The sequence below is a fragment of the Anabrus simplex genome, chromosome 3 (genome assembly GCF_040414725.1).
Source record: "Anabrus simplex isolate iqAnaSimp1 chromosome 3, ASM4041472v1, whole genome shotgun sequence".
Lineage (NCBI taxonomy): Eukaryota > Metazoa > Arthropoda > Insecta > Orthoptera > Tettigoniidae > Anabrus > Anabrus simplex.
In genome coordinates, this window is record NC_090267.1 from 393,485,287 (window position 1) to 393,557,375 (window position 72,089).

The 72,089-nt window shown below is 41.8% G+C and overlaps 12 non-coding genes across 12 annotated transcripts; 2 read left to right on the top strand and 10 right to left on the bottom strand.

The window, feature by feature from the left end:
• Positions 1–33,626: 33,626 nt before the first annotated feature.
• TRNAF-GAA (transfer RNA phenylalanine (anticodon GAA)) lies at positions 33,627–33,699 on the bottom strand. Its single transcript has one exon. It is a non-coding gene; the product is annotated as a tRNA-Phe (tRNA).
• A 100-nt stretch (positions 33,700–33,799) lies between these two features.
• Positions 33,800–33,872, bottom strand: TRNAF-GAA (transfer RNA phenylalanine (anticodon GAA)). Its single transcript has one exon. It is a non-coding gene; the product is annotated as a tRNA-Phe (tRNA).
• A 100-nt stretch (positions 33,873–33,972) lies between these two features.
• Positions 33,973–34,045, bottom strand: TRNAF-GAA (transfer RNA phenylalanine (anticodon GAA)). The gene has a single exon. It is a non-coding gene; the product is annotated as a tRNA-Phe (tRNA).
• A 100-nt stretch (positions 34,046–34,145) lies between these two features.
• TRNAF-GAA (transfer RNA phenylalanine (anticodon GAA)) lies at positions 34,146–34,218 on the bottom strand. Its single transcript has one exon. It is a non-coding gene; the product is annotated as a tRNA-Phe (tRNA).
• A 100-nt stretch (positions 34,219–34,318) lies between these two features.
• Positions 34,319–34,391, bottom strand: TRNAF-GAA (transfer RNA phenylalanine (anticodon GAA)). Its single transcript has one exon. It is a non-coding gene; the product is annotated as a tRNA-Phe (tRNA).
• A 100-nt stretch (positions 34,392–34,491) lies between these two features.
• TRNAF-GAA (transfer RNA phenylalanine (anticodon GAA)) lies at positions 34,492–34,564 on the bottom strand. Its single transcript has one exon. It is a non-coding gene; the product is annotated as a tRNA-Phe (tRNA).
• Positions 34,565–34,664: 100 nt separating this feature from the next.
• Positions 34,665–34,737, bottom strand: TRNAF-GAA (transfer RNA phenylalanine (anticodon GAA)). Its single transcript has one exon. It is a non-coding gene; the product is annotated as a tRNA-Phe (tRNA).
• Positions 34,738–34,837: 100 nt separating this feature from the next.
• TRNAF-GAA (transfer RNA phenylalanine (anticodon GAA)) lies at positions 34,838–34,910 on the bottom strand. The gene has a single exon. It is a non-coding gene; the product is annotated as a tRNA-Phe (tRNA).
• Positions 34,911–35,010: 100 nt separating this feature from the next.
• TRNAF-GAA (transfer RNA phenylalanine (anticodon GAA)) lies at positions 35,011–35,083 on the bottom strand. The gene has a single exon. It is a non-coding gene; the product is annotated as a tRNA-Phe (tRNA).
• A 100-nt stretch (positions 35,084–35,183) lies between these two features.
• On the bottom strand, positions 35,184–35,256 carry TRNAF-GAA (transfer RNA phenylalanine (anticodon GAA)). Its single transcript has one exon. It is a non-coding gene; the product is annotated as a tRNA-Phe (tRNA).
• Positions 35,257–40,866: 5,610 nt separating this feature from the next.
• TRNAR-ACG (transfer RNA arginine (anticodon ACG)) lies at positions 40,867–40,939 on the top strand. The gene has a single exon. It is a non-coding gene; the product is annotated as a tRNA-Arg (tRNA).
• A 3,136-nt stretch (positions 40,940–44,075) lies between these two features.
• On the top strand, positions 44,076–44,148 carry TRNAR-ACG (transfer RNA arginine (anticodon ACG)). Its single transcript has one exon. It is a non-coding gene; the product is annotated as a tRNA-Arg (tRNA).
• Positions 44,149–72,089: the final 27,941 nt, after the last annotated feature.

Consider the following 72,089-nt stretch of genomic DNA (forward strand, 5'->3'; position numbering starts at 1 on the left):
GTTTAGAATTAAGTTTGGAGAGGACACTTAGGCCTATGTCAGAGCTTTCAATTCATGATGCAGCAGGCTTTCAAAACTTTCTGAGAATGTCCCCACAAGACTTTCGGTTCTTGTTGACAGTAATTGGGTCTGAAATTGCAAGAAATGATACAAATTTATCGGAATGTCATCTGCATTAATGTTAGGCTAAGTATAACTCAAAGATTCCTAGCGACTGGTGACTCCTACCAAGGATCATGTAAGAGTGTAAGAGAACTACTCCTACACTTCACCTATGTATTTGTATGGTGTATACGAGTTGCTTGCAATTCGACAGTCGATTTCGAAAAAAAGTACTGTATTCCGCGCTATGAATTTGCGTGTTCTGATTGCGTCTTTGTGCATGTGCGAACCGAAATGTTAACGAAAACACGAAATGTTAATGAAAAGTTTAATTCACTAAAGTTAAAGAAATTTTGTTTATCACATGCTCGGAAAGTTAATGAACACGCTATTTTGTTTATTAACAGACATAAATGTTCATGAACATTTTTCATTAACAATGTTTATTAACAAAGTTAACGAAAACATCTTGGTGTGGACGCACCTTAAGGGGGGAGACCCAGCTTAACAAAGGAAAAAAGAAGGTTAATATTCATTCTATTGTTAAATACGCTACAATTGTTGTTGACAATTCCTGCACATATCCCAGTGTTGGCATGCTTCCTGGCAACCGGAAGCAACTTCAATAATGTCAGAATTTTAATAATTTTAATATTTTAAAATAAAATGTTCAAAATTTCTCGCCTTTTTAACAATATATCACTGTTTCCCTTATAAATTCCAAGTTTATAAGAATTTTCGTACTTTTTCTTTTTTAAAGTGTGTATCAAACCTCCAGCTACAAAATGAACGTCAATCATTAACATAGACTGTAATTCGAATTTTTTGTTGGGTTTTTATTCCGAGCACCAGAAAATATTAATATTTTTGTAAATAAATATGTTATATAAAATCTAATTTCAATCCCATGATCTGAATGAGGTACAGATTGTAGTACAACACTATGGGAGGAAGCTCTGAAAAATTCATAATTATCCGTGAAACAGTAAGGGATTTATGAAGGAAACCGTTAAAAAGGCAGGATATTTTGAAAATTTTATTTTGAAATGTTGTAATTAGAATTTTGACATTACTGAAGTTGCTTCTGATTGCTCTGAAGCATGCCAATAGGGACCGTGCGTATAGCGAGTGCTGCCATCTCGTGGCTTAATCTGAAGTAACTGGTAGGAGCATCTTTCACCATCGAGTTAGTAAATAGTGTTTTTTATGTTACTAGTCTTTGACTGTTCACATTGCTTACTGAGGTAGCCTACGTTTTGATTAGGTTTCTTCAGCATATTCTCTAAGCATGAACGAAACTCATAGAACCAGTAAACGCAGTAAATGTCACGTGAACTGTTCCGTGTACGGTTGTAATTACACCTACGAAAACAGCCAACCAGGAACGAAATTTTTTCGTTCTCCAGCCGCAGCTGCCCACAAGAACAGAAGGGAAGCATGGATAACATTTTTAAAACGTTCAACACCTGATGGAAAATCGTGGGTTCCTACCAGTAATTCCAGGATCTGCAGCCGACACTTCATTGATGGAACACCTACCAGAGACCCTGATAGCCCTGGACATAAACCTACTTTGCATATGTTACCAGGAAGATCTAATGAGGGCGAAATACAGAGGAAACTGACAGCCAGGTACAAGAGGAAGAAAGGGAGACAAAGTGAAATGCAAGAAAACATTAATTCTGTTCCTGAATCACAACCTCCCCAAACTGTTTGTAGTATAGGTATTCAGACTGATAATTTACCATTTTCATATGACCGGGGAAATGTAAATGTAGTATTTTGTAATTTATATTTGTCCAGTGACAATTCAAAATGTGATTCAGAAACTCTGACAATTTTAACAGTACTTAACATTAATAAGAATGTAATGACTGATACTTGTTTCAAGAGAGACTGTGGTGTTGGAGTTGACCTCATACAAGTGAAAAATTCATTTTGTGGATACAAGTCTGTAGAGGGCAATGAAAATAGTTTGCTTGACATAGCTGGTGTAAAAATAGCAGTCTTCCAGCTTTTGCTGTCCCTGTTACCTATAATATGTCACTAATGCACTCTTACAAAAACAAAACATGTTACTACTCTTTCTAATGAAAATGAAACTTGGTTTGACTTTCTCTACTATTGCAGTTATTTTTAGGTGTCACAGAACCACAGCTTAGGTTGGATTTTCTGACCACAAAGGTTCAGTATCAGAAAGACTACGCCTAATTCTTTCCAGGCACATTATGAAGATTGTACATGCATTATTGATTGCACTGAAATACATTGTGAGAGGCCAATGAGTGTTCGACAGAAAATTCTAATGTTTTCACACTACAAAAATGGTTTCACTGTGGAATTTCTTGTGGCAATTACACCTTCTGGTTTTATTTGTTTTCTTTCTAGATGCTATGGAGGTATAGCCACTGATAGCTATATTACAGTAAATTCTGGTCTGCTTGATCATATAGAGCCTGGTGATGTTATAATGTCTGGTAAAGTTTTCCCTCAGATAAAGACATGTATAGAAAGCAAAAATGCAATAATGGTGATGCCACCATTTGCATTTAACCCTCAGTTCTCTCCTGAAGAAATAGACACAACTTATAACATTGCATCAGTGCGTATTCATGTGGAGCGAGCTATTCAGGGACTGAAAATATACAAAATACTTTGTAATAAATTTACTATAGATTTACTGCCCCACGTGGACAAAATTGTTCATGTTGCTGGAATATTAGCAAATTTAAACTATCCCATAATAAAATTACAAACATAGACACAAAGAAAACTATACAAAACATTATGTTAAATTATTGGTAGCCTGTTCTGTACATGCAGCCCATACAGTAGTGTTATATAGTGTTCAAAATAAAACCTTTCCAATGTTGGAATGACTTGCGCAAGAAAATGTTCATTTCTCTGGACATTCACATTTACACTTCCCAAGGGACTATACACAAATAAGTCACATAATCTGAGGTTCAAAATGTATAATGACACTTGAATCTGTGTATAATAAATGTGTGACTCCTTCAAAGTGATATCTCCCAATGGAGATAACAAAAGGTAGGGCACATTGCACTCATTTCTAACAATAATTTTTTTTCTGCACATGAAAATGGGCACTTAATTTCCAATTTTAGTCCATCAGGTCCCTCCACAATGCCATCAGGACTACAACACAGCCATGGTTGTTTTTCATGAATAAACAGACCAACATGTTTTACACTGCACTTATACACATCACAATATTCTGCAATAGCAGTTTCTTCCTTACTTCTCCCATACTTAATTGCTGGCGTGTTTATGTCTTTAATCATCACAAATGATTTTGCAAGTTGTTCATACATTCCGGTTTTTAGTGTCTTAATTCTGTGTGACTTTATACTAGCAGATATTCTCAGGTTTCTCTGCTCGTGCCAAAGTTTACATTGCGGTTGAGATTTTGTAAACATTGCAATTTTAATTTTCTGTGCTTTGCTTCCTTTGGTAAATTATGCACATAATTAACTGGAAATAGTTTTGCTTTCAGTTCTGATAGTCTTTGAATAAAATAACAATTGTGTATATTTTGATAATTCTGGGTTTCTAATTCATTAATAAGAACATTTAATCACTCATTTTCACTGAAATAAACTGCATTATTTACAATAATATTTACCACTGACTCACATATTGAAAAATTTTCTCCTTCACACTCAGCCTTTAATATAGCTGAGTAGGCACAGTCAATATTTTTAATTTTATTATAAAGTTCACTTTTATTTATTTCACTATTAGGCCTACTTGTATTTTGATCAGAATGGGTAATATTTTGAGCTGTATGGAATATTTCTGCAATGCACTCTCCCTTTGAATACAATTCCTTTTGTATGCTGGTTTTGGGTGCATGCCACTGCTGAAGAACTGAAGTTTGAGACTGCTGTCTTTCACTGTTAATATAAGCACATAATGCAGCTATGTGTTTACATCTTCCAGATAGACCTGCCTTGCAAGTGCAGACAGCTTCCACTAGGTTTCTGTTGCAGTCAATCTAAAACAAGAAATAAATAAATAAATAAATAAATAAATAAATAAATAAATAAATAAATAAATAAATAAATAAATAAATAAATAAATAAATAAATAAATAAATAAATAAATAAATAAATAAATAAATAAATAAATAAATAAATAAATAAATAAATAAATAAATAAATAAATAAATAAAAGAAATAAATAAATAAATATATAAATAAATAAATAAATAAGGTACCTAGCTATCGAACAGGAAAAATTAAATTGAACATTAAGGTTATATGTTTAGGCTAATAATGTTAAAAGTAAGATTATAACAAATTTATAAATTACTAAAAGTGTCTAAATTAAGAAAATACTTTATTCTTACCTTGATGTTAATATTATACGGGGTTTGACTAACATTTGTCTCTCTCAAACATAAACCAGATACTTCTTTTGAAAGTTTTTCTTCCACCTATATGTGATGGCTATCATTAAGCTCTCTTCCTTTCCTCAAATGAGAATTCCTAAAATACTGTGAACTCCACGTAATTTTCTTAAAACTCACAAGAATAACAGCATTCGACATAGCTGATTAATTCAAATTATACATATTCACAACACATTTCAATAAGTAAACAACGACAGCTGATGTTATTCTGGTGTTTCTCCTACCGATGAATAACCGTCTCTTCCGCTAGGAGCGCTGCGGTCGAAAATTTGTTGTTACGCATGGTCCCTATACTGGGTTATGTGCAGTATTTGTCAACTACATTTGTACCATATATAACAATCGAATGAATATTGGCCTATTTTCCCTGTGTTAAGCTAGGTCTCCCCCCTAAGAATGAGCACATGGCATTGTATGTTCCTGCAATTTAATATTTCGTCAGCCTTAAGGGAAGACCAACACCTTTGATCGACAAATGATGCGATTTTTCAATTTATTTTTATAATTTCAAATTGAATTTTTCTCTTTATAACAGTGAAAAGTTTTTGTTAATATCTCCAATACTTTCGGAATTATGAACAAAAACGTGAAGCCCTGACACCCAAGCTAACCCTCTATCGGTATGTTTGTTGCTCGTTTCCCATAACTTGTATTTTTCAGAACCGTTTCCCTGATAACTCTGAAACTTTTTTGATATAAAAGTGAAATTTTATGCATATTGCATAGAGGAGAAGAAGATATAGGCCTACTAGAATTATTGAGGCAGCGTCATTGGTTAAGTTTTAATTTTTTATTACGCACCGTATCTTGTTTTTGAATGAATAAATATAGCAAATGCTTTTTTTTAATTGCCTTAAAAATTATCCCTAGTTTTATTGCAACGTAAAAGCAAAGCAAAGTTACCTCCGTACAGGCCATGAACGCCCTTGGAGGAGTGGAAGGTAAAGGCTTCCACCATTGTTAACCTCGGCACGTGATGGGGTAGAGCTCTACGCCCGGCCGCCTTTGCCCGAAGGAATTAACGTGGTACTCATTTTTGGTGTAGGCTGAGTGAACCTCAGGGCCATATGCACCTCCGGAAGTGGAAATCTCATTTCTTGAATTTTACGACTTCCTGACGGGGATTCGAACCTACGTCCTTCCGTGCAAACCGAGCACGCCTTTACCGCCTCGGCCAGGCAGCCCCTTTATTACAACGTGCAGCACATTAACGAAGTCTTTATGTAGGTATACTGAACTAGTTCATCCCTACATTATTATAATATTCATTAAATTAAATTTGACTAAATTCTGCTCTGCCCTATCTAATAGGTATGTTTGTACAATTTAACGTTATTATTTCACGAGGACTTGTGAGGTGAGGCCTCCCTTTCATGAAGCCCACATGAATTGAAAGTAATAGTCAGTAACTATTTGAGATAAAATATATTAGCAACCTGACGTGGTCGTAGCATACAGTGCAATCCTTAGAGTGTAGTGCAATACTTAAAATGTCTTAAAGTTAGAATAATCTTTAACTTACCTAAATTATGCATATGACCGAGCTCGATAGCTGCAGTCGCTTGAGTGCGGCCAGTATCCAGTATTCGGGAGATAGTAGATTCGAACCCCACTGTCGGCAGCCCTGAAAATGGTTTTCCGTGGTCTCCCATTTTCACACCAGGAAAATGCTGGGGCTGTACTTTAATTAAGGCCACGGCCGCTTCCTTCCCACTCCTAGCCCTTTCCTGTCCCATCGTTGCCTTAAGACCTATCTCTGTCGGTGCGACGTAAAGCAGGGCAAAATTATGCATATGGCCTTTTATTAATGTTTCTTGGTTCATAAATGCAAAACAAAAAGACTATCTCAAAAACGTAATTATTGATGGTTTACTGGTAAGCCTAGTGCTATATTTAAGAATAATTATACGTTATTACTCAACCATGGGCACCCATATGACAGTTTCTAGAGGAGGGCCAAGACCTGGGGGTACGTAGTAATTTTAATATTTTGGAAGATAAATGACGATTTGTATTCTGCGGTAGAACAGCCCACGGTATCCCCTACCTGTTGGTGGGGGACGGTACTACCGCTTTTACGTAATACTGACTTTTAAATCATTTTCTTGAAAGGAAAATACGTGACTACACTAGATGTTTGCCTTTCCCTGAGAGCTAGAGGGGGGCCGCGGCCCTATCTTGCCCCCCGGGTATGGGCGCCCTTGTAACTCAACTGAAGATAAGAACGATTTAACTTCCGGCTTACCTTTACTTATAAGAGGAGAGTAAAGGAGACGGGCGTTAAGTACATTACATATACACGATCGCCAACGGCCGTAGCCGTGTTGAAACACCGAATCCCGTGAAATCTCCGAAGTTAAGCAACATTGGGCGTGGTCAGGAGTTGGATGGAGTGCCACGAGCTGTTGGGGGGGGGGAGGGAAGGGAATGGAGGAGCGGAAAGGAACTGGCCACCCTACCGCACGCAAACTCCGGCTCAGGAACACCTCTGCGGAGGTGCGGACCTGCCTTCGGGCAGAATAACCCTTACCTTACCTTATAGACGATCTTCGTGCTTTCCTTGCTGCAAAGTTATCAGTGGCGGCATCCATGTTGATTTTGTTTGTAAGGTTAGCCATCCCAAGATATGACAGTCTCTCTTGTGTCATTGTAGAGCAAAGCACATTTTTTTACTCTCTTTAGTGTTGAGAACGCTCTTTCGGCACTGGTAACAGTTGCAGGAACAGTCAAATAAACGCGGAAGGCAACACACAAGACAAAGACGATTTTATACATCTGTTCAAGAACGTTTGCTCTTTTGAAGCCTCCATCTCGCGCATTTCTTTTGTTTTTTCTCTCTTGATACCCTGATTTGTGTTTATAGCAGTTGCTCGTGGCGACTAACCACTGACTGATCACTAATCAAATAAAAAACGAAAACCAAACAGTTAACAAAACGTTAACAAGGACACTTACTACGGCGTAATTAGTATACGAACAAGATAACTCAACTAGAAAATTAAGATCGAAAACCAAACAGATAAACGAATTTCGCTGCGAATGCAATATTAGCAACTAACATTGTTGAGGGCGACGAGACAAACGGCGGAGGGGAAGTTAGACAGGCAGTCTCAAGAACTACAGGCTCTTTCCTTGTAGAATACAGTGGGGTTCTTCAAAGCAATGTAAACCTACCCTTTTCTATTGTATTACATACAAACACAAGAATGTGAGGATAACCGCTAATAAATTACAGGCGCTCCACAAGTACGACCAGACATTTTTGGTATCTTATTTAATTTACTTTTCGCTTTTATATTCATTATATATTTTTTGCCAACTACGACCCGGGGAGGCTCGGGCCCCGGACAAAATAACAAAATGTCTGTCTACGGCCCTGTTTGTACCTCACCTGTTTCAATTTCTTTTTTTTTTTTTAGTTGCTTTACGTCGCACCGACACAGATAGGTCTTATGGCGACGATGGGAGAGGGAAGGGCTAGGAGTGGGAAGGAAGCGACCGTGGCCTTAATTAAGGTACAGCCCCAGCATTTGCCTGGTGTGAAAATGGGAAACCACGGAAAACCATCTTCAGGGCTGCCGACAGTGGGGTTCGAACCTACTGTCTCCCGAATACTGGATACTGGCCGCACTTAAGCGACGGCAGCTATCGAGCTCGGTTTTCAATTTCTTAATGAATGCAGTACATTCGAATCTGTCTCTTGGCACAGGCCAGAGAAGGAAGATGTTTGTGAAGACCTTTTTATGGAGCATGGCATTCTATGGGAGCGAAACATAACTAGCACAGAAAGGAAGAGAATAGAAGCTTTTGAAATGTAGTGTTACAGAAAAATGCTGAAGGTGAGATGGGATCAAATCACGAAAGATGAGATACTGAATCGAACTGGTGAGAAGAGAACGATTTTGCTAAATTTGACGAGAAGGAGGGATGTAATGATATGAAACATTCTAAAACACACAGGACTTGCAAAGTCCATTTTTGAGGGAAGCGTTGACGGTAAGAACGGTAGGGGTAGATGAAGACATGAGTTTAAGTAGATGCAGTAGTTACGTAGAAACGAAAAGTTTAATAATGTTATTGTTTCTATGTCACACTAACTACTTTTGACGGTTTTCGAAAACGCCGAAGTTACGGAATTTTGTTTCGCAGGAATTCTTTTACGTGCCAGTAAATTACCGACTCGAGGCTGACGTATTTGAGCACCTTCAAATACCACCGAACTGAACCAGGATCAAACTTGCCAAGCTGGGGTCAGAAGGCAAGCGCCTCAACCGTCTGAACCACTCAGCCCAGCAATGAAAAGTTTAGCACAGGATCGGGAGCCATGGAGTGTTTCATGAAACCAGTCTATGGGTTAATGACCTAAACAACAACAACAACAACAAGAGGACAATTCATGTATTTGGAGTGTGTGGAAATTTTGTCTATGTAGTTCTGTCGATTTCATATCTGTAATGATGTGTGTTGTAGCGAACTAAGGAGAAGAATACAAGGACATTTAGAAAGTTTCCCTTGATCTCACTCTGTGGGTGAGGACGGTAGAATAAATCCACGGTATCCCTTTCTTGTCACAAAGAGTATACTGATCACGAGCATCATACCTGTTTCCACTCATTTACACCAGCCTCGTTTCGTTTTTCTTTTCTTTTGGTTTTACGTCGTACCGGCACAGACTTTTTTTTTTTTTTTTTGCAATTTGCTTTACGTCGCATTGACACAGATAGGTCTTATGGCGACGACGAAATAGGAAAGGCTTAGGAGTGGAAGGAAGCGGCCGTGACCTTAATTAATTTGCCTGGTGAAAAAATGGGAAACCACGGAAAACCATCTTCAGGGCTGCTGACAGTGGGGTTCGAACCCACTATCTCCCGGATACAAGCTCACAGCTGCGCACGGCCAACTCGCTCGGTCCGACACAATCAGATGTTATGATGACGATGTTGAGAGGAAACAGGGTGAGGACTGGGAAAGAAACTGATATTACCCCTATTTAACGTCCTGGTCCAACATGGGAAAGCACGGAAATAGTTCTTAAGGGCTGTCGACAGTGGGGCTTCTAACTTTTCTTCTCCCGAATACAACCTCACAGCTAGGTGATACGAACTACGCAGCCAACTCGCTTGGTAACTCCTCCCTTTCAACCTCTCTTGATCAAATCTTGCTTTCTTGCGCCCCCGACGGAATTAAGTTTGCAAAGCTAAGAGTGTCTAGAATTTCCATGTTCAACGTGACCCTTCCTTTTCTTTCACCAATAGCCTCATCCTTCGGAGGGTCATATCTCTTCCTTTTCCATTTCTGATGAGAGTAAAAAGAAGATATTGCGCACTTGCACTTTCCCTTAAAATAATAGTCAGGATAATCATTTAAGTAGCAGCTGATATTGCGATCAGATACATTAGAACCTCCAGTTTTACGCTGAATCCACATCAGAGGGAAGCGACAATTTTTTGTTTCAAAAAATCCCACAAACATTCGCTGAGATACGAATAGCGCCTTCATAGGTGAGAATCGAGTGACAGTGTTCTTTGGCTATCACGGTCTCACATTGGAAAGGAAGTGGTCACGATCAATATATGCTACATTATTTCACTTCAAATAAAATAAAATAAACAGCAAAGCCATTTCCAGCCCGCCTCTGTGATGTACTGGTTAGTGTGATTACCTTCCACCCCCCCCCCCCCCCGGAGGCCGAGGTTTGATTCTGTCAAAGTGGTACGAGGACTGGAACAGGTTCCACTCAGCCTCAGGAGGTGAACTGAGTAGAGTGGGGTTCGATTTCCACCTCAGTCATCCTCGAAGTGGTTTTCCGGAGTTTCCCAATTCCGCTCCGTCAAATGCCGGGATGGTACCCAATTTAAGGTCACGGCCGATTCCTTCCCTCTTCCTTGTCTATCCCTTGCGAATTTTCCACCTCCCCCACAAAATCTCTGTTTAGCATATCAGTTGAGGCCGCCTGGGCGAGGTACTGGTCCTCCACCCCAATTTTGTACCCAACCCAAAGTCTCACGCTCCGTAAACTGATTAAAGAAGAAAGAAAGAAAGAAAGAAAGAAAGAAAGAAAGAAAGAAAGAAAGAAAGGCTATGACGGCCCTTGGAGGAGTAGAAGGTAAAACTTCCACCTGGGCGTTAAGAGGGGTAGAATGGTTTGCCAGTGCTTAACCGCCTTTGCCACCTGCTACTTATTTTTGGTGTAGGCTAAGTGACCCTCAGGGCCTTGTGCAACTCCAGACGTGGAAATCTCGTTCCTCCAAATTTTAACTTCCTGGCGGAGAATCGAACCCATGTCCTTTCGAGTGAACCGAGCACGTCTTTACCACCTCGGCTGGGCAGACTCTAAATAAATAAATAAATAAATAAATAAATAAATAAATAAATAAATAAATAAATAAATAAATAAATAAATAAATAACCATTTAACCAGTAATCTATAACCTACCCGAGTAGAAAATATTGAATATATATTGTTATGAATTAAACACAGGCTGTTTCGTTGGACTAATTTAATGTAGGATGACCGAAACAGTACACAGAAATAATCACCTGGCAATGAATAAAAACTCTTCACTAATCGTCTCATTATTTCCTTTGATAAGGCTGACGTCAGGAAAGACACGTGGTCGTAAAAACTCGCAACGAAGATTCATCTCACTTCATACCCCACCTCGTAGAGAAGCGGGTCATGGGCTGGACACCCACTAATTAGCGGCCATTTAAAAAAGCCACTTGTTTCACAGCAAGTCTCCGATTTGCTGGTATTTACCTGGAACGGGCGATCCCTCCGTAATTTTGATTGATGGGTCTCACATGTCACGTCGCTTCACACGCACTCTTCTCTCCACCTAGCAGTTCCATGCAGCTGGATTCGAATACACGTCTGTTGACTATCACAACACACAACTTCTGATCACTTGGCTCGACTCCAGACAAGACAGATATCATGCTCAATCAGCTCACGTGACTGCTCCACACACTGAATAACACAGCACAGCTCAGCACCAACCACCAAATAACGACAATAACTGCTCCAACACTCCGACACAGTTCCAATACTCACTATTAACACTGCTTCACGATGGCACAAACAAAAACTTTGTTCTACCACAACGATGCACTCTCACTGCTCACTACTGTTGTTTGCAACGAGCCCACTTTTATATCCCAGGTGATGGAGTACTATAATCTTCGTGGTGTAGCCGGAATAGGAACGTTCTAGTTTCCCATTCCAGAGAATCTACACAAGACGAAAAGCACAATACAAGCACAGGCCGTTACATGCCCTCGAGGCCGGCTAGGAGCTTTCCGGTCCGACTCATTAATCCCTTCCTGAAAACCTGAAGGGGGCTACAGTAGAGTTGACAGTAATAATATGTAATGTATAGTTGCTCTATTTTTTTTTTTTTTGTTATTTTGCTTTACGTCGCACCGACACAGATAAGTCTTATGGCGACGATGATATAGGAAAAGCCTAGGAATTGGAAGGAAGCGGCCGTGGCCTTAATTAAGGTACAGCCCCGGTATTTGCTTGGTGTGAAAATGGGAAACCACGGAAAACCATCTTCAGGGCTGCCGACAGTGGGGCTCGAACTCACTATCTCCCGATTACTGGATACTGGCCGCACTTAAGCGACTGCATCTATCGAGCTCGGTATAGTTGTTCTAAAAGGAGAATGAGTGCTTGGTATTGTGGAGTATGTTGCTCGCATTTCATATATTATTAATTATTCAATTGCAGATTACGAGGTGAAATCTGACCAGCGCGACGAATCTTCTCAGCCGTTATTCTTGGCTTTCTGGACCGGAAATTTTAATCACCAACAAGATATAATTCACTTACCGTGTAGAGATAAACCTTGTAGATTACCACAACAAACATTATATCTATAGGTTCAATTCAATCACCGTTGATCTGCATTTAAGACAGTTACCCAGGTGGCAGATTCCCTATCACTTGTTTACCTGGTCTTTTCTTAAAAGATTTCAAAGTATTTCAGTTTGTGTATAAAAAGTACTTCATTGTCATCAGTGTCAGTATCTATTTTGTCGTTTTGTAATGCCTCTTTCTCTACTCTCTTTTTATATTTTAAAAGTATTCAAGCCTTTGCATAAAGATCTCCTTTGCAGGAAAATACATTTGCAATCGAAGAAATTAAATTATGGCTCTCTTCTGGGAAAATTTTGACATATATCCGAAGGCAGACATTTATACAAGTGCAGATATTTACCTCCCCCACTGCACCATCATTGTCTCACAAAGGTGGCTTGGAATGGTGTTTCAACGGTGCACTAGCCACCAGCACCTTGAAAAGGCGTTGAAATGAAACCGACAGGTCCGGGGCGAAATGCTGGCAATTTCACGGTTGAAGAGTCTAAATTTCACGAATACTTAAATATTCACAACAGATGAAATCAAATGGGAACATGTTTTTCTTACTGTGTATCATCTTCTCACTTATACGCATCTTGTGTGTTAACTCAGTCTACCTCGACACATTTGTTACGGTGCTCTGACATAATTTGTCTTACAGGAAGAGCATTGCTTGTTTGAATGAGTAAATAAAGAGGAAACAACATCAGTAAAGTCTTCTTTCCTGTCTCCCCCTCTGTTAGGTTAATATAGAGCTCCAGGACTGGCAAGTGGCTTCTCTCTTGTGGCTAATGAAGTTTAATAAAGTACAACGGCGATCTCAATACCCTAGAAAACTCTTGAGGGCTTCTGCAGGTTGGACATGTTGAGGAGAGAAGGGTGTTACAGTAGGGAAATCCTCAAAGAAGACGTGTTTATTCCGATCTTTGTTATTAAATTAGTCATCTGCGTAGGGAAGGCTGAGAAGTCCGGCTCATTAATCCCTTCCTGGAAAACCTGAAGGGCGTGATAGCCAAAGAACACTGTCACTCGATTCTCACCTATGAAGCCGCTGTTCGTATCTCTGCGAATGAGTGTGTGATTTTTTGAAACAAAAAATTGTCGCTTCCCTGTGATGCGGATTCAAAATAAAAATGGGGGTCCTAAGGTCTCTGATCGCAATATCAGCTGTCACTTAAATGATTATCTTGACTATTATTTTAAGGGGAAGTGCAAGTGCGCACAGAAACAACTAGCTGCAGTGCCCGTCGTTGACGGCATAATCATATAGCTACGTTCCGCCAATGTTCAGGCAAGCTGTTTTACTCGGGACGCAACAGTAATCCCATCTATCGGAGATGAGTGACAGCTAAATCACATCAATCACATCACAATAACCGTCAATGTAACGTTACTCTTGATCAATTTTATGAGCTTTCGATATTGCAGGCCTTCATATTGACCTTAATGGGTTCAATATGTAGTTTTCTTCCAACTCTAGGTTATTAAGTAGAGCATCTAATGCAAAGGTTCCTTCTTTCATGACTCCCTCTTGTTTTATTCTTCAAGAGATCGTTATTTTACGAATTGTCCTCATTTTTTAAAATAATCATCTTATCAATTTTCCTTGTCGATACGGACAGATGACCTCCTTAAGACCGTCATGACTAAACTCATCGCCAATTAACGCGATTAAACAACATTTTCACGTTAGCAATGCTCGGCGTTGATATGGACTTAGCAACAAAAATCGAAATTCATGGAGAAGGCCTATCTCTGTTATCATAACCAGTACAGTAAAAATGCACAAGACATAAATGATCGGAAATTTAATTTGGTATAAATTTAGTTATGTAGTATTTATCGATATGACCAGTAATGACATAAATATTTGAGAATTAAATTTTAGGCCTTCCCCTAAACTACCATTTCATTCAGCGTGAATAAAATTCTTATTATTATTCTTGTCGGAAGCACTTACAATGATTGAAGTTATTATGGTAATAATAATGCATAATATGTACATGATACAATATAACATTGAATTGACAGTTCGTTTACACTTTTGCCGCCCAGAAGTTAGCAACATCGATTGCATTTGGTCCTCCAGAGTACACGATGCCGGACACCGACTACACTGGAGCGGGTGGGAGGATGTCTGCACCTCGCCACACTCCCATAGCGGCGACTCCGTCCGGAAACTCCACTTCACCAAGTCATTCCTGCATTTAATAACACCTGAACGTAATCTATTGAGCGATCTCCATGTGGTCCTATTCTCTGCGCATCCAGCGGGAAGTTTTCCACAGGGTGGGAGCCATCCTTCAGGGCTGCTAAACCTTGCATGCCAGAGATCAGTTCGGGAATGGTGTGGTGTCCGGATAAGAGCCTCCGTTGTTCTGAGAAAGCTGTTCCTTGATTTTAGTCGTGGGGTTACTGGTTGATAAACATGTAAAGGATGTGTTTGAGAAGTTTTCACCTGGTACATCTAATGTTTTGCCGCTACCTCTCTACGGACGTCAGGAGGTGGAATACCAGCAAGCCAATAAAAGCTTGTCAAGCGGAGTGGGCTTTAAGCATCCGGTGATGATCCGGCAAGTATCGTTAAGAGCAACATCTACTAATTTGGCATGGCTAGATCGAGATCACACTGGATTTGTATATTCCCCGGCAGAGTAACAGAGTGCCAGGGAAGATGTTCTTACAGTGGTAGGGTTAGCTCCTCATGTTAATTTCCTTATAATGTTGTTTCTGGCTGCCACTTTTTGTTTGGTATTCAGGCACTGCCTCCTGTAAGTTAGAGCACAATCGAGGGTGATTCCTAGATATTTTGGAGTTGTGCAGTGTTCTAGTGTAATTCCTTCCCATGTAATCTTAAGGGTTCTTGCTGTCTGTCTGTTTTTAAGGTGGAAAGCGCAAGTCTGAGTTTTACTGGGATTTGGTCTCAGGTGGTTCTCCCTACAACAGTCAGACAATTCTGTCAATGCCTTAGTAAGTGTCTGTTCAACATTTTCAAAATAATGAGCTTGGCACAGTCATCTGCGTTTCCTCAGGTAACGGTTGATCGTTAGTATAACCGTAGAACAGCGTTGGAGCAAGCGCGCTACCTTGTGGTAATCCGTTCCTCTGCCATTTCCATCTGTTTCTTTGTCCTTGAAATTCAACAATGAATCTTCTATTTCCAAGGATATCCCTTATGAAGCAAGTTAGTTGATAACCTTTGGTAGCGTTATAAAGTTTCATAACAAGTAGACTGTGATTTACTGTATTATAAGCCGCTGTTAGATCTATAAATACAGCTCCTGTAATCTCTTTCCTTTCGAAACCATCTTCTATCTGTTGTGTTAGTTTCAACACCTGAGACGTCCAACTCTTCCCTGATCTGAATCCAGCCTGTTGTGGTATGTAGACTGCCTCTAGCTTCTCCGTTATTCTGTTTAGAATGAGCCTTTCAAGAACTTCATACAAATGACAAAGGAGAGAGATAGGACGATAACTTCTAGATCATCCTTATCCTTTCCTGGTTTACGAATAGCTATAACTTTAGCTTTCCTCCAAAGTTTAGGAATCTTACAAGACTGAACACACGTGTTCATCAGATCTAGCAACCAACACTTAGTTATCGGCCCAAAGTACTTAATCTGCTCAATTCTTACATCATCAAGGCCTGCAGCCTTCCCATTTTGACATTTACTCAGGGCGAGATGTAACTCAGTCTGAGTAAAATGTCGTAGCCAGGTATTAGTTTCTTGGTCGGGTTGTCTCTCAAATTTCTTCCTACCGGACTTGGTTGTAGAAGGTGGTTTCCCATTTTCTAGCAGTCGACGGGCAATTTGATCAGCTCGAACATTCGCATACGTATTCTTTAAAGCCTAGATTTTAGTGTTTAATTCCCAGAATTAACATACCAAATATAATTAAATTCTCTTCAGCCATTTTCTCTCGTTGCCCGTACATACATACAGACAGAATTGACGGAGAATTTAAAAGTGCATTTGCTTGTTACTGTAGACTCAACCGATATAGGAAAACTTCTTCTTCTTCTTCTTCTTCTTCTTCTTCTTCTGTTTACCCTCCAAGATCGGTTATTCTTCGGACTCAGCGGGGGATCTCACCTCTACCGCCTCAAGGGCAATGCTATGAGTAAGACCTAATTTCATCACACATCATCTTAACTTTAAGCATCTCTTTACCTAACATATTAACTCAACATCGAAAACATCTTAAATGGAACTAGATTTAGAAACACTCGAGAGAGGTAATGACTTATTTATCTAAAATCAGAGAAACACATCGTTAGCTAATAGTTGACGAGAGTGCGCGGCTGGAGGCGGAGAGAAGAGGAAGTGTTGACACAGCAATTATCGAACAAACATCAGACCGCTTTAAATATCCTTTCCAATTCTTATGTAGGAAGTAATGCATGAACAGTAGCACTTGAGAGTATTTAAATGACTGCTGCGAGACAAAATTATGTCACTCCTACATTTCACGAAATCCGCAAGAAATTGAAGACCCGAAACAAATACCATTATTAAGATGTTGTTATTTTCATCTTGACCATTTCCCAACTACATAAGGACGGCATTAAAACAAGTTTTACGGCTGGATGTCTTTCCTGACGACAACCCTATCTGGAGGGATACATTCACTATTGGGTGTTTTGGTTGGTAATTTTTCAGTTTGTTTACGTCGCATCGACACAGACAAGTTTTTGGTGACGATGTGATAGGAAAGGGTTAGGAGAGGGAAGGAAGCGACCGCGGCGTTGATTAAGTTACAGCCCCATCATTTGCCTGGTGTGGAAATGGGAAAACATGGAAAACCATCTTCAGGGCTGCCGACAATGAGGTTCGAACCCACTACCCGGATCTAAGCTCACAGCTGCGCACCTCTAACCGCACGGCCAACTCGCCCGGTTCAAACACCGTACGTTCGGTCTGAGTTTATAAAAGAGACCCTGTATGGGCGATGTCCAGATCTTGCAGCTGTTATTATTAATTTTTGTTTTTTATGCCCGAATTCTTGGATGAGTGGTCAGTGTAGCGACGTTCGGTTCAGAAGGCCCTGTGTTTGATTCCCATTCTATTCTGAGATTTAAACCTTAAATAGTTAATTACGTACCTTTGGCTCGTGGACAGGTTGTTTGTGGTGTCCCCCACATCCCTGCAATTCATACACCACTAAATCGTAATTCACCTCAATTACACGTCATTTCCTACACACGGCTGATACCGCTCACCCTTGTCGGAGGATCTGCCTTACAGGGACTGCGCGAGGCTAACAATAGCCATACGTAAATTTATGATTATTATTATTATTATTATTATTATTATTATTATTATTATTATTATTATTATTATTATTATTATTATTATTTTCAGCTTACCCTCCAGGGTCGGTTTTTCCCTCGGACTGAGTGAGGGATCCCACCCCTACCGCCTCAAGGGCAGTGTCTTGGAGCTTCAGACATTGGGTCGTGGGATACAACTGGGGAGGATGATCAGTACCTCGCCCAGGCGGCCTCACCTGCTATGCTGAACAGGGGCCTTGCGGGGGTATGGGAAGATTTGAAGGGATAGACAAGGAAGAGGGAAGGAAGCGGCCGTGGCCTTCAGTTAGGTATCATCCCGGCATTTGCCTGGAGGAGAAGTGGGAAACCACGGAAAACCTTTTCCAGGATGCCTGAGGTGGGAATCGAACCCACCTCTACTCAGTTGACCTCCCGAGACTGAGTGGACCCCATTTCAGTCCTCGTACCACGTTTCAAATTTCGTGGCAGAGCCGGAAATCGAACTCAGGCCTCCGGGGGTGGCAGCTGATCACACTAACCTCCAGTAATAAATTAAATTACGAATACATGTAAGGGTCAGATCCACAGCCATAGAAGTTAACGTTAACACAGTCTATTAAGACAGGGCTAATTCTGGGAAGACAGCAATCATGCCCTTAATTCAAGTACTGCTTTGTCATTCTTGATAATGTGTTGAAGAGAAAAAAAGTAACTGAAAGTACCCTCAACTGAAAATCAAAATTTACACCGCTACATGCTCCGTATGGCGTCCGTACTCCATGCGGTCAATAATCCGTGCAACCCGTCTGATCTAAGAGTTATAGCAGTTAACACGGACTGAAAATTGGAAACCATGGAAAACTATATTCTGGGAATAGACTTTTGGCTTATTAGGTTATGTTGAGTATATATAGTAAATGCCGAAAGAGATGTTATGAACAGAAAAAGAAAAAACAAAACCAGCGCGTCAATCGAACACCAGTAGGATCCGAACCCACAACCTTATTCACATGAATTGGCCTACAGTGGGACAACCACGCAGTCTACAGTTCTGCTGGTTGTAGTATCAGACCTGTAGTTCATATCTCTTTCAACAATATGAAAACCTACAACCTGTTTTCCAGTCATTGACCGGGTCAGGGATGTAATGAATGAATCAGATATAGGCTGTTAGTACGATGGGGTCGCCACTCCCAAAGTGATTTATTAATGACTGAGAAATGCTATGAAATGAGAATGGAGAGTGTTGCTGGAATGAAAGATGACAGGGAAAACCGGAGTACCGGGAGAAAAACCTGTCCCTCCTCCGCTTTGTCCAGCACACATCTCACATGGAGTGACCGGGATTTGAACCACGGTATCCAGCGGTGAGAGGCCGACGCGCTGCCGTCTGAGCCACGGAGGCTCCTCTTCCAACAATACAAATATGAAATTGGTCACCGTAGCACAGTCGGTAACGCATCCATCATGAATGTGAGATTTTGGGTTCGGATCGCACTACCGTCCCGCTGGCCATTTGTGTTCTGTACTTAGCATCACTTCGGAATGTAGGCCTTCTATTTTGTATGCATTGAACACGGCCTAATAAGCTGCAATTATATTTCAAGCACGGAAAATCATCTTAAGGGAGAAGATGGTTTTCCGTGGTTTCCTATTTTCACACCAGGCAAATGCTGGGGCTGTACCTTAATTAAGGCCACGGCCGCTTCCTTCCCTCTCCTAGCCCTTTCCTATCCCATCGTCGCCATAAGACATATCTGTGTCGGTGCGACGTAAAGCAACTTTAAAAAAAAAATCTCAAGGGCTGCAGACAATGGGGTTCGAACCTACCATCTGCCGAATGCCTCCAAAGAGTTCAGCCAAATCCCTTGGTCACATGTATGTACAGGGTTGAAAAATAAAACTGGCCTAGAAAATATTTATAATTACGCGGAATCGACCCTTGTTAATTAACAGGAGAAGTGCCATCACGGAAAATGGTGGAAACAGTGATTTGGTTGCACCAATCGATTTCTGTCACATGTCTGCGCCTGAGCGTCTCTCGAGTACGTCGCTGTGTAAGAGGAGCAGATATGTTTAGTGACCAGTTGAATGGTGCTCACGATAAAACAGCGCGTGTTCATTGTCGAGTGTTATGCGAAACACGATTCGTGGAAAACTTGTGTGAAACTGTTTGCGCAAGAGTTTAAGACTGGAAGTGTTTTGGCAAAATCTCGAGCAAAGTCTGCAGTGCGAAACTAACTGGCAACATGGCGTGAAACATGCTCTGTAGTGAATAAAAACTGTAATTATCCGAAAAGGGTTCGAACTTGCTCGAGTGAAGGAAAGCCTGGAACCAAGTCCGACAAAATCTCAACGCCGTTTATCTGTGCAAGTGGGAATTAAGAGATCACCGTGTCGAAGCATTATCAAAAAGGACCTGCATCTGGTAAGGTAAGGGTGTATACTGCCCGAAGGCAGGTTCGAACCTCCGTAGATGTGTGCCTGAGCCGGAAACTACGCACGGTAGGGTGGCCAGTTCCTTTCCGCTCCTCCATTCCCTTACCCCCCACCAACAGCGCGTGGTGACCCATCCAAATCCTGACCACGCCCAATGTTGCTTAACTTTGGAGATCTCACGGGATCCGGTGTTTCAACACGGCTAAGGCCGTTGGCACCTGCACACATTTACTGTTGTGCATGCATTAAACCGTCCAGACGAACCTTCGCGTGATGATTTCTGCCGGCGTTTTCTGTGTGAAGCCAGGACTTTTCGATTCGCAGTTTTTTAACGTAGACACGTTCCTCGACAAGGGATATACGGAATGAAAAAAATTAAGTGTTCCTGTGGAACGCGTATATCGCCGATAGTATTTAACTTGTCCGCCTCTGTGGTGTAGTGGTTAGTGTGATTAGCTACCACCCCCGGAGGTCTGGGTTCGATTCCCGGCTCTGCCACGAAATTTGAAAAGTGTTACGAGGGCTGGAACGGGGTTCACTCAGCCTCGGGAGGTCATCTGAGTAGAGGTGGGTTCGATTCCCACCTCAGCCATCCTGGAAGTGGTTTTCCGTGGTTTCCCACTTCTCCTCCAGGCATATGCCGGGATGGTACCTAAATTAAGGCCACGGCCGCTTCCTTCCTTCTTCCTTGCCTATCCCTTGCAATCTTCCCATCCATCTGCAAGGCCCCTGTTCAGCATAGCAGGTGAGGCCGCCTGGGCGAGGTACTGGTCATTCTCCCCAGTTGTATCCCCGACCCAATGTCTCAAGCTCCAGGACACTGCCCTTGAGGCGGTAGAGGTGGGGTCCCTCTCTGAGTCCGAGGGAAAAACCAACCCTGGAGGGTAAGCAGATTAAGAAGAAGAATAAATAAATAAACTGAAAAGTAATTTTAATGAAATATCGCTTCAGAGTAAGTTAAAATTTGTGCTAAATATGTGATTTCTTCACCACCATCAACAACAACAAAAAAAGAGCTCTTAAAGTATGTATCTTATTTCTCACATCGCAGATTCATACTACACCGAGTAATATGTAATTTATGTAATATAAAAATGAGAAATATGTACATAAATATGTAGCTAGAAGTGACAAAATATGTAGTTAAATATGTAATAAATAAAACATATGTAACTTAAAAATTAAGGTTTATTTGATGTTTTCTTGTACCGTACATAGACAAGCAAACAAAACCGAAAAAAGTTAAATGGGCAGATGTTATTCAACCTGTAAATTTCATTTGGAGGCACAGTTAATAACTAAATAGTGTTCCAAATGTTCTGCGGTCATCGAATGTCTTCTGTCTGTTAGCATATTCTTATATATAGAAACAGACCTTTCAGCTTCACATGAAGTCACTGGCGTGTATTTCAAATTGCCCAGCAAAGAAATATTTAATTGTAGAACTGTTCAAGAAATTTGACCTTATCAAACACAAATATGATTATTAGAAAAATGTTTCTGAAGTCTTTTGTGTGGACTGTAGCCTTTTATGGAAGTGAATGGAATAACCGAAGAAGAAAGCAAGAAAGAAAGAAAGAAAGAAAGAAAGAAAGAAAGAAAGAAAGAAAGAAAGAAAGAAAGAGGAAAATGCGCTTAAGACATATGCCATTAAACCGAGGACTGGCGAAGGGATCACAAAAGAAGAGGTACTAAATTTGAGAGGAGAACAGTGTGACAAATTTATGCAAAGGAACATTGATAGACACAGCTCGAGACACCCAAGACTTGCACCGTCAACATAGCTAAACAATGTGATTCTTTGACAGAATACTTCACTTTAAATTATTAAATTATTTTCAGATGTTAGAGACGAACAGGATTTTTAAACTATTTTCAAGTGTTTCATTATATCAATGTAAAACTAGCAAATGTACCCGTGCTTCGCTACGGTATTCTATATTGTGTACGGATATGTAAGTAAAATATTGTACATGCAGTGAATAACATGTTTTGATTAATTCCATGTCTCTGAGCGTTATCAGAGAAACAGCATAGGGAGGTCCACATACGTTGCTTCTAATGTAAAGAGCGAGTTGCGGAGTTGTGACGATAACGGCAGGTCCACTAACCTATTGCCATTCGCAATCTACTTGGGAATATTCATTATAATGACGGGCCCCATTGCCTGCTGCGCGGTCACAATATATTTGGGGAGTTTTCGTTGCAATGGGAGGCCCCATTTCCTACTTCCAGACAAATAACAATCGAAGAATTTTTATTATAATGGCAGGAACCTTCCCTACAGCCAGTCAAAATTGAGTTGTGCTGTTATCAATATAATGACAGGCCCCTTTTCCTAATGCCAGTCAGCTTACTGCCAGTCACACCGAGTTGGTGAGTTTCCATTATGATAGCAGGCCACTATGCCTAACGTCAAGCATATTTTAGATGGGCAAATTTGTTTATAATGGCGAGCACCCCAGCCTAATACCAAACACAATCGGTTATGGGAGCTTTAAAAAAATTGCATGTTCCCTAACCTTCTGCCAGTCAAATCGAGAAGGAAAATATTTATTATAATGGTACACAGGAGTTGAAGATAGACCCCATTCATACTGCCAGTTTAAGTCGATGTGGGGAGTACTGATTAAAATAGCAGATGCCCTCCTGCTGAGAGTCATTATCGATTTGTAAAGTATTAATTACAAAGGCACGCAAACTCTTTCTGGATCGCTACAAATCGATTTCAATGAATAAATGGAGATCGAGATACGAAAGTAAGTGAATTTTTACCTTCATTTCAAGATTAACTGCTCTAAAAGGTACACCATATCGACAAAAGTATTGTAGGCCTACGATGAGACGCCATATATAACGGTCTAAATGGCTGGTCATATGATATGTCCTCGTATCTCATCTATTCTTGGGTAAGAATGAGTTAGAATATTGAATACGGTGAAATGTAGGTTAAAGTTTTCTCACATTGAATTACTCTTCAGACACATATGTGACAACTACAAACATAGAATTTAGTACACATACAGCTACTGTGTGGGCCAAGGTTCACGTAGAAGTTGATGATTCTATCTTTCGGATAAGTGAATCAAACTACCAATTATACGTGTAAAAAGTGCAAAAATACGTACAATCCAGAAATACAGTCAAATTTAACGTATAAGGGATAGAGATACGACAAAAAGTCATAGGACCAAAGTTGTAGATCACTCCAAATTGAAACGAGAATGTGTCATCCGTTTTGTGATACGACTTACCGTTTAGCCACCAAATACCTCAAAAGGAAGGTCTGCACCGTCTTTAAAATTGCCTCCATATTTCGATATTTTTGGGGGGTAAAAAATAAACATTTTTAACATCTCGTAATCTTTCCGTCGATTACAGGCTAAAAGCTATAATTTTGCTCAATTTCAATTTTCTAGCTCGTCTGGCAGATTTTGCCGCCATCTTGATATGGGGGAGAGGATTAAAAATTAGGACCTTCAGGAGACTTTTAAGCCCTTGAAACCTATAGGTTATCGTTTAGGATGAATATATCCTACTGCGTTCTTATGCTGAGCCCCAAATTTGAGACTCCCAGCGAGGCCCCTCAGGGTAATTTGAAAATTTTCTAGTTTTCTTGGGTTCCTGAAGTCACCATCTTCTCTGGTACCAGGTTTTAAGTTTCTAGGATGCCTGGAAGTGCCTCATTAATTCACGTCTATTTTAATTTTTATACCGTAACTTATATATACAGTACAGTATACTACGTATATAGATAGTTCCAAACCGCCTTTCATTTATTAATATGAGTTATATTTAACCCCGTTCCCTATGGGTTCTAGGGGCGTCTTGCCCCCACAGTATATTTTCCAGATACACTAGTAGGTAATATTGTACGTCTCCCACCCGAAAGCGTGCCGAACTTGTACTTTTAAAATATCCTGAGTGATAATATTCATCTCAGCAAGCCCGAAAAGTATGGATTCGACACTATTTTAGATTATTTTCATATATCACTAACAAATCGCCCCCCACACCAAAGGGGACTGAAGTTGGACTTTAAAAAAATTCCGGAATGTCACTATTCACCTCAGCGACCACGAAATCTATAGATTCGTCGCTATTTTGGATTATTTTAATATATCACTCCCCCTCGAACCCCCCACTCCAAAGGGGGCTAAAGTTGGACTTTAAAAATTTTCGGAGTGTTATTATTCATCTCAGCGACCCCGAAATCAATGGATTCGACGCTATTATCGATTATTTTTATATATCACTGCCCCCTCGCCCCCCTTCACGAAGGGAGCTGACTTGGACTTTTGAAAAATCCGGCGTGTCACTTTTCATGTCAGCGAACCCGAAAACTATGTATTCGACACTATTTTCTATTAATTTTATATATAACCCCCCTGACCCCCACCCCTAAGGGGGCTAGGGATGGCTTACCCCCACATTGCTTGTCTCCAGATGGTAAGTTATGAGTGTACCAAATTTCTTTGATTTTTCTCCAGTGGTTTAGGAGGAGATGTGTCATTTACATACAAACATACAAACATTCATATTTTTATATATAGACTATAGATAGATTAGTGAGAAAAATAATTGTGTTTTCTTTCAAATGCGCCATATCCTTCAAAATATTTAAAATATGTAAAAATTATCAAAATATTTATTATGCATCGAAATATGTAAAAATATGTAACTTTAAACTCCTAGAATAATGGTCCTTTTAGTGTGATTCGCCGACAGAATATGGAATTACATATAATCCGTGCTCTAGCTCTTATTACCCACATGTGCACCACGTTCTACTGAATAAAGTTTATTATCCGCATAATATTTGTCTTTTATTTCTAATAAGTCTACTAAGCCCTCAAAACCCTGCCACCCTTGCAATAGTGACAGCTTACCGCCATTTTTTAAAAATTTCTTCAGACAAGCCCATTTCCAGCATCTTCTGTGATGTTTTATTAACAAGCGTCAATCTCTCGTCAGTCCTATGGTAAATATTTTCCGGGCTAGTTTTATTTTGCCCACAGTGTACAATTATTCCGGACATGGCTGCTTCCTTCCAGTTCTGACCGCAGTCAATTACAAATACACACACATCGGTATAGAGCTGACAATGTCCCAAAGCTGTGGTGGGTAATGATCGTGAAGGCCGGCCAAAATAAAATTGATTATCAGCCATTACCGGAGTACACACATTTTTGATCACGATATTCTTAGTCCCTTGTATAAAGAAGGAACGAGAATATTAAAAGCAATAACAATAACAAACGTATGGGTAATTATTTGTTTTAAAATATACATATAGATTGTTATATGCCTACGGAAAGGGGGACCAGATGCAAATTACTTCTAAAAAAGGACAAAACTATTTTAAAAGGAGGACAATGCCGAAAAAGAGGACACAAAATCCTTCAATTTGAGAGTCTCAATTTAGACGTATATATTCTAATTTCGCATACATAAATAAAATGTATCCGTTTCCATATTCTACAGCAAGTTCTTACAAAAAAATAAGCAATGAAATTTATTTATTTATTTATTTATTTATTTATGTATTTATTTATTTATTTATTTATTTATTTATTTATTTATTTATTTATTTATTTATTTATTTATTTATTTCATGCCTTAATTTGTGGCGAAGTTAAGGCTCACGACCGTCTCTTATGTTTAACCACGTATTATCTAAAATACACTTCATAAAACAGAATAATGAAATAACACGAGTATAACAAGATATAAATCCTAACCTTATTCATTCTTCCATTCATACAAGCAGGTTATACATTTAATAAGTAATCTCGGCAAGACTGCTTGAAAGAAGCTAAAGAAGTGCAATTCCTGACACTGACTGGAAAATAATTTCATAGCTTGCACCAGCCTCTTCAAAGGGGCAGTTAAAAGATGATGAGCGATGCGCAGGAATTGAGAGTGTAGTAGTCGATCGTGTGATATGTTACACGGCTTGCTGGTACTTTTCTGAAGATTAAGTTGCCTTTAGGAGTTTTGGCATGTCTACACGTGTCAATTCCTTTAGATTGTATTGAACCATTAAGAGGATTTTCACATTATCTACTTTGAAATGGTTCCTATTGTCAGTGCATTGTGCTGAGATCAATGAAAATACTATTCTACACTTGCATTGCGTCATGGTTTAGAGGAAAGTTTTAATAACTTTGAATTACAATCAACTTTACCCATTTCTGACTACAAGGTAACTTCTTGTATTCAGGGTAATTACTACTCCCACAGAGGAACTGTTTGAAATTGCAGAACTGATCAAAAGATTTCACATCACCCATTCGAAAGCCAAATACACAATAGCCTATATATTTTTCAACACCACAATAATAAATGTTACTTTCAGTGCCATCCATTTAAAACAGGCTTCTTTCAAGTCCCAGTTATCTCCTGTCGCTTCACACATTAACATAGCAGTGTTCTAACGGGGTATTGTTGAGAGAGAAGCATACAGTATACACGGTGGTAAATAGCGTCTATGATCGTAATGCAAGGCATGAATAGTGTACCGGGGTACACCTTCTCCGTCCCGTTGAACTGCGCACCTTCTAGAAGGCCATCTGTGCTATGAATCTTGAACTAATGTATACAAGATAACTTGGATTTTCAACCATTGGATGTTTCTACCATCGGCCTATGTGCCCCCTCTGGCAGGATGACGGACAATTAATTCTTGAGGGAATTTCGATTTTCACAGTTTGTTAACCTTATATTTTGTAGATTTATTTATATGTGTCAAAGTTGCCAACACTCCTACGGCTTACTTCTTCCTTAGTTATTAACCAATCAGGAATTTTGTGTATATTCCAATTAAAATTGGGGGTGGTGTACAGTCATCCTGCCTGTCTGAAAAGAGTTCTGGAAACTTCCCCTCGGAAATGCTTTAAAAGCTGGGCGCTCTAGGGCCGTATTGTCATCTTATCGCTCCGGTCTAGTGAGTGTGGCGTGTTATTCGGAGGCAGGGGCTGCCTGTCGTTGTTCGGAAGGCCCAACTGTTTGTTTGTCCAACCCTTGTCCCGTTTCCCTACGGGGTCGAGTATGAGGTGAGATGAATTTGTCGTGGCGGTTTTTTATGACCGGATGCCCTTCCTGGCGTCAACCTCATCAGAGGAGTTAATGAGAGATGAAATGAATGACGTGATATATGATAGTAGGGAGAGGGTGAAACCCGGTGCCGGCACATAGCCTACTCCTGTCGAATAGCACCAAGGGGTCTGCTCAAGGCTTAACGTCCCCATCCGACGGACGAATCACCATCAACAGCGTCATATGCCCTCACTCCATATGAGCACTGCGGAGAGGTTTGGAATTTAATCCAGGCTTTTGGCACGCAATCTAGTGATTAGAAATTGTATACCACCACCTCCCCTACCCTGCCGGCCAACATTCTGATGGTGAAAATTTTTTCGACCAACGGGACTCGAACCGGCTAACCTCGGTGTTAGACCGTTTTTAGACTTCAGCGCCTTAACGATCATGGCCACCAGGCGGGCTATCGGAAGGCCCAACTACTGAAAATAATTTCTTAACATGTGATAGCCCCAGGCAGATAACTTGGGGGGAAGTTTTCAAACTTCTTTCCATAATGTAAAGTGCTAAAGTCATAGTTTACATCCAAATTTTCGGCAAGTCTGAGGACTCTGTTTAAATCCCTGTTGGTAAACATGTAAATCAAGGTAAAAAAGAGTGTTCACCCTCTTTTGATTCCCATTCAACTTGGTATAGGGTGACTAAAATTTTCTAAACCTCTATATTCTTCACACTCCTTCGGTATTTAATAATTCTCGTTTAGACACCCCTCTGTAGTATAGGCTTAGCCTCTGCAACTTCGGGCCATAAGCCCATTTAGGGTTTTAAAGTTTTTCTGAAGGGAGTGAAGCGTTTCGCCTCCTAGCTTTTGTTCATGGCTGATCGTGTTAAACCTTTAAGTTTTACATTAAGGCCATTTAGTATGGGCACTCATTGCCCCCGTTTAAACTGTAATTATTGCTAGACGAATGTGTAAAAGACTGTTGAGCAGAAGTAAAAAGACATTTTTTTAAGTTTATCAGGCATTTCGTAAGAAGATTATGCCTCTGAGAGGCTGGACTGTAGTAACTTTAGGAGCTCAGTCTCCTAAAATGTAAATAAATGGAGCAAACATGATCTTGTAAATGTGTACCTGTTTAGAGCTATATTGGTCATACCTTGTAAATTATTGTGTCGATAATTTCCTCTATTGTACCTGATATTTGGAATTTTAGTCCGCTGTTGACATCAGAGCTGACGAGTTCATTTGTTATTCTATTTAACTGTTATTTATTCCAAATCACATTTTAAAATCAAAAAAGAGAAGAAGGAAAGAAATACAATTTCAAAATTTAGCGCTTTAACTTATGCTTTGGTCATTTCCTTGTCCGCCCATTCAACCCGGCAACTTCTTACATCTCTCTGTTCCACGAAATCTCCGGATCAAGTAGAATAATCGCTTTTACTGTATATCCATAATCACATGTGGCTGGCAGGCCGTGAACAGTCGTAAGGAAAATAATATATAGGAAGAGCATTGTCAAATACGTGGTATTCTCCCGAACGAAAATTTAAAATCATATTTTTGCATATAATTGTAGAAATCACTGAAAAGAAGAAAACGACATCTTACTTGACGCGCTACCACGCCGGAGTTCGAAGCTACATTAACTGTTAGCGGCACGGCATGGAGAATTTAGTACCCAAATATCGCGGTATATATCGATACTGTATCGATGATGCCGTCACATCATGAAAATACTTGTAAAAACGAAGTGGTAAAACAGATTACCGGTACCCCAAAATAACCAGATTCGCTAAAAGAAGAGGACATTTCGGTTTTTTCTACATAATCCAACCCGGACCCCGGACAACGGTTTAAAAAGGAGGTCATGTCCGGATAAAAGCGGACGTCTACTTCATGCGTCATTGGAATATCTCTTGGCTGCTATTCAAGCAAATGTCGTCATAGATTGAGATAATATTGACTTAGGCGTTGTGCAGCCTCGAGTGGTTCGTGCCAACTGATAGTAAGACGCTCTGTCACTCGCAGCACGACCCTGTAAACAGGTGTCTCATATGATAAAGAAACATCATAATATTTTGCAGGTAAACAAGCTGATTCTAACAAGTTCGATAAACAAGTGAAGGAGTGCGCTCACGTCATGTGCCTTCCTGGTAAAGAATAGACCACAACGAAACACAGCTGTCGCGCTAAGGTAAAAAAAAGCAGTAACGGCAGAAATAAAAATTAAAAAATGGAGTTTTTGGCATCGCTGGAATCGTCCTGATATTCTGCATCATAAAACGCAATAACATGACTGTATTGCCTTTTCCTTCACGTCCTAACTCGCAAAACCAGGAAAAGTCCGCCCCTTTATACTTCGTATTCCCGCCTCTCTTGGTCAAAGAAATTTATGTGCATTCCAACCCTCCTTAACTCTATCTTCTGACAGGAAGTTAGATATTTTTTCTTCGTATGCCTCATTTAATCATTTCTTCCTTTACATAGTCCTTTTCCTTCCCATGCCGTCCCCTCTATCTATATATATAAAATAAGAGTTTCGTCTGTACATTGCTCAGAATTTGAAAAGAATGGTATTTCTGTATCGGTCATGTCCACGGTAACAAGGAAATGCAATTTTTACTTTTTCCGTAATGTCTGTCTGTCTGTCTGTCTGTCTGTCTGTCTGTCTGTCTGTCTGTCTGTCTGTCTGTCTGTCTGTATGTATGTATGTATGTATGTACACGCATCACTAGAAAACGGCTGAAGAGAATTTAATAAAAATCGGTATGCAAAGTCGAGGAATAAGTCGCTACAATCTAGGCTATAAATAATTTTATTCACGCTGATTGAAATGGTAGTTTAAGGAAGGCCAAAAACTTAATTCTCAAATATTTATGTTATTAGTGGCGATATCTTAATGAAAATTGGTATGCAATGTTGAGAAATAAGTCGCTATAATCCAGGCTATAACTAATTTTATTCACGCTGAGTGAAATGGTAGTTTAGGGGAAGGCCAAATTTTTATTCTTAAATATTCACGTTATTAGTGGTCCTATCTCATTGAAAATGTGTAAGCAAAGTCGGAGAATGCGCCACTAAAATCTAGGCTATACATCACTTCATTTACGCTGAGTGAAATGGTACTTTGGGCGAAGGCCTAAAATTTAATTCTCAAATATTTATATTATTAGTGGTCGTATCGATAAATACTACATAACGAAAGCCATATATAATTAAATTTCCGACCACTTATGTCTAATATATTTTTACCGTACCGGCTATGATAACACAGATATTCATGAATTTGTATTTTTGTTGCTAAGTCCGTATCAACGCCGAGCCACGAGAAAATGGGTTAACAGAATTTAATGAAAATCGGTATATAGAGACGGTGAATAAGAAACTACAGTCTAAGCTATAAACAATTTTATTCAAACTGGTTTAAATTGTAGTTTAGGGGAAGGCGCCTAAAATTTAATTTTTATATACCTATGTTATTGATTCTATCAAAAAGTACTAAATAACAAATGTTACAGAGAATACAATTTCCGACCATGTATATTTTATTCAGTTTTACCGTACCGACTATGATAGGAGTGGTATTTCAGAGTCGGAAGAAAACTGAATGTGAAGGCCTACAATATCGAAAGCGCATAACATTGATGAACAATAACATTACATTGACCATTGTTTGTGGCGATGTTCTTTATCTCTTATGCTGCATCTCAACTCCGATAGATGGGATTACTGCTGCGTACCGAGTATAATAGCCTGGCTTAACTTATTACTGACGGAAAATAGCCGGGGATTTAGCAAACTTTCTTCTTTAGCATGCCATTCCTCTGGTTGATACATTTTCTGATACAGCTGGTACGTAACACACCGGTTCATCATAGTATTCCAGCTGTTCGATCCCCACTCTGACGCGCTGTTTTGAATGAGCAGTGTGCATATTTAAGGCAGAGGCTCACTTAGTAGTAGTAGGCCTATGGCATCGTCTAGAATAACAATTTAGGCCTATTCCAAATTATAGCACCATAATTCACTAAATGACTCAAAATTCAATCCTGAAAAGAGCCGTTTCTTAATTAAAGCTTCTTCCTCCTCACTTTTATTAAATTCTACATTCATTTTATTCCATATTAGCAGTGAAGAGGTTGTTTCTCCTATGGCTTGGAGGAGAAATTCGCCTCCAAGTCAGATAGATTTTTCCGCCGCCAGTATAGTGAATTGTTATTTACCGACTCATCGTGTACTCCTAGGAAATAGATTAGTAAAAGGGCATAACTTTTGCCCTACGCCGAAAAAGAGACGAAGAGTGTTCACGGATCACGGCTGTCTGCGGCTTGGTCATCCCAGCTCTGAAACTTTGGACTGTAATATCGGAAACTTAGACCTGTTCGTTAAAAGTGAGAAAATGTGTGATTTGTGGTTTGATCGAGTATTTCATATGAGAGCATTGCTTTTAATTGCGCCATTCCTACTGACGTCACTGTAATGTTTGTTCATTTCAGTTGGGAAAACCAGTAAGACAGTCTTTCTGAGGTTGTAAAAAGGCAGGTGGAGAGTGAGTGTCTACTATTAAAATGAAAGCTACCCAACCTTATTGTGACTGATGGTATGCAAGCGGGTCTACTATTACAGTGGAAATTCTCTAACTCAGTCTTCATATGAGAAAAGATGTTTGGTGACATCGCCGTCGCGTTTCTAGGGAAACTTTAAGAGCTATGCAATTTAATACAATCTTCCTTACAACGTCTACACTACCTAACCTAGAATTCTGTAAACAATGTAGAATTCCGCAGCGAAGCACGGGTACATCAGTTAGTTATACATAATTGTATAATTGATTTATTTATTACTGTATTATACCGTTTCTTCTTAATCTGTTTACCCTCCAGGGTTGGCTTTTCCCTCGGAATCAGCGAGGGATCCTACCTCTAGTGTCTCAAGGGCAGTGTCCTGGAACGTGAGACATTGGTTCAGGGAATACAAACGGGGAGAATGACCAGTACCTCGCCCAGGCTATGCTGATCAGGGGCCTTGGTGGGGGATGGGAAGATTGGAAAGGGAAGGAAGCGGCCGTGGTCGTGGAGCATTTGCCTGGAGGAGGAGTGGGAAACCACGGAAAACCACTTCCAGGATGGCTGAGGTGGGAATCGAAGCCACCTCTACTCATTAGACCTTCTGAGGCTGAGTGGACCCCGTTCCAGCCCTCGTACCACTTTTCAAATTTCGTGGCAGAGCCGGGAATCGAACCCGGGCCTCCGGGGGTGGCAGCTAATCACACTAACCACTACACCACAGAGGCGGACGACGGTGCTTCGCCGTACTAAATGCTTCGCGGCCCTAACCTGGGAGCTTACGCCCCCAGACCCCTTTGCTTGATCGTAGTCCAATGACTTTGTCACTAACCGGACCTAACCGTACTAAATGCTTACGCCCCCAGTCTCCTTTGCTTGATCGTAGTCCAATGCCTTTATCACTAACCGGACCTAACCGTACTAAATGTTTCGTGGCCCTAACCTTTGCTTAATATTAGTCCAATGTCTTTGTCACTAACCGGAACTAACCAGTCCAGACCAATGGTTTTGTCACTAGTCGGACCTAACCAATCCAGACCAATGGCTTTGTCATCGTACGAGATTCGTAAATTCAAAAGTAGCGTCGCTGTACCTAACAATGTAGGCCTACGACTAGTTCTTAAGATCAACAGTTAGCAACCCTGTCCACCGCATGATCACGACCATCGTGAGAAGTCAGCGAAAGACGAACAAATGACAATGCAATCGTGCTTTCCCACTTCTCTAGGCAAAAGCCAGTATGGTACCTAAGTTATGGGCACGGTCTCTTCCTTCTCTCTTCCTTGTCTATCCCTTCCAATCTTCCCTTTCTCCTCAAGGCTCCTGTTCGGCATATTATAGCAGGTGAGGGGGCCTGGGCGAGGTACTGGTCCTCTTCCCCAGTTCTTCCTCACTTACTCAAAGTCTTACGCTCCAGGACACTGTTCTTGAAGCGGTAGAGGTGGGGATCCCTCGCTGAGTCCGAGGGAAAAACCGACCCTGGAGGGTAAACAGATAAAGAAGAAGACTTTTCCGTATCCGAATTTACCGATTCCTCATTAACACTTCAGCCGCTAGCGTAATATCTAATCCAACACATCACCGAGCTCGACAGCTGCAGTCGCTTAAGTGCGGCCAGTATTCAGTATTCGGGAGATAGTAGGTTCGAACCCCACAGTCGGCAGCCCTGAAAATGGTTTTCCGTGGTTTCCCATTTTCACACCAGGCAAATGCTGGGGCTGTACCTTAATTAAGACCACGGCCGCTTCCTTCCCACTCCTAACCCTTTCCTGTCCCATCGTCGCCGTAAGACCTATCTGTGTCGGTGCGACATAAAACAACTAGCAAAAAAAAATCCAACACGGTTTAGATCTTACAGCAGAGGAGATGAATCATTTTATACGTACAGTACTTCAAAAAGTAATTGCCGAAACCCGGGATCGAACCAGGGACCTTTAGATCTTCAGTCTAACGCTCTCCCAACTGAGCTATTTCGGCCACGATGGACGTCGTTCTTTAGTGCTATATATCTAATCAAATACGGTTGAGTTCTTATAGACGACCGCATTAATCATTTTTACGTACTTAAAAAGTTACCTGCCGAAACCCGGGATCGAACCAGGGACCTTTAGACCTTCAGTCTAACGCTCTCCCAACTGAGCTATTTCGGCCACGATGCACGTCATTCTTTAGTGCTATATATCTAATCAAATACGGTTGAGTTCTTATAGACGACCGCATTAATCATTTTTACGTACTTAAAAAGTTACCTGCCGAAACCCGGGATCGAACCAGGGACCTTTAGATCTTCAGTCTAACGCTCTCCCAACTGAGCTATTTCGGCCACGATGGACGTCGTTCTTTAGTGCTATATATCTAACCAAATACGGTTGAGTTCTTATAGACGACCAGATTAATCATTTTTACGTACTTAAAAGATTACCTGCCGAAACCCGGGATCGAACCAGGGACCTTTAGATCTTCAGTCTAACGCTCTCCCAACTGAGCTATTTCGGCCACGATGGACGTCGTTCTTTAGTGCTTTATATCTAATCAAATACGGTTGAGTTCTTATAGACGACCAGATTAATCATTTTTACGTACTTAAAAGATTACCTGCCGAAACCCGGGATCGAACCAGGGACCTTTAGATCTTCAGTCTAACGCTCTCCCAACTGAGCTATTTCGGCCACGATGCACGTCATTCTTTAGTGCTATATATCTAATCAAATACGGTTGAGTTCTTATAGACGACCGCATTAATCATTTTTACGTACTTAAAAGATTACCTGCCGAAACCCGGGATCGAACCAGGGACCTTTAGATCTTCAGTCTAACGCTCTCCCAACTGAGCTATTTCGGCCACGATGGACGTCGTTCTTTAGTGCTATATATCTAATCAAATACGGTTGAGTTCTTATAGACGACCAGATTAATCATTTTTACGTACTTAAAAGATTACCTGCCGAAACCCGGGATCGAACCAGGGACCTTTAGATCTTCAGTCTAACGCTCTCCCAACTGAGCTATTTCGGCCACGATGCACGTCATTCTTTAGTGCTATATATCTAATCAAATACGGTTGAGTTCTTATAGACGACCGCATTAATCATTTTTACGTACTTAAAAGATTACCTGCCGAAACCCGGGATCGAACCAGGGACCTTTAGATCTTCAGTCTAACGCTCTCCCAACTGAGCTATTTCGGCCACGATGGACGTCGTTCTTTAGTGCTATATATCTAATCAAATACGGTTGAGTTCTTATAGACGACCAGATTAATCATTTTTACGTACTTAAAAGATTACCTGCCGAAACCCGGGATCGAACCAGGGACCTTTAGATCTTCAGTCTAACGCTCTCCCAACTGAGCTATTTCGGCCACGATGCACGTCATTCTTTAGTGCTATATATCTAATCAAATACGGTTGAGTTCTTATAGACGACCAGATTAATCATTTTTACGTACTTAAAAGATTACCTGCCGAAACCCGGGATCGAACCAGGGACCTTTAGATCTTCAGTCTAACGCTCTCCCAACTGAGCTATTTCGGCCACGAAACGTGTAGCGCTTCTGTGTCGATTGTAAACATGTTACGGAAGGCGAGAGCGTGCTAGTGCGTTACGTGGCTAAACGGATAAGGAAGAACCAGAGCCCCCCACCTCGATGTACACGACACCGACGTCGGATCTAGATGAGAAGTTTCTTCTCTCTCTCTTTCTCTCTCAGCTTTCATGAACTCCTAGTTGAACCTCTGGATTTAGTATCTCAACTCTTGAGACTGATTCTCATATTGTACCTTTCTGAAGACCTCACTTGCTTCCTCCCAGCTTACTCCTCTGTGGAATAGAGATACCGCCAGTGCCTCCTCATATGCAGAAGTTTTTAGTTCGATTCCCGACTCGTCCAAAAATTTAAGAATTACGAGAACTGTGTTCTGAGCGTTGTTTGGAGCTCGATCAGCTTCGTGAGTACGATTTAGGAGTTGCCTGATGGGAAGACAGTAAACCCGGTGAGCCCAACAATGTAGTTAAAGCTGTTACACTGACCACATTATATAGCCTATATTGGCGACCAGGAAAAAAATTAATAATTTTCGTGACTGTGTTTAGGGCTGAGAAATGTATCCTTTTTTTTTTTTTTTTTTTTTTTACATGAAGTTACACTCATTCCTTCTTACCTTCTTTTTCTCTCTTTCTTCCTTTCTTAATCCTGTTATTTTCCAGGGTTGGCTTTTTCCTCTGACTCAGCGAGGAATCCCACCTCTACTGCCTCAAGGGTAGTGTGCTGGAGTTTCAGACTTCGGGTAAGTGGTACAGCTGGGGAGGAGGACCAGTACCTCGCCACGGCGGCCTCACCCCAGGTGCCTTGTTGTGGGGGGATGGGGAGGTACAATCCCGGCATTTGCCTGGAGGAGAAGTGGGAAATCACGGAAAACCATTCGAGGATGGGTGAGGTGGAAATCGAAACCACCTCTACTCATTTGACTTACCTGGACCCTGTTCCAGCCCTCGTACCACTTTTCAAAATTCGTGGCAGAGCCGGGAATCGAACCAGGGTCTCTGCGTGTTGCAGCGACAGCTAATCACACTAACTATTACACCACACAGATGGACACAATGCTTTTCTTAATCATCGTCAAATACAGTAGAGACAGTACGTGGCACTTCCGGATTTAGCCTTGTTAAAATGGGAGACAAGTCGCAAGTGGCGCTCCTAGTGGCTTGATCTGAAACTTTGCGCCAAATTCAAATATCAATGGAAATGCATATACGGAAATGGATAAATAATTGCCGCCTCTGTGGTGTAGTGGTTAGCGTGATTAGCTGCCACCCCTGGAGGCCCGGGTTCGATTCCCGGCTCTGCCACGAAATTTGAAAACTGGTACGAGGGCTGGAACGGGGTCCACTCAGCCTCGTGAGGTCAACTGAGTAGAGGTGGGTTCGATTCACACCTCAGCCATCCTGGAAGTGGTTTTCCGTGGTTTCCCACTTCTCCTCCAGGCGAATGCCGGGATGGTACCTAACTTAAGGCCACGGCCGCTTCCTTCCCTCTTCCTTGCCTATCCCTTCCAATCTTCCCATCCCTCCACAAGGCCCCTGTTCAGCATAGCAGGTGAGGCCGCCTGGGCGAGGTACTGGTCATACTCCCCAGTTGTATCCCCGACCAAGAGTCTGAAGCTCCAGGACACTGCCCTTGAGGCGGTAGAGGTGGGATCCCTCGCTAAGTCCGAGGGAAAAACCGAACCTGGAGGGTAAACAGATGATGATGATGATAAATAATTTTCGTCTAGAAACAAAGTGTTACTAAGATATTAACTTCAAAGTTGCTAAAGCAATTCTGGATAAATGAGTGAAGAATTATTTAACAGGTTATTATTTAAATACTGAAATTAGACATATAATCGAGATGTGAAATGGACTGCTGTGAAAGGGCTTGATCTTTCATTTATGCATTACTTTTTTAGCTTTAGAATTCCTGCCTGAACGTTCACGGATAGATTTTACCATTTTCTTATTTAAAAGCATTGTATCAACACTTATCAACAAAAATATCGACACATTCCTTACACACATGATTCAATGAATTTATATTTAAGAGCTGAGCAATTTTCCTTTTAACTTGAAGCCTACTAACAGAAAGAAAATCTATAAATTTAGCCTCAAAAACATTCAAACTTTCCTTATATATACTTGCCATAATGCCATTACATTAGGGTAAAGCAAATTTGCATCATCATATTGTTTCAACAAAAATATGTACATTTCTTAAATCACCCATATTTTCTGCAGTGCTTGACAACGCATTGCTACATTCCAAATTGGGTAACTTGGAACACAAATAGCCACACTCATATGCATATGTATTTTCCTGAATTAAATCAAACCCACAGATCACACCTACAACACATCTCTATTGAAGGTTAACTGCTGCACTATACAATAAAATATGCGTATTATATTTTAGTTAAAATATGGGTCGAGCAGGTCAGAAGATTATGAAGTACTATAAAAATCTCTTTGCCACTGGAAGAATATATATGCAAACACAATATTACTTACATTTTCTTGTCACGAGGGAAACGGAAGAAAGACCGCACATTCTTCTCTACTTCATAGTTACTGCAGCCAAACACAGCACGTACCTTTCCCTCATGTTGAGAGGAGATATCAAGAAATGACTCACGCTATTTAATTATGTCAACTCGCTGAAAACGCATAAATAACACCAAAAACTTCACACACAAATACCCATGCTCTTATGACAGAATCAGTAGTTCTCAGGTCAATCCGCTAGAGAGAGCTCTAATAGCTGTCCCTCGATATCTCGCAGTGTGTCGCGTATTGTCTCTACTGTATTTGTCGTTGCCTACGTTATAATACAAGGCCTGGAAATAGAGCCCGTAAAACGCTATCGAAGTGGTCACACTGAAGTTCAATGCCGCGCCGCTAGGATCGCTTTCTTGCCCCCCGTCTACCAGGTTCGCGCCTTTAAACGTGTTTATTAACTGAGTTGGTTGTGAATGTATTATGTCTTCGTCTGATGTTAAGCATTCGCAGTTCCAGTCATGGTTTATTCACGAGAAATTAAAGGTAGTGGAATTTCGTTTCACAAGTTTCCAGTGAATGGTCGGTGTTCCAAACATTATACAGAGGAAGTATTACACATGAGATACAACTTCAAGCTGATGAAATTAGGCCACTGTTCCTAAGTTTTGATCCGAGTCACGTCATAAGAATCGGGCGATCCCAAAATTTGTCACTGGACTTTTTTTTGTAAACAATGCTACCGTAACCGGCGAACATCTGAGAGGCCTCTTCAAACTCAGAAATCTTAAATTAGGAAACCCACCAGAAAAATAATTTGTCCGACAAATTTGGAGAAAATGAATGTAGCAAGTGCTAAAAATATTGTATTTTCCCCTTAAACAATCTCTGGTTTGAAAAGTATGGAGGTGGTTTTGTTCCGAGAGCATTAAATACAGTTTAAAATAAACCATTTGTTTTATGGAGCATTTTATGACATTGTTCGATGCGCAAGACTTCTGCAACACCAAACCGAACCCCATGGCACTTGACGCCCTTAAAAGGGCTTTGGCTTGCCCAGCGACCGCTGCTCAGCCCGAAGGCCTGCAGATTACGAGGAGCCGTGTGGTCAGCACGACGCATCCTCTCGGCCGTTATTCTGGGCTTTCGAGACCGGGGCCGCCATCTCACCGTCAGATAGCTCCTCAGTTCTAATCACGTAGGCTGAGTGGACCTCGAACCAGTCCTCAGGTCGAGAGAAAAATCCCTCACCTGACCGGGAATCGAAACCGGGGCCTCCGGGCGAGAGACAGGAACGCTATCCCTACACCACGGGGCCGGCCTGCAACACCTCACATGGGACACATTCCAGAAATGAGAACAACAGCGCATCTTTTAGTACTGAAGGCTAATTGATGATTTCCTGTCATATATTAAGAAAATTCAAATGCATTCAGTTAGTAAAAAAGATTCATGAGGGAAATGTATCAGGCATAGATCTTGACTACCCAATCCGCTGTGGCCTGCGTGAAATACCTCATAAGTATACATTTGCATTATGCATTGACGAAGAACCTAACAAGCGATGACATCGAGCTCTTCTTCAGCTACCTAAGACGCCAAGCGGAATAAAATGACATGATTCGTGTGGCAAAAGAATAGACAGACTGTAAAGGCTGTTTAGAACATCTCTTCTCCAGCTACTCAAAGTCCAACATTGTGTCTTATTCGTTTTCAAGATCGAGGAGCCCTCAGGTACAAAAAATCATCGTCTGTGGCACTTCTGAAGTGAACGACGGAATTTGTCACCTCCTCTACGCAGTACTTGCCCCGAAGAGAGTTACTAAAAGGTGTACTTTTTAAAAAGACGTGTTCGATAGTGAAATTAAGTGTAGAAAGTGTAAAGACGACAAACAACCTCTTTTTCTACTATGAAAATATCTGAGGTCCGCCTCTGTGGTGTAGTGGTTAGCGTGATTAGCTGCCACCCCCGGAGGCCCGGGTTCGATTCCCGACTCTGCCCCGTTCCACGAGTTCTGGAACGGGATCCACTCAGCCTCGGAAGGTCAACTGAGTAGAGGTGGGTTTGATTCCCACCTCAGCCATCCTGGAAGTAGTTCTCCGTGGTTTCCCACTTCTCCTAACTTAAGGCCACGGACACTTCCTTCCCTCTTCCTTGTCTATCCCTTCCAAACTTCCCATCCCCCACCGAGGCCCCTGTTCAGGATAGCAGCTGAGGCCGCCTGGGCGAGGCACTGGTCATCCTCCCCAGTTGTATCCCCCGACCCAGAGTCTGAAGCTCCAGGACTCTGCTCTTGAGGCGGTAGAGATGGGATCCCTCGCTGAGTCCGAGGGAAAAGCCAACCCTGGAGGCTAAACAGATTAAGAAGAAGAAGAAGGAGAAGAAGAAGAATATATCAGTCGTCATTTTCTAATAGTGTCTGATATTTTCTCAGAATGCTGGTATAATTCAGAGGAGACCTCCTTTTCATCCACACTCCTTCCATGCATACTGGGCCAAAGATATTCCTAAGGATTTTTCTTCTTCTTTATCTGTTTACCCTCCAAGGTCGGTTTTTCCCTCGGACTCAGCGAGGGATCCCACCTTTACCGCCTCAAGGGCAGTGTCCTGGAGCTTCAGACTCTGGGTCTGGGGATACAACTGGGGAGGATGACCAGTACCTTGTCCAGGCGGCCTCACCTGCTATGCTGAACAGTGGCCTTGCGGGGTGATGTTAAGATTGGAAGGGATAGACAAGGAAGAAGGAAGGGAGCAGCCGTGGCCTTAGTTGAGGCGCAGCCCCAACATTTTCCTGGGGTGAAATGGGAAATCACAGAAAACCATCCTCAGGGCTACCGACAGTGAGGTTCAAACCCACCATGTCTTGAGTGCAAGCTCACAGCTCGCTCGGTCCTATTCATATTTGGAGGATAATGGTAAACAGGAAAAAGAGTACAAAGATAGTCGAAGTAATACATTCCTGGATCATTACATTACAAGGTCCAGCAGTCTATCACAGGAATGGTGTGCAGTGATAGTAGCTGGCCAGCAGCCAGACACAACAGATAGCTCAAAGTCCGAATTTCTGTTACACAAATAGTTGCTTACAAACATTATCATACTACCGAAATACAAGAGGCCCTGTGGCGCAACGGATAACGCGTCTGACTACGGATCAGAAGATTCCAGGTTCGAATCCTGGCAGGGTCGCGTAGCTTTTTAATAAGTGAACCTATTTTGTGCAACGGACAACAGGAGGTCTGCAATGCAATAGACAAAGAGTCCAACGAAATGTTAGAATTGCTATAGAGTGTTGATAGCTTCAACCTATTGTCTGAATACGATTTGAACATGAGGTAGTGGGATTTTCAGAAAACATTTACAGACGATCTTAGTAGTATAGACGGTTAATAGTTGTCCTTCTGTTGCCAAGGTAGAAAGTTCAGAAAAAGAAATGGAAGTGTTATGGATGGCAAGACATTGAAAGATTTCTTAGACCTCACGAAATTAATACCGTTAGGGTCGGAAGAGAACAATGATAGATCAAGTATGGTCAGAACGGAAATATTAGAATCAAGAAGCCTGGCACAACTAGCTGGAAACAATGGCCGACTCAGTAAGAGGTCCCATGGTCACCAACACACATTCTCAAAATAATAATAATAATAATAATAATAATAATAATAATAATAATAATAATAATAATAATTGTACCGGGCGGTACACCTCCACGCCGCTTATTTAAAATTTGCGCCAGTTGAAACTCCTCTGCTGGAGGAAATCTGAACCTTATCTACGGTATTAATTTTCTACTTTCTCAGAAGATGTCACTACCTGGAAATTTTGGAGTTTTTGAACTGTGTCATTTTCGACGTATTTTTGTTTTGCTTGTAATAAGAAGTGTGAACTTTCTCTTCTAGAGGACACTACTGAAGATTAACAATAGTGCACCCTAGTGCGGAGTGAAAGAACTGTTTTTTTTGGAGAAAATTTAATTTCAAAAGTTTGTTCTTTGCTAAATTTCCTTCAGTCATTGTTTAAGTTGGCAATATTAACCCTTTCTTTCCCCTTGTTTTGAATTTAGCCAATCCCGAATTTCTTGAATTAATTTTCCACCAATTATGTGTTTCTTCTTCATATTGTGTAGGGGTTTTCTTGGTTAGCCAATAAAGTTTTTGTGGGAGGGTGTTCTCATTCCCCTAACGCCTCGAACTTTCCGCGAGAGTATATAAACTGCTGATTTTAGGGTCTCCGGGCCACTTCTGTTCCATCTTTCAGTGTGTAAAGTACATAGCAGGGGGCGGGAAGCGCCTCTTTCTTCGGCGGCAGTCAACAACCAGGTAATGGCCGATTAATTACTTCTTTTCTTGCTTGCTCAGCAGTTTAACTCTCGGGGCGGGTCCGAAGTTTTTCCACTATGTAACCTTCCTTAAAATGTAAAGAAACTTGTATCTATTCTATCTTTTAAACTACATATTGGGATAGAGAGTGCTTAACCCTCTCGAGCTCCCACTCATATTGTTTTGAGGTGAACTTATTTTCTCAACCTATTCTTCCTTAACATTATGTAAATTTGTTTCTTTTCTAAAGTCACCTCCGTAGTATGGGATTAGCCCTTGCATCAGTGGCCTAGAGCCAAATTAGGTTTTGAAACAAATACATTAGGAGTGGAGATCGCCTCCTCTCAAATTGTTATTTTAGAGGTCATGTCATTACCCTTTTTTTTATTTAATAGACCTCAGTAGGTTGGGTATGTTACCCCTGTGTCTATGTCCTGAGAGGACAACTTGAAGGTGGAGTTTGGTGTGGCCTTTGAGAGGCTTAAAGTTTGAGAGCGTGTGGCTCTTTCTTGAAAATTAAGTGTTGTATGCCTCGAGGAGGCTTTTCTATGTAATTTGGAGCAAGTGCTCTTGAACATGAATGGGGTTTTCTGCTCCTCTGGTAAAACTTATTTTGGAGTAAAGTTGGGCTAATTGCCCTAGAAGTGTGAATTCGGGGCTCGAAGCCCAAATACTGTAAATACTCTAATTGCACCTTTTGTTGCCTTGCTACTCTGTACCTGCCGTACTTGTTATTTCTTAATTTTGAAAAGAAAATATAACCTTGTTAAATTTTAAATTAATTTTACTTTCGTAGCTTGAGACCTGTTCACCACCCCGCACCTTCTTTCACGCATAACTACCACAAAAACACGATAATAATAATAATAATAATAATAATAATAATAATAATAATAATAATAATAATAATAATAATAATGTCCGCCTCTGTGGTGTAGTGGTTAGCGTGATTAGCTGCCACCCCCGGAGGTCTGGGTTCGATTCCCGGCTCTGCCACGAAATTTGAAAAGTGGTACGAGGGCTGGAACGGGGTCCACTCAGCCTCGGGAGGTCAACTGAGTAGAGGTGGGTTCGATTCCCACCTCAGCCATCCTGGAAATGGTTTTCCGTGGTTTCCCACTTCTCCTCCAGGCGAATGCCGGGATGGTACCTAACTTACGGCCACGGCCGCTTCCTTCCCTATCCCTTCCAATCTTCCCATCCCTCCACAAGGCCCCTGTTCAGCATAGCAGGTGAGGCCGCCTGGGCGAGGTACTGGTCATACTCCCCAGTTGTATCCCCCGACCAAGAGTCTGAAGCTCCAGGACACTGCCCTTGAGGCGGTAGAGGTGGGATCCCTCGCTAAGTCCAAGGGAAAAACCGAACCTGGAGGGTAAACAGATGATGATGATGATGATAATAATAGCATCCCCCTCCATGGTGTAATTGTTAGTGTGATTACCTGCCACTCCCGGAGGCCCGAGCTCCATTCCAGGCTGTACCACGAGTCAACTGAGTAAGGGAGGTTCGATTCCCACCTCAGCCATCCTCGAAGTGGTTTTCCAAGCAAATGCAGGGATGGTACCTTACTTAATGCCACGGCCTCTTCCTTCCTCTTCCATGTCTATCCCTTCCCCAGTATCATCCCCCACGCAAAGTCTGACGCTCCAGGACATTGCCCTTGAGACGGTAGAGGTGCGATCTCTCGCTGAGTCCGAGAAAAAAAAGAAAAAAAACCTTGAAGGGTTCTTGATCGATTGTATTGATATTTTCCTATTTCTGAGGACAGGTTGGTGGGTCCCCAGCATTGGTAATGAACACATCTCTCTCCTGCATGTAATATGACGTAAGATTTATATAATTAACGCTCTTTAACTCCCTCCATAGTACTTACAATTTTTGGAACTATTTAAAGACTTGCAGGTTATGGTAGCTGGCCAGCAGCCAAATACAGCCGAGTGGTAAGTCCAGATTCCTGTTATATGAATAGTCTTTTACAAGTACACGCACACAAGCTGTCACCAGTAGGCCCTGTGGCGCAACGGATAACGCGTCTGACTACGGATCAGAAGATTCCAGGTTCGAATCCTGGCAGGGTCGAGCACCTTTTGAAAAGATGTTTAACAATTTCTGTAAGAGACGGTATTACAAAATGTTAGATTCTGATCGTTTAAACACGAGGAGTTCGTTTTCCTTAGGACGCCGTCTCCCTGCGAAGGTTGGCAATCCAATCCAACTCGGGAGACAGCGGCTCAAAGAATTTCAGTGGAAGTTCGTTCAAAGCAACGGTGCAGGTCTTTAAGCCAGAATTTTTCCCGTCTCCACACTGATCGTTTTACTTCAATTTTCTCCTCGACGATGGGTTGGAGCTTTTAGAATTGCCTTCAAACGAACTTATTATTGTTACATAGTCAAAGTTTAACACGGTTTACGAGGGCAACGATTAATCGTCCTCCTGTTTCCAAAATATTTTTTTCTTTCTTAATCCGTTTACCACCCAGAGTTAGTTTTTCTCTCGGAGTCAGCGTCGGAACCCACTTATACCGTCTCAAGGGCAGTTTCCTGAAGCGTGAGATTTTGCGTCGGGGATATAACTTGGAAGGAGGACCAGTACCTCGCCCAGGCTGTTTCACCCGCTATGCTGAAGAGGGGCCTTGCGGGCGGATAGGAAGATAGGAAGAGATAGACAAGGAAGAGAGAAGGAAGCGGCCGTAGCCGTAAGTTAGGTTCCATCCCGGCATTTATCTGGAGGAGAAGTGGGAAAGCACGGAAAAATACTTCGAGGATAGTTGAGGAGAGAATCGAACGCCCTCTACTCAGTTAACTCCCGAGGCTGAGTGGACCCCGTTCCAGCCCTCGTACCACTTTTCAAATTTCGTGGCAGAGCCGGGAATCGAACCCAGACCTCCGGGGGTGGCAGCTAATCACGCTAAACACTACACCACAGAGGGTTCGATTCCCACCTCAGCAATCCTGGAAGTGGTTTTCCGTGGTTTCCCACTTCTCCTTCAGGCAAATGCCGGGATGGTACCTAACTTAAGGCCACGGCCCTTCCTTCCCTCTTCCTTGTCTAACCCTTACAATCTTCCCCTTTCCCCCACTAGGCCCCTGTTCAGCATAGCAGGTGAGGCCGCCTGGGCGAGGTACTGGTCATCCTCCCCAGTTGTATCCCCCGACCCAAAGTCTCGCACTCCAGGACACTGCCCTTGAGGCGGTAGAGCTGGGATCCCTCGCTGAGTCCGAAGGAAAAACCGACCCTGGAGGGTAAACAGATTAAGAAGAAGAAGAAGGAGAAGAAAATTAAAATTACATTCTCAGACCGGGTTGGAGCATGTCATTGCTTTTTATGTAACGCTACCTTATGGATATGTTGCTGACATAAATATATCGGTATCAGTGATAGTGGTGATTGTTACGGGGTTATCCGTGGAAGGCAGAGGTGAAAGAAGGTGCGGGCTGGAATGGGTCTAACTACAAGTCCGAAAAGCGAATTAAAATTTCAATAAAGGTTAAATTTTCAAAAATGCCAAAACTTAACAAGATTTAACAAAGCTTTAGACTTCAACAAATAACAGCAAGTCAACCAATAACCAACAATAAGGTGCAAGACCAGGAAAGTCAAAATTTAGAGGCAATTAAACATATTTTCACTAGGTGAAATTACCATAAAGCAAAATCCAGGTACAAGTATGATTTCCCCAATGAAAGAACAAGTCCAATGTTCGTTACAAGTCGTGGGCTTCAAGCCCCACCTTACAACTTTGAGCTTCAAGCCCAACTTGCCGAGGTACCTTTTGAACTAAGGGGCAGGAAAACCCCATCATACTAAGGAGCACTTGCTCCTAATTACAATGTTGTGATAGTACATATATCACACCCCAGAATTATATGTAGAAGTTAGAGATATTATTGTCAGTATTCTATTTTAATTATTATTATTATTATTTCATTTGTATACTTTGCCATTTATATTGGTAAGCTGGAAGATATCCACATATGTAGGTATGAGTACTTTGTTTTGCACGAGTGGGAAAACATTGCTGTAATAACTCTGGTAATTTGAATGAGTCATATGTCTACCCCAGTGTCTGTTGTGATGTACTTGTGTCAGGAAATTCCATTAGTCATGTATATATCCCAGCCTGATGAGATGAGCTTGTTGTTGTATTAGGAAAGTTTGGTGAATCATGGAATATACCCCAGAGTTTGTTTATCTCTTGGGAGCTAGGTCTTGACAAGAGGACCACCCATGATTGGCTGGCAAGCACCAATCCAGACGTATCATCTGAGAGGAGGGGGATGATGATGTCTATAAAGGTTGATCATACGGCGGCAACCTGGAACATTGTAAAGGAACATTGTAAGGGTGATTGTGAAGGTGATTGTAAAGGAACGAGAAAGAAGATAACTACAACTACAACTGACGCACTGTACGGGAAGGAAGTGGTGCTGATACACGGTACTGGAGTGACACGGCTGCAATGGACTGGACTTAAAACGTTCGTGGAGCGTAGTCTTGTTATTTTCTTAGAAAGTGGCTGATTGTGGAGAGTGCTTGCGCATTTAGTATGGTAGCACTTGTGGCGGCCTAGCATTATATGTTGGTGAAAGCTTCAGACTTTCCATAAATTTATGTTGAGGATCGACAGACGTGTGTATATATCTTTACAACAAGTGTTAAAATATGTGAACACAGTAGTACAAGGTACAGTATCTGTGTGATGTGATAACTGCCGATTATGAGAATCGGTAAGTCGAATTGATATAGAGACAGTGAAGGGTATTTATCTTCATACATGTACATTGTTCATCGGACCATCTACAAATAGCAGCTTAGTTCTCGCTTTCGTTTTCCCACGATTTTCATTATTTTTGTTGTTGTTGTAAATATGGAGTCTTCCAGCAATATTTTATGTGTGTATAATGTTGTATGTTGATGAGGTGCTCATGCACGGAATTTGTTAAGAATATAGTTAGCTATTTTAGAATCAGTGTTATTGATGAACCTAGGTGCAGTTCCTTCCTAATTAGTCGTTTTCAGGAGGTTAGGTAAGGCCTGCAGCAGATGTACCAGTACGCAGCATTATGTACACGCCCTGGGATATACAGTTTATCATGCTCTTATCTAAATTCGAGGGATCCATTCTGGTGAACTCTGGCGCCCATACTACGGACATTTCGGTTAATTATGCTTATTAATTTTATTAAGTTTTTGAGTAATTTTATTTATATATTTTTATTCATGATTTTATTTATTTATTATTATCATCAAAAAAAGTTACAATGTTAAGCCTCCTAGAGGCACACAGAGATCAGATTTAGGAAAGAGCAGACCCGCTCTCAATAGTTCAAGCCTATCAGAAGGCCCTAAACAGACTTTACACTTATCTGCCCTTAAGGCATACTTATAAATAAACAGGGGTAACTTGTACCCATTCTACTGGGCCTAGAACGAAAAATAATAGGTTAATTTAAATGGCCCTAAATGCAATAGGAATGGAGGCGTGAGTTAGCACTCCTAAATACAGATTTTAAAACCTAAGAGGCACTTAGGCCGATTATACAGGGGCTAATCCCAATCTATGGAGGTGACTAGTATACAAAATAAATTTAGCACATTAAGAAGGAAGAGAAAAACGGTTACGAGAACAGTCACCTCAAATTCAAAAATGAAGGGGAGCTCGAGAGAGTAAAGCACTCTCTATCCCCGATTTAAAGTTGAAGAAATTTGTAGTTTTTACATAGACTGAAAAGGGATTCACATTTTAAAGAGATGGGTTACATATTAAAGGTTTCGAACCTTCCCCGCGAGTTAAACTGCTGAGCTAGCAAGAAAAGATGTTAAACAGCCATTACCTTGTTGAAGATCTGTTGCCCGAAGAAAGAGTCGCTTCCCGCCCCCTGCTACATATCCACACTCTAAGCAAGATGTTATTGAAGAGGCCCGGAGACCCGAAAATCAGCAGTTTTTATACCCTCGCGGAAAATTCGAGACCTTTCATAAATGATTCAGTTGTTACAGTTGAGGGTTTCTCCTGTAGAGAGGTACTTTAAGGCAAAAAATTCAAATTTGCAGCGTAGAGGTGTACCAACCGGTACAGTGATTATCGTTTTAATGGGAAGTGCAACAAGGCAACAATTCTCTCTTGGCACTAATCAGAGTGGTGAAATGAGAGAGTTCTGACGGTTCGAAGAATATCGGTATCTGTAAAAGATAGGGAAGAGCCGTTAATGGCGTAAATGACAACTCCTTAGGCTTCGCAAATCTAATACCGTCGGGGTCGGAAGGTAACAAAAGTTGACCGAGATATGTCATATAGGGAAGATGAAATTGAGGAACTCGGTACTAATAAATTGAAGCAATTACAGATTCAGCTACGATATTTTCATACATTTTCTCTTAGTTGTTATGCGTAGAACACTTTCTATGAACTGGTGATATCAAACAAGTAATGTGTCATTGAAAAATCAACAGTTACCGTGGCAGTTTTAATCCGTTTACCTTCCAGGCTTGATGCCCCGCCCGGACCTGGCGAGGGATCTAACTTCTACCACCTCAAGGGCAGTGTCTGCAGCATGAGACGTTTGGTCGGGGATACGACTAGAGAGGAGGACCAGTACCTCGCCCAGGCGGCCTCACCTTGTGGGAGATGGGAAGGTTGGAAGGGATAGGCAAGGAAGAGGGAAGGAAGCGGAAGTTAGGTAGTGTGAAACCACGCTTAACCACTTCGAGGATGGATGAGTTGGGCATCGAACCCCCGCCCCCTAATGGAACCCGGTTCCAGTCCTTGCACATCTTTTCAAATTTCGTGGAAGAACGGGGAATCGAACAACTGCACCACAGAGGCGGATAATTTAGTAAGAATTGGCAGGTTTATGGAGGCAGTGCAAGAATATTAGTAAGATCGTTAAAAGTCAACTTGAGAAAAAAGTTGGAATTCAAGGGGAAAAATTAGGGTAAATACTCTTGCTTTGGTGTCAGGAACCAGTCCCCACCGTTTGTCCAAGTAATTCTGATATGCCCCGTGTATAGTAGTGAGTCAACCGAAGAAATTACACTCTTCACGACTTCTTAAGTAAAGTGAGTCCCTAGATGTCTATCTAGATCTAAACAGAAGTTCCGTACTATCTGAGGTAGTCAATTCTGACGACATGAGTAAATCATCTAAAATTTTAGCCATTGGCTGTACTAATACAATCCCAATTGTAACTGATATGAATGAGTAACTTTGCGAACCCACTGTCGGCAGCCCTGAAGATGGTTTTCCGTGATTTCCCATTTTCACACTAGACAAAAGCTGGGGCTGTATGTTAATTAAAGCTACGGCCGATAGCTTCCCACTCGTAGGCCTTTCCTATCCTATCGTCGGCATAAGATCTACCTGTGTCGGTGCGACGTAAAGCCAATTGTAAAGGAAAAAACATACACCACTTAGTTGTTTGTACTTAAAATTGGTTTCAATTTTCAGTAACTATATAACTACAGTGTTTCAGTTGTAATTATTTATTCGATTAGAACACAGAATAATATGTGAACACAATCAAATAAAAACTGTTCAATTAAAGTTTGGAAATATATTATTACATTCACGCAAAGAGAGCTCGTTCCAAACTAAGTTGACTGAAGTGACCTACTTCTCATTCGCATTACATACATTGTTGTCGAATAAATGTGTGATAAAAGTTAAAAGTCCGGAAAAATTTGTGCAAAATACGATCTCAGATGCCTACACATCTAGAAAGCATCATTCTCTTACTAAAGCATGATATTTTGATATCAACACAGTTACAGTAACTGCTGCTAGACACAACCAAATGACAATTCCTCTACGTGCAAATTGTAAAACAAACTATTTAGACTGATTCTACAAAGCTGTCCTCACCATTTCCGTGCAAAATTACATTAGGCTAGATATCCATTATGTTTTATTTTTTGCGACGAGTCTGCGGGGCCTCTTAAAGGCCCGGGCCCGTCTGCATTGGAGGCCCTGCAGGCCATAACGTTATGCCCCTGCACCATACGCAGGTTACGAGAACAGTATAACGATCGCCATCATATTTGAACAGTTTAGTGAAAAATACCTTCTCTCAGTGAATAAATGAATCCTCGCCATTCTGGTCTATGCAGCGATATTGCCTCTATCTATTATCATAAGATAAAACTCTTAACCGTAAGATAAAACTCTTAACCATAAGATAAAACTCTTACGGCTGAGTTTAGGAAGTGACACCTAACAAATATTGATAGTGAATGTTTCGTTGTACGTGTGTTTATCGGGCTGAGTGGCTCAGGCGGTTGAGGCGCTGGCCTTCTGATCCCCGCCGGGCAGGTTTGTTTCTGGCTCAGTCCGGTGGTATTTGAAGGTACTCGAATACGACAGCGTCGTGTCGGTAGATTTACTGGCACGTAAAAGAACTCCTGCGGGACTAAATTCCGGCACCTCAGCGCTTCCGAAAACCGAAAAACTACGTAGAAGGACGTAAAGCCAATAACATTACTACTGCTTCGTTGTAGGTAATTCCATGCCCGGGCAAGGTGGAGTTATGCATGCTTGATTCTTCGTTAATAGAATGAATCTCATTCAGCCAGGTGAGATTGTCATTTTGATGCAAGTAGCAAAATCAACATAAACTATTGCAGAAATTATGACTGTCGATTCTACGTAAAATTTATTCATTTTTTAAATTGGCTTTACGTCGCACTACACAGAGAGGTCTTATGGCGACGATGGGAGAGGAAAGGCCTAGGAGTTGGAAGAAAGTGGCTGTGGCCTTAATTAAGGCACAGCCCCAACATTTACCTGGTATGAAAATGTACATCAAAGAAAGTATATAGTATATAATATATATAGTATTGAAAAGGTGGAACTTATCGTCCTTGATTCAATACGGAACCTAAGTATGAAATTCTTAACGTTAAATGGTATGAAAATGGAGAACCACAGAAAACCACCTTCAGGGCTGCTGACACTGAGGTTCGAACCGACTATCTCCCGGATGCAAGCTTTATTCATTAGATATAGTAATATGTTTATTTCTGTTACGGGGTTACCCGTGGAGCAGAAAGAGGTCAAAGAAGGTGCGGGCTTGAATGGGTCTAACTATGGAAACAAGAATGAATTTAAAACTTGAACTGAAGGTTATATATTTTTTTTTTCAAAATACAACAACTTAACAATTTTCACTTGGTGAACATAAAAAACATATCAGGTACAAAGCAATCTTGAAACAAGACTAGGAAAAAGATTAGTGATTTTTACTAATTCTGGGAAGAGGTATTATTTAGTGAGGGGCAGAAATCCCCTAATTCAAGAGCACTTGCTCCCTAAATCACAATATCTAGCCTCCCAGAGGCACTCTTTACAATTACAAAACTTGAAAAAGAGCTAACAGGCTCTCAGTTTCTCAAGTCCACTCAAGGCAACATTGCATGAAAATCAGACAATGCCTTACAAGGCACTATTTAAAAATAGAAATATTATTATTATACAGAGGTATCTAGTACCCAACCTACAGGGCCTTAGTGAAAAAGAACAGGTTAAATAAACGGCCCGAGTACAATTTGAATGGAGGCGAAGACTGTGCTCCAAAAAATTAAAACCTATAGGGCTCTCGGCCGATGAAACAGGGGCTATTCCCAAACTACTGAGGTAGCACGCATGGAAATAACTTTAATACATTGCAGAAACGAAAGGTTACAAAACGTAGGCACCTCAAACCAAGATGAAGGGGAGCTCGAGAGGGTACTTCACTCTCTATCCCCGATTTACAGTTAAAGACTTTCGAAGATTTTACATTAGCCAAAAAAAAAGTTACATTTTAGAAAGGTACATTTACATAATTAAAGACTCGGACCTTCCCATCGAATTAAATTGCGGAGTAGCAAGAAATAATTAAGTTATGTGGCCATTACCTTATAGATGTTCTAGCAGCCGACGAAGGAGTCGCCCGCCTCCTGCTTAACACACACACACACACTCAGATAGATGACGATCAATTGGCCAAGAAACGTGAAAAGCCGCAGTTTATAAAACCTCAGGGAAGGTTCGAGATCATTCAAGACTAAACTAGCCACACCCTCTCAATTTTATTGGTAGCACTCAGATTCGAACAAGAAGCCTGTGATGGGTTGAAAATTAATTACAGAAATTAGTGATTGGCGGAAAGAAAAGGGAAATATTGCCAACCCAAAAATGAATGAACATCAATCAGTTACAAAAACCTAGAAATACAAAACTTCTTTAAATTATAAGTTCTTTCACTTTGCACCAGGGCGCATGATCATAGTTTTTTTTGGTAGTGTCATCTAAACTTCTTGGTGAATGGCAAACAAAATAAGGAGAAATTCACTCAGTTTAGGAAACTGCACAATAACAAAATTACATAATATTTCGTTGGTGACATCTTCTGATTAAAGTTCCAACTTGTTGTGTTATTAGTTCCACTTTTGATTGATAGAGGAATTAATTTAGGCGCTAATTTTGAATGCGCAGCGTTGAGGTGTACCTCCCGGTACAATTTCAAATTTTAAATTACGTACTTCTCGTATAGTCATTTCGGCTGTCGAAAGACAGGGTTATATTCTAGTGTAAAATGCAATATGAACAGTTATCTGGAATGAAGAAAGAAAATCCTTTACATTTGTGATAAACAGTATGCCTGATCACTTGCCGAAATGGTCAGCGTGCTGGTCTTAGGTTCAGAGAGCCTCTGGCTCAATTCACGGCCGTGTCCGGGAATTTAACTGCATATAGCTAAGTCCTCCGGTTCGGGGACTGGATATTTGTACTTATTTCAATATGCAGCTTCATCTACGTACAACACATCATACTACACACACCGCAGAAATACATAATAGTAAACACATTTCTCCAAATAGCATTGAGATCAGGCTTCCGACCATAAAACTGGACTGAATCCATCCAAAATACCTACCCCAGGTAACTGGGGAAAGACCAGGAAAAAGAAACATATACTTAATTAATAGTACGAATGCTATACTTTGAACATGGACAGTTGGCCCGTCAACCCCTGTGGCTGGGGGTGGTAGAATGACATCCACGCTATCCCCTGCCTGTCGTAAGAGGCGACTGGAAGAGGGACGAGGATCTTTCAACTTGGGAGCGTGGGTTGGCGACCACTGTTCCCCTAACCGAGTTTGTCATTGCTTCCACTTCCTTGTGTCAGGCTTCTCACCTTCATCTATCATATCCGAACCTCCTTTATTCAACTCTTGTTCTTTTCCGACCCCGAGGGTATCGGGGTTATCGACACCAAGGAATTTTGATTTATTTTTATATCATTTTATAGGAAAGTAAGGCATTGCGAATTAGATCCACTGATTACCTTTAATTTTCACCCCCTTAGAAATTTTCGACTTCTTCCACGTTTCCCTCTGTTTAGTGTTAATAAAGGATGCTGCTTTTAACCTTAATTAGTTAATTCCAATGGCACGGGGGCTGGGTGTATGTGGTGTCTTCATCACCATTTCACTCTCATCACGACGCGCAGGTCGCCTACGGGAGTCAAATATAAAGACCTGCACCTGGCGAACCGAACCCGTCCTGGGATATCCCGGCACTAGAAGCCATACGACATTTCATTTCCGAACAAGTGGTAGCTGTCAGCTTACATTCGGGAGAAAATGGGTTCGAACCTCACTGTCCGCAACCCTGTGGACGGTTTTCCATTGTTTTCCATTTCACACCAGTCAAATGCTGCGGCTGTACCTTAATTAAGGCCACGGTCAATTACTTCCCAGTTCTAGCCCTTTCCTATCTCATCATCGCCATAATACCTATCTGTGTTTGTGCGACGTAAAGCAAATTTTTTCCGGTTGCACTTCCTCTTAAAATAGCAATCACCACCACGACCAACAACCAGTATATCCGTCGTAACACTAGTTCCTCAAACTTATTTCAAACAGAACCAGGCCAGCTGGGAAGGGGAATGAGAGGGGGGGGGGGGGGGGAGACATAAAGGAGAGAGGAAGAGATTGTACGTCCAAGCAAGGCTAAAGAGGTAGTTTTTGGAACACACTATATTTCCATAAAGTTTATGAAGTTGAAGGAAAGTAGCTTGTGTTGCTATGCATTACGTGCGTCATAAAACTGTGCATTGCTTAAGCATGGAGCGACTTATATACACCACGTGTTGTGGACATTAAATCAGTCGGCACATAAAAGACTTTTATGACTAACCGAACTCCTTATGATTGTACAACATGTGTTACGAGAATCCTTTGTTTGTTGCTTCACCACACAGTATGAGAGACTGACATTTCATCCACTCCTGTTTTATATGAGAATTATAGAAGTGACTCAGACCATCCTGTGAAAAAGACATAAATTGAACTGACTGGTTCGATGTGGTGCTTCTCTGAGTCCGCTTTTGAACAACGAGAATATGGAAACTTTTCCAATCGATAAAATAGGCCATAATTTGTAATCTACTAGCGACCTACACTGGTTTCAATGGAGCACTATTTTATTTTATATTTTTTATCGTATGGCCATGACGAATATAAGACCAAGTGTAAGGACTCAGCCATTATAGCATGGTAGTTTGTGGTCCCGCCACTGCAAGCACTGCAAGCGATTGTATCCCAACACGTGATCCAGTAGTTCCGGCAAGCCGGATATAGAAAAGTGAGGCAGACGTTACTGTGCGAGATATTGAATGAATGAATAAGTTGAATTTTCTTTGATTTCAGTTCATAAACTCAGTTAATTGTATGCTGTGTTATTCAAGCATGTATCTTATGTGGCTTGATTAGTTTAGTAGTTCAGCATGCCGTACTATTTTGAGCCTGGCTGTAAGTCAGGCTATGGTAGAGTAGTTGATGATATGCGATTTTTTCACCACCGAAGGATAGAAATCAAGTTGAAAAATGGCCCAGAGCTATTCTCCGGAAGGATACTAAGTTAATGCGTAATAGCAGAATTTGTCATATTCATTTCTCTGATGATTTGATATTAAAATCCGATAATTTTGTTGTGAATGGTTTAAAAGTCCAGGAGCAGTACCTAATATTTTCCCTAATTTGCCGAAATACCGTTTAAGTGAGATTAAGACCCGTAAAATTTTCATTTTTCACCGAAATAAGAGTATGGTTCAAGCAACAATGTTTTCTTAACAAGTCGTTCGAAAAGTGTTTGTGATATTGTTTTCCAGGCAGAGAAAGTAGTAAATGGAAAACTGAACTCAAAACCGATGTGGGTTGAAATATTTTTTGATTCCATAGGAAAAATTCAGTTCATCCTTCGGGAGCTGGCTGTTGTCTTCAACATGTGATGGATATAATCCCTAGATTTTTTTTAATCATTATCTAAAGTGCCGATTATTCTTCAGAACGAAGGAAATCCGGCAAGAGATTTTTACAACCCGCCAAATCTTCACGCAGGCTTTCGAAAGTCCAGTACCGACAAATTGACTTGGTAGGTAAACTATTACCTTGAAATAGTTAATGGGTTATGCTGGGAGTTGTGTTATGTGTACATGTACACTCCAGTAACAACGTGTGATGAAGGCCGTAGCTTTTATTTCCACGTACGATTTTTTTCATTGTACCCTGCCGTGGTAATTCTATTGTAATCACTCATTGTGTTTTAAAAGACGGTGTATCAGTTCGTTCGTTCGTAATCTGTTTACCCTCCAGGGTCGGTTTTATCCCTCGGACTCAGCGAGGGATCCCACTTCTACCGCCTCAAGGGCAGTGTCCTGGAGCTTCACACTCTGGGTCTGGGGATAAAACTGGGGAGGAGGACCAGTACCTCGCCCAGACGACCTCACCTGCTATGCTGAACAGGGGCCTTGTGGGGGTTGGGCAGTTTGGAAAGGATATACAAGGAAGAGGGAAGGAAGCGGCCGTGCCTTAAGTTAGGTACCATCCCGGCATTTACCTGGAGGAGAAGTGGGAAACCACAGAAAACCACTTCCAGGATGGCTGAGGAGGGAATCGAACCCCCCTCTACTCAGTTGACTTCCGAGGCTGAGTGGACCCCGTTCCAGCCCTCGTACCACTTTTCAAATTTCATGGCAGAGCCGGAAATCGAACCCGGGCCTCTGGGGGTGGCAGCTAATCACACTAACCACTACACCACGGAGGCGGACCTTATCAGTTACGGAGTAATACGTTTCCTCTGGCATCAATCCTAAGATCAGCTGATAGGTATTGTGGAGCTTTCCCACTCTAGTGCTACCTGGCGGGGCGCGCTTGAACTTGAGGAGTCCTCACACTTGTTCTTATATTCGTCATAGTATGGCTTTTAATACCGAAAGGGTCCACCCATGGGTGACATGCGCGTCTGGATCTTGGATGATGTTGACGATAACGAAGTAGGGAGAGGCTGAAACCCGGTTTCGGCATATAACCTTCTCCTGTCGAATAACACTAAGGCCCGTATTCACCAGGATCAGTTGTTTTTGCTGTTATCTTAGATTTCCAAAACTCGGATAAAGCCATTATCTCGGATAACGCTCACTTCCGTATTCATCACAGAATTTATTATCTCGGTTTACCAAAACTAAGCTTTCGTTTCAATCTGAGTCTGAACTGCAAATGTTTCACACTGCCTCACGGAAAACAAATGACTACCTGCTTCCGCCAACATCGAAATGTAAACAAGTTTTTGATTCCATTCTGGGTTTGCAAGTAATTTGCATAAATTATGTCCACTCTAAAACATAAACGGAGAAAGAAGCCTAATATGACTTTCCAAGAGAGTGAATTGTTATTTAATTTGATGGCAGAAAGATTAACAAAATAGGGAATAACAAAGCAAATTATAGCCTACAGATTGCATATTTCACTCAAAAATAAGACAGCATTTTTTATTTCTTCATTAAAATGTCAGCCAGCCGTGTATAGTTAAAATATAATCAAGAATTCATCTTAGGCCTACCTATGTGTTCGGAATTCCAGGTTATGTTCGAACATGGATAACCGTGACAGCGTGGAAACTTTGAAAAGGAAAACCTACAACCTGTTTTCCAGTCGTTGACGGGGTCAGGGTTGTGATGAATGAATCAAATGAATCATATATAGGCTATTACTACGATAGGGTCGCCACTCCCAAAGTGATTTGTTAATGACTGCTAGATGCTATCAAATGTTAATTGAGAGTGTTGCTGGAATGAAAGATGACAGGGAAAATCGGAGTACCCGGAGAAAAACCTCTTCCACCTCCGCTTTGTCCAGCACAAATCTCACATGGAGTGACCGGGATTTGAACCACGGTATCCAGCGGTAAGAGGCCGACGCGCTGCCATCTGAGCTAGGAAGGCGTGCCGAAGCTTTAGATAACCCAAAATGTGTCTGACAATCAGTGTCGTTGTAGTCCTCGAAATATGACTCACGTTCTTGTATCCACCTAGGACGTTTATTGATTGCACAATCTTGATCATATTACTCGTCGCTGTGATTTTCTCTTTTAATTGGATATTCAAGCCGTCTACGAGCTGCCATCCTGGAAGGCAATTATCTTAGATATCCCATTTTACCGACCAATCAATCTCCGGTAAAATTTTAAACCGAGATAACACCCGTTTATACGAGGTAATGTTGTTAGTGAATACACACTGTACTGCTATGTCGGTTTATGTAGCTTTAAAACAAAATAAAAGCTTTTATTCGCGTTGGTGAATACGGGTCTAAGGGATCTGCTCAAGGCTTAACTTTATCCGACAGACGAATCAGCATCAACAGCATCATATATTTTCCCTCCATATGAAGACTGTGGAGAGGTTTGGAAGTGAATCGAGGTTTTTGGCACGCTAACTAGCAATTAGAACAGGATTAAATTACCTCATTTCTTTCAGGTGTATATCTATTTGAATTTGTAGCCTTTAAAACGTCAGCATAAGATGTTATCATGGTATACATGATATTTTATACACACTCTTTGAAATCATAAATTCGTTCTCATTCTGTATTACGGACATTACTGTGGTGTAGTGGTTAGTGTGATTGGCTGCCACCCCCGGATTCTCTGCTCTACCACGAAATTTGAAAAGTGGTACGACGGCTGGAACGGGGTCCACTCATCCTCGGGATGTCAAATGAGTAGAAGTGGGTTCGATTCCCACCTCAGCCATCCTGGAAGTGGTTTTCCGTGGTTTTCCGTGGTTTCCCACTTCTCCTCCAGGCAAATGCCGGGATGGTACCTAACTTAAGGCCACGGCCGCTTCCTTCCCTCTTCCTTGTCTATCCCTTCCAATCTTCCCATCCCTCCGCAAGGCCCCTGTTCAGCATAGCAGGTGAGGCCGCCTGGGCGAGGTACTGATCGTCCTCCCCAGTTGTATCCCCAGACCCAGAGTCTGAAGCTCCAGAACACTGCCCTTGAGGCGGTAGAGGTGGGATTCCTCGCTGAGTCCGAGGGAAAAACCGACCCTGGAGGGTAAACAGATAAAGAAGAAGATTAGGGACATTGATCATCTGTTTCTCGTATCAGTCTACGTTTCTGCCGTCAATCGCAACAAACGCATTTCAACCAGGGACATTACGCCCAAAACACACCAATTCTCCAAGTTCCTTGAGCTTATGGACTTCATTACGCTTTGTAGACATCTTTACCCACTTCTACGGCGCATCTTCAGAGTGCCTCCAAAAATGAAGAACTCTTCATAGAGCGGTTTCATATCAGCCTCTTTGGCTAAATGAAGACATTCGACTGCACCTTCCAGACAAGAAAAATGAATGCTTTTGGTCAAACACAACACTTTAGATTAGTTCCAACATTGTCTGCGGAGAAATTATAATAGGACTGGGGGAGGTATTTCAAAACTTAATAATAAAACTGCATTAACATTCTCATCACTTTATATCTAAACAAAATTGGTGCCATTGAATTACTTTCTTCGGAATACGTATCTTTTAAATTACTATCAGTGAAAATCAAAATTAAATTGTGTGCTAGGAATCATTTGACAAGAAACGTAACTGAATTTTACCTTTTACTTCCATGTAACGTTATTTCATTTATTTGCCGTAAGTCTGTACAGAGTTCTCTTCCACACTCAACAGACACTATTGATGAATGGAATAAATAAACGACTGCATGAATGAATGATTGCATGGCTGAATTGTACTCACGCATGATAAATGAATAAATACATTTCTAATTCCTAATTGAATGAGTCGATGAGTGAATGCATGGATGAATTTATGAATGAAAGCATGAATGGATTAATTAAAATCACTCGGCATTCATGCCGAAGGGCATCTATTCGCTATGATAATACTGATACTCACTATATAATAAACACTATTGACATATTCTTGACTAACGGATTCATAACTCAAACATCTATCTATCCGTAGTCTGCTCTACCCGCATTACAGGATCTTGCAACTTTCTTCTATATAAGTTTCAAATTACAATTAAAAACTTACTGAGATTGCTAGACCTAAAGCATTCTTTGTTTATCATCCTAATAATTCTATAGCCATTCTCATCCTCACTTAACTCTCTACTCTATTGTATTGCAGTAGTCAAAACAGTGGAAGGACAAGAAAAAGCAAGATGAAGATTTATCTCTTTCTTTTTCTTTAACTCCGAACTGACGACACGAAATTGTTAATTTTAGAACGCCGGTTTACAGTAATTCACTCATGTATTCGTACCTATGATATGTATAGAAACGTAACAAAAGCGGCTGTGGTATAGTGGTTACCGTGATTAGCTGCCATCCCCGGAGGCCCGGGTTCGATTCCCGGCTCTGCCACGAAATTTGAAAAGTGGTACGAGGGCTGGCAAGGGGCCCGCTCAGCCTCGGGAGGTGAACTGAGTAGAGGGGGGTTCGATTCCCTCCTCAGAAATCTTCGAGTCCGCCTCTGTGGTGTAGTGGTTAACGTGATTAACTGCCATCTCCGGAGGCCCGGGTTCGATTCCCGGCTCTGCCACGAAATTTGAAAAGTGGTACGAGGGCTGGAACGGGGTTCACTCAGCCTCGGGAGGTCAACTGAGTAGAGGTGGGTTCGATTCCCACCTCAACCATCCTGGAAGTGTTTTTCCTCCAGGCAAATGCCGGGATGGTACCTCACGTAAGGCCACGGCCACTTCCTTCCCTCTTCCTTGTCTATCCCTTCCAATATTCCCATCCCCCACCAAGGCCCCTGTTCAGCATAGCAGGTGAGGCCGCCTGAGCGAGGTACTGGTCATTCTCCCCAGTTGTATCCCCCGACCCAATGTCTCACGTTTCAGGACACTGCCCAAGAGGCGGTAGAGGTGGGATCCCTCGCTGAGACCGAGGGAAAAACCAACCCTGGAGGGTAGGCAGATTAAGAAAGAAAGAAAGAAAGAAAGAAAGAAAGAGAAATCCTCGAAGTGGTTTTCTGAGGTTTTCCGCTTCCCCTCCAGGCAAATGCCGGGATGGTACCTAACTGAAGGCCACGGCCGCTTCCTTCCCTCTTTCTTGCCTGTCCCTTCCAATCTTCCCATCCCTCCACAAGACCCCTTTTCAGCATAGTAAGTGAGGTCACCTGGGCGAGGTACTGATCCTCGACCCCAGTTGTATCCCCGGCCCAAATCTCACGCTCCTGGACACTGCCCTTGAGGCGGTAGAGGTGGGATCCCTCGCTGAGTCCAAGGGATAAACCGACTCTGGAGGGAAAACAGATTAAGAAAGAAAGAAAAATAATAATAGCCAAGCTGGGAGTCTTAGGTGGTAAATGAGCCCAAGTTGGTCCCATTTATCGATACGTATGGATCTCCTGCGGAAAATATGTATCATGCATAAAGGCGTCTCCGAAAACTATAACCGGGCGAGTTGGCCTTGCGGTTAGGGGCGCGCAGCTGTGAGCTTCATCCGGGTGATACTGAGTTCGAGCCCCAGCCCCACTGACGGCAGCCCTGAAGATGGTTTTCCGTGGTTTCCTATTTTTATATCAGGCAGGCTGCGGGGTAAACCTTAATGAAGACCATGGCCGCTTCCTTCCCACTCCTAAGCCTTTCCTATCCCATCGTCGACATAAGACTTATCTGTGTCGGTGCAATGTAAAACAAATTATAAAAATAAAATAAAAATGAAATCATAAAAGTACATCGTGGGAAGTAAAACTAATAATGGTATTACTATTATTATTATTATTTTAAAGACGCTGGAGTATCGAAATGTTGTACCGTAGGAGTTTTTCTTACTTACAGGTAAACTTACCAACACGAAGCTGGCATTTTTTTTGTAGTTGTTTTACGTCGCACCGACACAGATAGGTCTTATGGCGACGATGGGATAGGAAAGGCCTAGGAGTTGGAAGGAAGCGGCCGTAGCCTTAATTAAGGTACAGCCCCAGCATTTGCCTGGTGAGAAAATGGGAAACCACGGAAAACCATTTTCAGGGCTGCCGACAGTGGGGCTCGAACCCACGATCTCCCGGATGCAAGCTCACAGCCGCGCGCCTCTACGCGCACGGCCAACTCGCCCGGTGCTGGCATTTTTGAGTATTCTCAAACCCCACCGGAGTGAGCTGGGATTAAACCTACCACCTTGGCCCTCGGAAAACAGCGCTCTGCAGTGCCATCGGAACTATTCAGCCTCGTTGTTTTTAATATTAGTTCATACAACTGTTGCATTTATACACTGGAATGTTTCTGACTCCAGGTGGTGAGTGAAAAAACCCACAATCTTAGGGAGAAAAATCGGTGAGTGAGCGAGTGTGAGAGAGCATGCAACCAGACTTACGAAAAAGGGGAAAGTGTCTAGACAAGACGAGACAGGAACCGCCTAAAGGAATTACATAATAACCTGTCTTATATTTAAAGTCTTAAGAATATTCGGTCTACTACAAAACCCTCCTGCTGTCACGGATGTGATTTACCCAGCTGTTTATTGTATTTCTTCTTCTTCTTCTTCTTCTTCTTCTTCTTCTTCTCTTTATCTGTTTACCCTCCATTGTCGGTTTTGCCCTCGCACTCAGATAGAGATCCCACCTCTACCGCCTCAAGGGCAGTGTCCTGGAGCTTCAGACTCTGGGTCGGGGATACAACTGGGGAGGATGACTAGTACCTCTCCCAGGCGGCCTCATCTGCTATGCTGGACAGGGTCTTTGCGGGGGAAAGGGGTAGACAAGGAAGAGAGAAAGAAGCGGCCGTGGCCTTAATTTAGGTACCATCTCGGCATTTGCCTGTAGGAGAATGGGAAACCACGGAAAACCACTTCCAGGATGGCTGAGGTGGGAATCGAACCCACCTCTACTCAGTTGACCTCCCGAGGCTGAGTGAACCCCATTCCAGCTCTCGTACCACTTTTCAAATTTCGTGGCAGAGCCTCCGGGGGTGGTAGCTAATCACACTAACCACTACACCGCATAGGCGGACGTTTCTTGTATTTCACAAGTTTTTGTTGTGATCGTAATAGGGTATTCTTATATGGTTAAAACCAAATGTTTTTAGAAATATTATAATACGATTACCTTCAAGGCAGAGGCGTAGTCAAGGTGGGGTGTTACTGGCGGTTAGACGCTCCCCCCCCCCCCATGGAAATTTTACAAAAAGAAAATAAGTAGAAACTGAAAATAAATTTTAAAAAAACATTCAGAGACATAATTATAGAACCAACAGATCTGTTGAATCTATATTCTAGGAATACTTGAAAGTTGGACTGTAAATTGTAAAATGAGCGTAGCCTACCATTCGATGTAAAACCGTTGACCTTGATCGTGTTGATTTTGCTCTGCATTTTAATGTAAGATTTTGTAGTGTTCTGCAATCTGAATATCAACATAATCCACTTGTATCAGTGACCTTGTAATGACGAGTATTGCATGCGCGCACCGCAAACGCACTTTCATTGTGTTCTACCATCATTTTGTAACTATACCCCCCCCCCCCCCCCCATCGGTCGATCCTGACTACGCTGCTGCTTCAAGGTCTGACATAAATCGATGAATGAACATTATTTCTGATCTGTTCGTAAGCTTTGGTTCGAATATCCTGGATCCTGGATTTGATTTCCGCCTCCAACTGTTTCATGTTGGGAAGGGACGAGGCCAGTTGAGTAGAAATGATTTGACGACTCAATCATCGATTATCCTGGAAGTGATTTTCCTCTTCAGTTCTCATCTAATGCCATGCGACTCACCGGTCTCAACGCTGATTTGCAAACATGGGACAGCTTGACCATCCGGTGGTTCACTGGAAATTCAACGCCTCTTGGTCACTCCTGGTTTCGCTTCTCATGCGTTTAGCCCATACGAACAGACCGCCGTCCCCATGTTAAGTATACGTACAGTCGAGAGGGGCAACGGATCCCCAACCCTCCGCAAAAAATCGGCATAGGATTGATCTCCCGGCCTCTTCCTTGCCCTATTGGGGTGATTTATGACGGCTGTGGGCCTTAACACGTAAGTTTTCATTCTTCAACACAAATCCTCACAGCTATGTTGCCAGTACACCTCTTAATATAAATAGACGTCAGTCTGTTTTTCAGCTCGCCGGGCAGAGTGGCTCAGACAGTTGAGCCGCTGGTCTTCTGACCCCAACTTGGCAGGTTCGATCCTGGCTCAATCCGGCGGTATTTGAAGGTGCTCAAATACGTCAGCCTCGTGCCGTTAGATCTACTGGTACGCAAAACAACTCCTGTGGGACAAAATTCCGGCACCTCGGCGTCTCCGAAAACCGTAAAAGTAGTTAGTGGGACGTAAAGCAAATATAATAATAATAATAATAATAATAATCTTTTGTATTTGCGATTGACAACTGTGGAAAACCGCATGGTCTACCACTGGTGTATTTTGATCGTGATCGTCTGTTTAGAACTACAGTACCTACAGTTTCTGGTCACAGGTCTGCTTTGATGATTAATCACGCACTTCAGTCAGTTGTGCATGGTGATATTGAATCCTTTCCACTGCTACTCCTTTTGTCTCTATTGCTCGCTAGGGACGTCGCACGCGAGCCGGCTGATATGTTGGTTGTTTGTTGTCCCGCCTCAGACAGCGGCATCTGTCTGCCTCTAAAACCCTCCGTTCTTTCTCATTCAAGTCTCGTGTAAAAACACCAGGAGCAGCTGCCCGTCTGACTGGAAGTCACCGCTTTATTGGCGGCGGAAGGGTAGAAAAGCTATTTCTCAAGAATTCGAGGAAGTGAACTGCCGCAGGAGTAGGCCTACTAAGTTTATAATTTATGCCGCTCACAAGCACATGCCGAAAGAATGAAAAACACCAAGAGACCACACTCGAGAAGTGAGCTAGAGTTCATTGTCGACAGCAGTGAAGAGAGGTTATGATCCGAACTGTCAGCCTCCAAGTTGGAAAAGAGGGACATCATTCGGAACGCTTCGGGCGTCGACAATATTAAATTCCTGGTAAATGAGAAAAACCAGTCCGCTTCTGTGGTGTAGTGGTTATTATGATTATCTGCCATCCTGGAGGTCCGGGTTCGATTCCCTGCTCTGTCATGAAATTTCAAAAGTGGTACGAGGGATGGAACGGGGTCCACTCAGCTACGGGAGGTCAACTGAATAGAGGAGGGGGGAGGGGTTCGATTCCCACCTCAGCCATCCTCGAAGTGGTTTCCCCACTTCTCCTCCAGGCAAATGCTGGGATGGTACCTAACTTAAGGACACAGCCGCTTCCTTCCCTCTTCCTTGTCTATCCCTTCCAATGTTCCCATCCCCCCACAAGTACCCTGTTCAGCATAGCAGGTGAGGCCGCCTGGGCAAGGTACTTATGTTCCTTACCAGTTGTACCCCCGATCCATTGTCTCACGCTCCAGGACACTATCCTTGAGGCGGCAGAGGTGGGATCCCTCGCTGAGTCCGAGGGAAAAACCTAAACCGATTAAGAAAGAAAGAAAGAAAGAAAGAAAGAAAGAAAGAAAGAAAGGAAGAAAGAAAGAAAGAAAACCCCGCAAGGGTATCTGAAATGCAGAGACAAGAGATCTTCCATATCCACTCGATGATAGGACTTCGTTTGAACTTGGTTCGCAATGAATCACGAATAATAAGGAAAATGTTATTTGCACTACTTTTCTTTATAATCTGCTTTTCGTCGCACCGACACAGATAGGTCTTACGGCGGCGATGGGATAGGAAAGGGCTAGGAGTGGGAAGGAAGCGACTGTGGCCTTAATCAAGCTACAGTCCCAGCATTTTCCTGGTGTGAAAACGGGAAACCTCGAAAAATCTTCTTCAGTGCTGCCGACAGTGGGGTTCGAACCCAATATCTCACGAATCCCGACAGAGGTCGCCATTTAGTTTGTCGTCTAGCGTTGGCTGATGGAGCATGGAGCTTTAGTTTGACTTCCAGCGTAGGCTGAATAAACAAGCTAGTTTAATTTCATTTCTAGCGTAGGTCAACATAGAACGACTAACAGAACAAACTTCTTTTGTTTTACTCCTAGCGTAATCCGAAGAAGTGTTCTGCTTTAACTTCTACAGTGTTGTAGTTTGACTTCTCTCGTACGCTGACAGAGAATGCTGCTTTGTTTGACTACTGACGAACGCAGCCAGAAAACACACTGCTTTAGTTTTACTTCAAAACTACGTTGACTGAGCACGCTGCTACTTGACTTAAAGCGTACTCTGACAGAGCATGATGCTTTAGATCAGGGATGGCGAGCCTACCACATGCGAACTTGACTTGAATGGATTTATATATAATGCAATCTAATGCCTAAATGAAGTCACCGGGTGAGTTGGCGTGCGGTTAAAGGCGCACAGCTGTGACCTCGCATCCGGGAGATAGTGGGTTCGAATCCCACTGTCGACAGCCCTGAAGATGGTCTCCGTGGTTTCCCATTTTCACACCAGGCAAATGCTGGAGCTGTACCTTAATTAAGGCACGGCCGATTCCTTCCCTTTCCTAGGCTTTTCCTATCCCGTCCTCGCCATAAGACCTATCTATGTCGGTACGACGTAAACGGTCAAATGAAGTGTTTCATTATGATTTAAAAGGAAAATAACTGATGGCACACTAGGCAGTAAAAAATAATAAATAAGACCTTAATTGGTCGGTAAAGTTTTGCCATCCCTGCTGTATGTTGCCGTCTAGCGTTGTCTGGCAGAGCGTGCAGTTGTAATTGTTGTGTATTCCGACAGAGCATGCTACTTCAGCTTGATATCTAGCTTACACTGACAGAGCGTGCTGCTTTACTTTCCCTTCATACGTATGAAGATATCCTGAATCCAGTCAGCTTTCACTTCTGCAAAAAAAAAAAAAAAAAAAAAAAAAAAAAAAAAAAAAAAAAAAAAAAAAAAAAAAAACTTTGCTATTCTGGTTATAACGACATCTAAGGGACCTGATAAATGATGTCGTTATAAAGGAGTGTCGTTCAGTGGCGGTTCGTGCTGTATTATGTTGATGATTCTGCTCTGTGACGCCCAGTCCATTGCAGTAAGTGTAATAGACACATCTAAATTCGTACTGCATACAGGAAGTGCCAGATGAGCTCGTGTGCATCCGTCCTCCAACTCCGTGGAAACGCTTTACTCCATGTCCTATCAGTGTGAAGTTCTCGAAAATATACAGTTTAAATACAGGTAGACGTACATCTCAATTTTTAAAACCCCGATTTCGGGTGACATCGACGATATAAATAACTGACTTGTACAAAGAAATAAAAAAGTAAAAAGTTACAAAAAATAAAGCCTCTCTTTCGCTTATAGAAAAAATGTTGGTATAGTATCTACTCACTCATATTTACGGAGGTACCGAGACCTGCAAACATCTTTGGAGCCGTCTTTCTTAATGGAGGGGAACATCTTCTAATGGTACTAATGTTCCTGTTTTCATTTTCATGACTACCCAACTCGGAAGAATTCACTACTATTACGGAGAAACATATTCATGATTGCTTGTAGGCTTAAGAATTCGCTCATTCGCTTCGTACGAGAGAGAATGTTTTCGGTCGTTAGACAGAATTATGCTTGAGTCCTGGCCATTTACACAAAATATAGAGAAATATGCTTACCACCAATCTTAAAGTACGTTGTTTGAAGACTTAACATGAATAGTAAATTGATTTTGTGTTGTTTGATCACAACCATCTTATATCACTCATTTTTCCTGTATTTAAGCTATGTGAGCTTTCTATCTACTGAATAGAAGAATCAAAGCTATACTGTGGTATCTGAGAATGTTGACATGTAAGAATTTTAAACTATATCAATATCCACACAGTTTTAAAAGTCTCTTTACACTGATGAGTACAGCGGAAGGAGGTTTTTGCGAAACAGCTGAGATTTCAACATGCTCGCTCGTTGCAGTGATTCTCTCAGAGACGGTAGCGCTGGTGCTACCTCTAGTGTATTATTTACTAACTCGATGGTCTCAGTGACACACATGCGAATTGGTCAGACGTACTGCAAGGCGTTGCAGTTCATACAGAATCTTATGGGCGACTCTTAGCCACCTATTGGAAGAAAGGTGTTGTCAAGTGTGCTCGCCTAATGTTCTATAGTTCACAGATCTAAACAGGGTTGCCAGATCACCAGTATCAGTATAGGTATCGATCTTTGGCTCGATATCAACACTCAATATGAAGGATGGGATCGTTTTGTCTGTTTTCTTCTGCTTGTTCAATGCAAACCTTCCAAATTACGTTCTATGTCATAATTTGCGTCACAATTTCACCTTCCCCTAACTTCGCAGGAAATGTTCATAACTCTGATGCTTCTAAAGGATCACTCACTGTTGGGACGGACTGTGTTTCTTCCTCTTCGTGGTCATTGTTGCCCTTATTTTTCACTTCACGAACAATATGGTCGTCCGTGTATGCCTCCGTCGTTACTACGACTTCGTCTATGGTTCCATTCGCTTCACAGTCACATTGATTCAGATTTTCAGAGTATATTTTACAGCAATAGAGGTATCATGGCTGTCATCAACATCAGCTTTGGTGGAATTTACTTCTTCAGTTGAAAAGAAAAATCCGCATGGCACAAATCAAAATCCAGACTGAGGTTTAAAATTACTTTATGTACGAGAAACATACATACATGTTTGTCGTATTACGCAAGGTTGAAAAATATTTTCCTTATAAGGAATATATTGGTTCTACAGGAAACGTACCGAGATCGATAGCTGCAGTCGCGTAAGTGCGACCAGTATCCAGTTTTCGGGAGATAGTGGGTTCGATCCCCACTGTCGGCAGCCCTGAAGATGGTTTTTCGTAGTTTCTCATTTTCCCACCAACCAAATCCTGTGGCTGTACCTTAATTAAGGCTACAGCTGCTTCCTTCCCACTCCTGTCCCATCGTCGCCATAAGACGTATCTGTGTCGGTGCGTCATAGAGCAACTTGTAAAATAAAAAAATAAAAAACAGGAAACGTGTCACTAAAACTGATGTCGCTGTAACAAAGATCTACTGTGCTTCAAATACCACCGGGTTTAGTTGGGATCGAACTTGCCAGCTTAGTTACTGAAAGCCAGCGCTCAGCCACTCAATACAGCTAATGGCAATGTAATTGGACAGACGGCCTGGTGTACCGGACCTACCCCACATCTGCCACATTTCCTGGTCACAAAAAGCCAACGCAGATGTATGATAATAAAGAGCCACAGAATGAAAGCAGACTATTGGGGTGGAGAAATGTGGGTCAGCTGATCTTTACTACATCCCCATTCAAAATCCCACTCTGGCAGAACATATGCCGGGATATTAATTGTAAACCTTGGCCTACTGAGGGATACAGTTTGTTGGGGTTTGGTTGGGGCTGCAAGCTGCTGTAGAGGACTTCTATGACGCCCATTCACCCCTCAGACAGAATACAAGCAAGTTTGTTTTGTGCCTGGAGACAGATGGCACTGAATAAAAAATGGTTGTTCTGATTTCTGTATGCATAATACTGTTTTTCCAGAAACGTGGTTTAGTAGGAAAGAAGGGGTTGGAGGATGAAGAGATATGTCGGTTCCTCGCAACAATTTGAGGAACTTCTTCCCGTTATATCTGAATACTTCATGGATAGAAATACTACTGTGATACTGCTTCATTTCACGGACTCAGGTCATCGCGGCTAAAATCTCCGAATATAATAATAATAATAATAATAATAATAATAATAATAATAATAATAATAATAATAATAATAATAATAATAATAATAATAATGTCCGCCTTAGTGGTGTAGAGGTTAGCGTGATTAGCTGCCACCCTCAGAGGTCCGGGTTCGATTCCAGGCTCAGCCATGAAATTTGAAAAATGGTACGGGGTCCGCTCAGCCTCGGGAAGTCAATTGAGAAAAGGTGGGTTTGATTCCCATCTCAGCCATCCTCGAAGTGGTGTTCCAGACTAAAAGCCAGCGTGGTACCTAACTCAAGGCCAAGGCCGCTTCATTCCCTCTTCCTTGAATATCCCTTCGAATAGCAGGTGAGGCCGCCTGGGCGAGGCACTAGTTCTCCTCCCCAGTAGTATCCCCTGACCAACAGACTCACGCTCCAGGACACTGCCCTTGAGGTGGTAAAGGTGGGATCCCTCGCTGAGTCCGGGGGAGAATCCAAACATGGAGGGTAAAGGGATTAAGAAATACTTTTTTTTAAATTCTTGCGTTACGTCGCACCGACACAAACAGGTCATATGGCGACGATGCGACAGGAAGAGGCTATGACTGGGAAGGAAGCGTCCGTGGCCTTAATTAAGGTACAGCCCCAGCATTTTCCTGGTGTGAAAATGGGAGACTACGGAAAAACATTTTCAGGGCTGCCCCCAGTGGGGTTCGACCCCACTCTCTCCCGAACACTGGATACTGGCTGCACTTAAGCGACTCCAGCTATCGAGTTCGGTAAGAAAGAAAGAAAGATTAATAATAATAATAAAGCTATATAGGGGCCATGGATGTCCTTGGTTGAGTTGAGAGTAAAGGCTTCCACTTGTTTAACCACGGCATTAATTGTGATAGCTCTGTGCCCGGCCGTCTTTGCTTCCAGAAATTAAATTAACCTGATACTTGCTTTTGGTGTAAGCCGAATGAATTTCAAGGCTATGCGCCTCTTCCGAAGTGGAAATCTCATTTTAAAAAAATATTTCGGCTTGATGGGGAATCGAACCCATGACCTTCCAGGTGAACCGAGAACAACTTGACCGTCCAGCCGAGAAGCAATAATAATAATAATAATAATAATAATAATAATAATAATAATAATAATAATAATAATAATAATAATCATCATCATCATCATCATCATCATAAAAGCTTGTCGCTGAAATCAACGTTATCTATCCATTGCCAGCATCTTTATCTCCTTATAGGAGCTGCAGTTTATTTGTATCATGATGTACAAGAGTTTCCGGAGATTCCGAAGAGCCGAAAGTTCCGACGTATTCGACTGCCTTCAAATTCCACGGTACTGAGCCAGAATTTATTCTGGAAACTTAGGCTCAGAGAGCCAGCCCCTTACCTTTCTGAGCCACACAGACCGACTCTAAAATTCATCATTTTATTAAAATCTGGTAGAAAGGCGCATTATTTCACGCCCTTTTCCACTGCAGTTAACTCTAAAACATTTATGAAATAACATTTCCGTCTAATGAATGTTGCATGGGTATAGTAGCTCGTGCTCTTGGGTTGTTAACCATTCTTCTTCTGTAGCTATCTATGGATAGTCATTACTCTATCTTAATTAGTTCGACAATTATACTTATCAGTAAGGTAATAAATAACCAATTTAGAAATTGAAGATAACTTAATGATGGTTTCAAAATGTAACAGGCAACACTTTGTTCCTAACCCGCATATTCGAATACATCAACAGGCTAGATAAAAATGCGGTATAAACTTGGCAGGTTCGATCCTGGCTCAGTCCGGTGGTATCTGAAGGTGCTCAAATACGACAGCCTCGTATCGGTAGATTTACTGGCACGTAAAAGAACTCCTGCCGGACTAAATTCCGGCACCTCGGCGTCTCCGAAGACCGTAAAAATAGTTAGTGGGACGTAAAGCAAATAGCATTGATTAATTAATTAAAAATGCGGTATAATCCATACTTATCGAATTTCATTAGTGTTGGTTGTGGGGACAATAGTAATTACTTTTCAAGTGGAAGATTTTTCAAAAAGTCAGTTTATCGCCCAGGTTTGTTTTCTCCTCCGGACTCATAGAGGGATCCCACCTCTACCGCCTCAAGGGCAGGGTCCTGGAGCGTAAAACATTTGGTTGGGGATTAAACTGGGGTGAAGGACCAGTACCTCACCCAGGTTGCCTCATCTTCTGTGCTGAATAGGGGGCCTAATGGGGAGTGGGGAGTTTGGAAGGGATAGGCAAGGAAGGAAGGAAGGAAGGAAGGAAGGAAGGAAGGAAGGAAGGAAGGAAGCGACTATGGCCTTAAGTTATGTAGCATTCCAGCATTTGTCTGGGGAGGAAGTGGGAAACCACGGAAAACCACTTCGAGGATGGTTGAGGTGGGAATCGAACACCCCTCTACTCAGTTGACCTCTCGAAGCTGAGTGTAACCCGTTCCAGTCCTCTCACTACTTTTCAAATTTCGTTGCAGTGGTGGGAATCGAACCTGGGCCTCTGGAGGTGGCAGCTAATCACACTACCATTACACCACATTGGCGGACTTAAAGCAGAAGTACGAGAAAAACATTCCCTCTTAGACCTGATCAAAAAGAGAAATACTCTGCGAATGAAGATGTCGTTATAAAGGAAACGGGCACGAAGGGCGTGAAAATGAAAGACTCAGTAGATTAACATCCTTATGTTGGTGATGATTATTGTTTTAAAGCATCGGCCCATTCCAAGAATGAGTATTTAATGAGATTTTTAAAAAATCTCCCTAGTCACGGCAAACCTAATGCCGTCATTGCTGAAGAATGAAAAATTGTACAATGGAATTCGGATAGGAATGATGAAAGTCAAGAGCCTGACGCACGAGAATGAAAAATGACATAGCCACGGCACCCGTGGTAACCAACCCACGCTCCCAATTTGTGAGCTGCTGAGAATGACCTCTTACTACAGGCAGGGAATAATGGAAATGTGTTCTAGCACCCCTGCCCATAACGGGCTCGGGCTTAGAAGAGAATAAGGGCTGAGCGTTTCATTTCCACGATCTCATTGCACTCGAGATAAACTTTAAATTCTCTGCACATATAGTGTCCGACCC